Source organism: Pituophis catenifer, unplaced genomic scaffold, assembly GCF_029215685.1.
Source record: "Pituophis catenifer annectens isolate HBS135680 unplaced genomic scaffold, rPitCat1.0.hap2 SCAF_2, whole genome shotgun sequence".
NCBI lineage: Eukaryota > Metazoa > Chordata > Lepidosauria > Squamata > Colubridae > Pituophis > Pituophis catenifer.
This window is the reverse complement of record NW_027256882.1, coordinates 120,437,920-120,498,867: the sequence shown is the minus strand read 5'-3', so window position 1 is coordinate 120,498,867 and position 60,948 is coordinate 120,437,920. Positions and strand designations below refer to the sequence as shown.

The 60,948-nt window shown below is 40.1% G+C and overlaps 2 protein-coding genes across 3 annotated transcripts; one reads left to right on the top strand and one right to left on the bottom strand.

Moving 5' to 3' along the window:
* Positions 1 to 213: 213 nt before the first annotated feature.
* BEST2 (bestrophin 2) lies at positions 214 to 10,329 on the top strand. Its single transcript, XM_070934358.1, has 9 exons — positions 214 to 374; positions 1,866 to 1,960; positions 2,776 to 3,009; positions 3,389 to 3,543; positions 4,376 to 4,453; positions 7,529 to 7,681; positions 8,295 to 8,375; positions 9,217 to 9,371; positions 9,732 to 10,329. Exons 1-9 carry the CDS (start codon positions 223 to 225, stop codon positions 10,327 to 10,329), a joined length of 1,701 nt encoding a protein of 566 aa, XP_070790459.1. The 5' UTR covers positions 214 to 222.
* A 4,163-nt stretch (positions 10,330 to 14,492) lies between these two features.
* HOOK2 (hook microtubule tethering protein 2) lies at positions 14,493 to 43,931 on the bottom strand. 2 transcript variants are annotated; one of them, XM_070937383.1, is made up of 22 exons: positions 43,850 to 43,931; positions 35,313 to 35,398; positions 33,956 to 34,028; positions 32,541 to 32,591; positions 31,628 to 31,760; positions 31,077 to 31,144; positions 30,741 to 30,803; positions 30,502 to 30,582; positions 28,239 to 28,396; positions 27,991 to 28,131; positions 26,821 to 27,022; positions 26,344 to 26,454; positions 26,073 to 26,160; positions 24,455 to 24,524; positions 23,365 to 23,502; positions 21,941 to 22,028; positions 20,310 to 20,344; positions 20,013 to 20,095; positions 19,677 to 19,780; positions 18,738 to 18,875; positions 16,602 to 16,673; positions 14,493 to 15,757 (listed from the first exon to the last, which is right to left on the bottom strand). In XM_070937383.1, exons 1-22 carry the CDS (start codon positions 43,895 to 43,897, stop codon positions 15,620 to 15,622), a joined length of 2,169 nt encoding a protein of 722 aa, XP_070793484.1. In that variant the 5' UTR covers positions 43,898 to 43,931; the 3' UTR covers positions 14,493 to 15,619. The 2 variants fall into 2 exon arrangements, with proteins under 2 accessions (XP_070793484.1, XP_070793485.1); XM_070937384.1 differs by having other exon boundaries at positions 18,768 to 18,875.
* Between the last annotated feature and the right edge of the window lie 17,017 nt (positions 43,932 to 60,948).

Here is a 60,948-nt window from a genome sequence, read left to right as displayed (position 1 = left end):
GAGGGCGTCAGGTTGGGGAAGGCAACTTAAGTTCTCAAAGGTGAGGTTGCTGCTCTGTCCAAAAGGAATGAAAGGCTCTGAAAGAACCTAACCTTTTCTTCTTCACTGTAAGTCCTCTTGTGAGAAACTGAGAAGGTGATCTGCATGAGAAGTTTGCATGTACTAAGATCTAATTCTGTGTCTCCTTCAATTGCAGGTGCACTGAGCCTCTTTCTGCCTAGCATGACTGTTACATATACAGCTCGGGTGGCCAATGCCCGCTTTGGGGGCTTCTACAAGCTGCTGAGCCTATGGCGTGGGAGCATCTATAAGCTGCTGTACAAGGAGTTCCTGGTCTTCTCGGTTTCCTATTTGGGACTAAGCCTTACGTATCGGTAAATCAGGGTATCAGTAGGCATCCTTTCCCTCCTGTTTTCCCAGAACTTTGGGCTGTTATTAATATTCCACCTGCAAGCTCAGATTTTATGAAATTCCTTTTCTAATTTGAAGAATTACTTCAGGTGGTCCTCAACTTATGATTATAATTGACTCCAAAATTTATGTTGCTAATTGAGACATTTGTTAAGTGAGTTTTCCCCCATTTTACAACTTTTCTTGCCACAGTTGTTAAGTGAATCATTGCAGCTGTTAAATTAATAATCCGGTTGTTAAATGGATCTGGCTTCCCCATTGAGTTTGCTTGTGAGAAGGTCACAAAATGGGATCATAGGACCCTGGGACTGTTGTGGTTTGCCAGCAGCCTGTGGAGCTGGCAGCAGAGTCAGATAGTGAGGAGGCTGGGGAGGAATATGGGCCAGTCCTGGAGTCTGGGGAAGGCTCGGATGAGGGCTCTGTGTCAGAGGCAGAGATGGGGCCAGAGCCATTTGGGAGTTATGTGCTGACTCCGGAGCCTCCAGAGTTGGACATCAGAAAGGCAGAGGAACAGGGAGAGCCTGTTCCTAGTTCACACATGCACAGAGCTGCCAGAAGGCAAGAACAGTTAAAACAAAAGGGACGACTTGGGAGTAAGGCTTGGAGATGATTGGCCCCTCCCATAAGACATAAAAGAAGAGCAAAGGCACGTGGGCCTTTGCAGGAAGCAACGTTGTGGATGGTGTCGGTTGTACTTTGAAGCTCCGTTTTTGACTCTGTATTTCCGTGTGGCCTTGCCAAGATATTGCCAATTAGGTCTTTGGCAGCATGTCAAAGAAAATAAAGGAAGCTTAGATCAGAACAGGGACACTGCGACCATCATAAATATGAACCAAGCATCCAAATTTGATCACATGACCATAGGGATGGTGCAATGATTGTAAGTATTAAAAATGGTCCTAAGCCACCTTTTTCAGTGCTGTTGTAACTTCGAACAGTCACTAAATGAACTGTTGTAAATCGAGGACCACCTGTATACCATACCATACTAAATTTACAAGGACATTGTTCATTCTGGAAAGTGTACTTTGGCACGAGGATGTATACTGTTAAAATAATTCTAAGTTTGCTATTTAACCTTGGCTCAGTTATTGGCCCAGTTGTGACATAAAATAAGTGATGAGGCTACGTGTAAATAAGGTGTTGCCCCTTTTCAACAACAGGGTAATTAACCTGGTTCATGAAATTACTTGTGTCAGTTATAGCCTATTTAAACAAAAGAGTGGGGCACTGGGTGAATATGTCTGTATTTCTCTTCCTGGCTGAGCTGTGTTGAAGTTGAAACGTGAATAAGCCAAATGTAGATAATTAAGAAACGTGTAAAAGCAGTCTCTCATGACGTCTTATGGTGGATTCATGGTTCCTTCAATTATCCCAATTTTCAATCCAAGCCCATGGAAGCCAGTCACTGCCAAATAATAATTTTGTTTAATATTTCTTCTTTCTATTTCTAGGTATGTCTTAAAAGAAGATCAGAAACGGATTTTCGAAAAGGTGGTCATTTATTGCAACAAGTATGCCAATCTCATCCCTATCGCCTTTGTTTTGGGTGAGATGCTTCATTTCCCAACCTCCCCCTCTTGCTATTTCCATTCCAACTCTTTCCCTACTCATCTGCCCTCAAAGATGATGGGCAAAATGCAGTGATTTTTTTTTTTACATATTAATCTCCCCAACTCTCTTGTTTTTGGGTCAGATATGAACCTCCCTCCTTCATTTCCCCATTCTGCCAAGGGACTAGCACAAATAAAGGATGCTGGTTGTTAAGCAAATTACAAGTTGTCAATTGTTTCTAAAAGCAAAAAGTAAAACCTCAAAGCCAAGATATTGGAATTTCCTTAATTTCAAAATCTTGGCCTTTGCTCAATATTCAGCGAAAAACACAGAGCATCAGAGAAATGTACATTAGCAATAACTTTTATTGCAGAATACTGATTCTTATGGAACTATAAGAATTGCATTCCTAATGAGTAAAAGGAGTAAAAAGAATTACAAATAAAAACTTGTAAAGGGATGGGATCTAGAAGTAAAAGCCGAGAATGGTAAGTGGGCATGAAATGCTGAATGGACTATTTGAAAAGAGAAATAAGCAATGTGGAATACAAATAAAATGCAGTGGCTAAAAAACTGAATAAAAAACACTTCACACATTTTGTTATAATACATTTGTTATAATTCATTGTTTACATGTTTGTATAGCTGAGTTTTGGCTTTCAGGACCTGTTTTCGGTTTTATAACAAAATAATCCTACCCCCAATGAGATTTGGATTGTGGAAGTCATATTCTAATGTAATTTGGGAAGAAAGGCAGAATATAGTTTTAATAAATGAATAAATAATTTTCTCTCTCTTGGATTTACTCAGGCTTCTATGTAACGCTGGTAGTAAACCGCTGGTGGAGCCAGTACACCAGTATGCCAAAGCCAGATCGCTTGATGTGTGCCATCTCTGGAAACGTCCATGGTGTAGATGAGAAGGGACGGCTTTATCGACGGACACTCATGCGCTATTGCAATCTGTCAGCAGTCTTGATCTTGCGCTCAGTCAGCATTGCTGTGTTCAAGCGCTTTCCCACCATGGACCATGTGGTGGAAGCAGGTAAGTGTAGCACTAGAGGCCCATCTTCTTGTTGACTTTTGAAGTGATTACGTGGGAACATTCTAAAAAAATGTAGAAAGTCAAAGTAAGCACTATTTAGGACAGCCTTTAATTTGGAAGGTGCTGCCTGGTAAATGCCATTGTAATGCAAATTTTCAGTTTTATCCAGTCTCGTACAATCCAGATATATTGGGCTACGTGACCAGTAGCCATTATTGATAGAGCCAATGGAGACAATAATATTATAGACCAACACATCCTGAATACCTTAGGCTATGAAAGTCTGCATGAGAACGTGCTATTGTGTCTCCTAAAGAATTTCACCAATCGCATGAGTGGCATTGTATATAAACACCTGCTTCTTTGCATCTGCTTCAAGGATTCATGACTCGTGAGGAACGCAAGAAATTTGAAAATCTCAACTCTTCATACAATCGATACTGGGTCCCCTGCATTTGGTTTACCAATTTAGCTGCACAGGCCCGTAAAGAAGGCCGCATACGTGACAACTGTGCTTTCAAGTTGCTCATGGAGGTGAGGTTCGGAATCTTAGCATTAGAGTTATAAACTTAAACTAGTTTAATACAGGGGTGAAATGCTCCCGGTTCAGACCGGCTCGGGCGAGTAGGTAGCGATGGCGGCGGGCAGTTCGGAGAACCGGTAGCAAAAATCCCTGCCCCTGCCCCCCCATGCCCAAAATATTCGATTTTGTATCCAGGTTCCAATTAGGTTTTTAAATGAACCAAAAGCTAGGAAGGCTATTTACTGTAAATTCTAAGGCTGTATAATCTTAGTACTTGGGAAAACTATAGAGTAGATTATAAAAAGGTAACTTTGTAAGAACCTTGAAAACAATGTGCTAATCAGCAGAAATTATGGATTTGTTAAAGTTACTCCTGTAATATTTAATTTTATTACATCTTCCTTATTGGATTGTGATAGTGTTATGGATATAATTCATTTATACCCATATAAATATCCAAATAAGCATTTGACAAAGCTAGGTCCTCTCTTGACCTTTCCTTCCAGCCTAGCTTGCAATTTCCCAACATCTACAATGTATCTACCATGAGACTACTGAACAGTACCTTAACACTACTTTCCAGAGCTAGGTGATGCAACTACTGAAGCACCAAATGTCCAAAAAGAAGATACTATAAATGGCCAATTTTTATCAGAAGTCACTGAGAAGTCCAGGAGAATCAGCAAAATCACATTTCTCTGCCTCAATCCAGAAAAAAGTCACTTTCACTTATTGATTTGAGTAAAGCTATACATATACCTGAAGGCATTGTAGAAAGCTATATGTAGTTGTAGAAAGTTCTCACGCCTCACACAAGCAGTGATGATTGAATTTTCCCTCCAGGAACTGAATCATTTTCGTGGCAACTGCAGCATGCTTTACCATTATGACTGGATCAGTGTACCATTAGTATACACTCAGGTAAGCTGTCGGACTCTGAGTACACAAATGTTATTTCACTGGTGAATGTTTAAGCATATCCTATTGTTGGCTTTTCTGGTTTGTGTGTCCTTTTTCTCTTGTTTAGAACAGATTAAAGGATTATGACCAGACTTAAGAGAAAACTGGTGATGGGGAGGTTTATCAACTCTTACATCTAACAATTCTGTTTTGTGGCTCTCTAGACTATCGCACATCTGTGCCCTATGCAACCGGTTATTTGTCCAGGTTTCAGAGAGCAGTTTGAAAGAACATTCTTATAAATGCAAAGGATTGCATTTTTACGAGAAAATCAGTAGATGGCAAAAAAATAATTCTTCTACTCCCTCTTTCTAATGGTCCCATGATATATTGGGACCAGAATGTTGAGAATTCCCAATATTTATGATCATTGATTGCGAATTCTGGGAGTTGTAGTCTATATCTGGGAAAACAGTATCAGTATCTTCGGCAATGTATACTTTGAAAGACTATCAGAAAAAAACTATCAGATTAATGAACAACAGAGATGGAATCGCTATAGAATTCTGTTCCACACAAATATATTTTGTACACAGCATTGAGGTTTAACTGACTGACAGCTATACCAAATAGCGTTTGTGAATGATTCTGTGTCATTCTGAAGGGAAGTATTAAGGAGCATCCCCAGAACTCTGTCATCAGCTCAGTTCTATTCAAAAATGTGATCTGAAGAATAGGATGGAAAGGATGCTTGTAAATTTTGCAAATGACACCAAGCTAAAATAATTGGCTAATATCTTAGAGAACAAAATCACAAAAATGATCTCAACAGGGTAATGTACAACTGTGTTAATTAGGATAATGAAAACTATATCATGGATATAAGACTGGGGAAACTCAAATTGACAACTGTGCACAAAAGAAGAATTTAGCTATAAGAGTACCCCAGTGTTTGAACATGACCAGTAACTTTTATGTAGCAGCTAAAAAAACAATGTGCTGTGCCCAAATCATAGGAAACAACAGTTCCCTGGTATTGTGTGCTGCTTAGACTGCATTTGGAGTTCTGTGTTAAGAGCTGATACTATACTTTAAAAGGGATACGGATAAATTGGAGCATATTCAGAGGAAAGTTACCTGAATGATAAAATGTCTAGAAAGCAAGTCCCATGAACAACAGTTACTGGAGCCAGGAATAGTGAGCTTGTAAAAGAGAAGCTCAAGGGGAGCTTGAGAGAGGAGAATTGGGGGAATCCTGGTTGGAACAGAGGAATGAATGAATGAATGAATGAATGAATGAATGAATGAATGAATGAATGAATGAATGAAGAGAATGCCTGGGTGAGAATTTCTTGGTTGCAACAGAGGGATGAACGAATGACCTGCAAGGACCCTTTTAACACATACATTATTGTTTAATATATTATTATATGTTCATATCAATGTCAAATCATAGCTGCTGGTTCTTTAGCTGTGTTGACTTTCATATGCATTGAGGTCTCCCCAAAAATCTAGGATCTTGTAGTATATTATGTAATATATATATGGATCCAAGCAGTGTGGTCTTTTTCAATTGACTAATGGAAATGTTGTCAACACACACATTTTCTAAGTGCCGTCCAAGATTTTTTGGTATGCTGATAATCACTAGGGTGGTTGTGTGCTGATAATCACTGGGACCATCAAAGTCAGTTTCAATTTTAATTTTCAAATCTTGTTTCTTTGTCTTCTATTCTACTATCCCTTGGTATTGCTTCAACAGTTATCCACACATTCTTTTCTTCTTTTCAACCATAGTTATATCTGATGTGTTATGAGCCAAGACTCTGTATTTGGAAATCTCACAATATTTTAACCTGCCCATTTTTATTACATTTTCAACTTTATGTTCCCACCAATTTTTCATTATTGGTACATGGTAATTTTTATAGAAGCTCCATGAATCATTTTCATGAATATGTTATGTTGAATTTATAATCAATTTGTGTGATCTTGTATGAGCTGAGTATATGATCCACTGTTTTTTCTTCTTATGTTGAATCATTTTGACAAATTTTCAATTCTGGCCTTGATTTTATTAGTTCAAATACCCAAGCTTATTCTTGGGTAGTCAAAATCATTACCATTATTTCAAGCATAATTAGTATGTTGCTGTTATTTTAAATATTGAGCACTTTAAGTTCAGTCAATTTTGAATTGTGGGTTATTGACACAATGATTGCATATGTAATGTAGTATATTTTTATTTTTATTTTTATTTTATTTGATGTAACTGCCTTAGTAAGCTTTTGTCTTGAAAGATAGTATACAAAGTCTAAAACCAGAAAGCCACTAAAGCCACAACTAAAATTGCCCATAGAGCAAAGCTGGTACATTTAGAACACTTTAAAACTCTCATACTTTAAGATGTGAAACAACAAGCTTGTCATGAATTCTATGGACAATATATACTGTCTGTCAGAGTACTTGGGTGCACAATAACTCTAGCAGAGCAGAGGTTCCCTTAGGGCTGACAGTTCTCTCTCTGGTATGTTTATTGAGACACTTAATTTTGGTCTGCCTACTGGCAGCAATTACACCCAGCAATTTAACATCTTATCTACAGAGTTACAATACTGTCCTTTATAACCTAGTAATTCAGGATATTTAGTTTACTTTAGAATAGCCGTACTTTAACTGTTTATTTGCAATCCCTGCCTTACAAAATGTACTCAGGATGATATAAAAGCAATTAATGATACTTAAGTTAGCTATCAGTGCCTTTCTGCATACATTATTGGTGAATAACAAGTGGGAAAAAACTTTTACTGTTCTATTTTTCAGTGTTACATGAGATGCAGACCTAATTTCCACTGGAAACTAAATAGGGAATGGTAAATTATTTTAGGATTTTTAAATTATCATGGAATTAAATGTATAATCTGTAAATTAGAACCATCATAATTTCTTCTATTAACATTGACCTAAAAAGAGTCTTAATTAAGCAAGCTGTACTCTAAATTGCATCCTAAGTAATTATTGTAATAAAAAAACCCTTTAATCTGAGCAAAGTAGCTCTCCACCTTTTCATTTTCCTTTTCTCTTTTGCTCTGATAGGTGGTTACCATAGCTGTATACAGCTTCTTCTTTTCTTGTCTAATTGGAAGGCAGTTCCTCGATCCAGCCCAAGGTTATGAAGGACATGACCTAGACCTGTGGATTCCTGTTTTCACCCTGCTTCAGTTTTTCTTCTACTTTGGATGGCTCAAGGTAGGGCAGAATGGAGCTGATTAATTTGCAGTGGCTGCTGGAGCATTTCCTACATCACTTTCCTCAAGCAGTTCTTGCCCGGATGTGTCGAACGGGAGTTTTTGTCTAAGGAGATTCTCAATCATCCAGGTCATGGTTGTCCCAAAGGTGCTTTTTCCAAAAGGCAATTGGACTTTCTTGGGTTTGGTTTTTTTTTTTGGAAAACATTTGGTTTCTCATCCAAGAAGCTTCTTCAATTCTTGGATGCTTTGTGGATGAGAAGTGAAAGTAAAAAAAATAAAGTCCAGCTGCCTTTTGGAAAAAGCTCCTTTGGGACAAAAGTTCGCATTATCTCCAACTGCTGTGGCTCCCAACCAGTCCTTTCACTATTAATTACTGTATTGAGAGCCAATATGGCTAATGCTAATGTTAGGAGGGAATGACTGGAATCCCTTATCTTGGAAAGCTGCTGTAAAGAATTGCTCAGGGCTAGGCCAGGGAATCCGATTTGGGGCAGAGGAAAAAGAGATTTAGCTTCCTTCCTCCATCTATTTGTATACTTGGCAGAAGATTGGGAGGCTCTGTACAAGACACAGACTAAGGAGCTATCTTTCCTCATTGTGGATCTTTGCAGGTGGCTGAGCAACTCATCAACCCTTTTGGAGAGGATGATGATGACTTTGAAACCAATTTATTGATCGACAGGAACTTCCAGGTAACCCCCAACCTCTCTCTCCTCTTTTGCTAAGGATCGGCAAATGTTCTGACTTAGACTTCCCCAAAAATCACAAAGCAGAATCCTGGTCCCAGCAAAACCCCTTTTATTAAACAAACAAGTGAATTCCTCTTATTCACTTTCAGCAAAGTCTTTCAAGGGAGAATTTACAGTCACAGATCTTATCTGGCTTAGAGAGCTGCCAGGCAGATATCTTCAAAACTTGGCAAAGAGTCACGGAGAGTCACAAACCAATTAAGTGAACTAATTGTCTCGTGCAAATGCCACTCCTCTTTCTCTCCTTTTATTCCCTCTGGGAGGGGCCATTCATCATCCACCCATGGCCTTACTCCCAAGTTGACCCTTGTTCTTTAGCTGTTCTCTTCGTCTGGCAACTCTGTGCATGCGCACACTGGGAAAAGGGTCCAACTGTTTGTCTGCCTCACTGATGTCTGACTCTGAAGGCAGCTGATAACTGGCATCCGGCCCTGGCCCCCTCTCTACCTCCGATGCATAGCCCACATCAGAGCCTTTCCCAGACTCCAGGACTGGTCCATGTTCCTCCCCAACCTCTCACTGTCCAAATCTGCTGCCAGCTCTGCTGGCTGCTGGCAAGCCACAACAGCAAAGCAGTTTTCAATCAAGATGAATTTTTGCATGATCCAATAGTTGTAAACCTGTCCCCTGCCCAACAGCTGAGATTCTCATCCCTCCCTACCCCAATACATAGATATCCTACATACATATTGACAAAGAGACAGGCAAACACCAGTATTGTCTGCCTGCAACCAGTATTGTCTGCCTGCAAAAGGTATTCTTCACCTTCGGTTTTCTTCTGAAGGTCTCCATGATGGCTGTGGATGAAATGTATGGAGATCTGCCTCTCCTGGAGAAGGATAGATATTGGGATGCCTCAAACCCACGAGCCCCCTATACGGCAGCTACAGTTTTTCTGTTGCAACAGCCGTCATTCCAAGGCTCCACTTTTGATGTGACGTAAGGATTTCTTTATTCTTTGTGCGGTGCAAAAATTAGTAGTAATAATAATAATAATAATAATAATAAATGATTAACTGGTGAAGAAACAAGGGGGATCACAAGGGAATGAATCTTTTAGGTTTTCCTCATTTGGGATTGATCAACAATCTTTTCCCAGTGTGTGTGAAGCTCCCCATTGGTGAGACTGTAATTGTACAAGCATGATGACTGTGCATTTCCCACTTGAGGGAAGCCCTTTCTAGTAATGGAAGTACTAGTGACTAGTGACTAGTAAGTCACTTTCTAGTAATGGAAGTATCTACGGATAGTGCAAAATGGTGGCGCAAATTCTTTCAACCGCTTGTCCTCGCTTTCCAGACTGGCCAAAGAGGATATGCAGTTCCAGCCTCTGGAGGAGATTGCCGAGGGCCTTGAACAGAGCCGACATGTGCCTGCCCACCTCTTGAACCGACTGCTGTCTACAGCTCCTACCTCAGGAGGTTTTGGACGCCGTCTCTCTCTGCTGAAGCGCAAGAACAGCTGTGTTTCAGAACCATCAACCACCTACAGCTGCCTTTGTCAGGACATGCAGGCCATTGACTGCACGTGTACCCCACCTGCCAGTCAGCAGATGCGCAGTAACAGCATTCCTTTCATCCCTGAAGGGGCGGGAGACTCTGGCCATGATACCAGCAGCCCAGGAAAGGAAGCATACAGCGTTCTTCCTGAGTCTCACATTGTTGAGCTGGGTGAACTTCCTCAGAGCGCTTTGGACCAGGAAAATGTTACAGCTACCCCCCATGATCCAGAGCCTCTTGTGGATACATCAGTTAATACAAATGTTTTGTCCTGGCCTCTCCTAGAACATGACTCTTCAGACACTTCCTTCCTTCACAACCCAAAGGAGGTGCCAAGCAAAGGGGTCAGCTATCCCCCATGGCTGCAGAGCCCCATTGAGGAGGAAAATACGCCATGAGTCAGTTATTGGGTATGCACAGGTGAGATGGACTTACTCCCTGGGACATCTTGTTATGGCGATCTTATTGGAAGAAGGCCCTGAAAGGAGGGACCAGCAGAACTGAACACACTTTTATAAAAACCACCTTTGTAGCAGGGACTTGGGGGAATTTTAAGAGATGTTGTGCAGACGCTCTTAATTTCATTAAGAAGAGCCGAGGTGGCACAGTGGTTAGAATGCAGTACTGCAGGCTACTTCAGCTGACTGCTAGTTGCAGTTTGGCAGATCGAATCTCACCAGGCTCAAGGTTGACTCAGCCTTCCATCCTTCTGAGGTGGGTAAAATGAGGACCCAGATTGTTGGGGGCAATACGCTGACTCTGTAAACCGCTTAAACAGGGCTGTAAAAGCACTAGGAAGCAGTATATAAGTCTAAGTGCTATTGCTATTGCAAATACTCTGTTCCTACCAAAGAACATGCTAGTTTTAAACCTTGCTTTTAACTTCATAGATTACATACGAACATAGAGTAGATACGAGTATCATACTGCTTTGCAGTGTTGCTGAAATCTTTCTTATTTTTCTCCTCAATATGAACTAAGAAGGAAAAAGCCAAGAGGTGTAAATGAATTGTATGGCACCTTTTTCTTTCACAAGTATATACAGTCAACTGATTTAAAGCTTATGCTTTTATGTTTTATTAAATATTTGTAAATGTTTGTAAAACATTGAGAGTTTTGAATACTTTAAATCTTATCGTCATTCCTTGCACCTTTAACGAAGTAGTGAGTAACTTCATTCTGCCAAATGGTTGTCATTTTTTAATATTATTCCGGCCTCTGGAAAGCACAGGAAGAATGGCAGGGATGCAGTGTTTGTATTGTTCATGTCAGAGGCACTTTCATTACTTTAGCATCAGGTAATAACCTGCATAATTAGGGTCTCTACTAGCCTTTATAAGGTTTACATAAAACTTACAGGAGGCGGCAGGAAAACTAGACTTTAAGAGGTCTCATTATAAACCTCTACTACAGTGGCCCAGGGACTAGTGACCAGTTCTGTGGATAAAGTTTTTCCACGGATTTGAGGGGTGTGTGGTTTAGCATGCTGCCTGCATCCCGTGGATGGGGCGTCACTTGTTTGTGCGGCCCAGTTGCTGCTCTAGTAGTCCTGGTGCAATACAATTGTCAATAGAGGCCTTATTCCAGTACTACTGGTTACTACTTACTACCGGTTCTGTGGGCGTTGCCTGGTGGGCATGGCAGGGGAAGGATACTGCAAAATCCCCATTCCCTCCCCACTCCTGGGGGAAGGATATTACAAAATCTCCATTCCCCACCCCACTCTGGGGCCAGCCAGAGGTGGTATTTGCCGGTTCTCCAAACTACTCAAAATTTCCGCTACCGGTTCTCCAGAACCTGTCAGAACCTGCTGGATTTCACCCCTGCCTTATTCACAAGTATAAGAATACTCATCAGGCTTAGGTGCTTTTCCTATTTTCACAGATTTAGCATTGTTTCTTGAAGAAATAAATGTTGAATTAAATATACAGCTTGATCATGCCTAAACACTGGAATAGCGAATAAAATAAAAATTGATTTTAAGAACCCTTGAATTTTAAAACTATATCCTCATACTGGAGTACGTCATTTATATCCAAGTCAGCTATAGCAGCAGTCCCCAACCTTTTCCACTTCGCAGATAAGCAGTGGCAAGGGGGGGAGGGGATGATTTTGTGTGTGTGTATCCACCGCTTGTGCAGCCTGGTTCCCAACAGGTCACGGACCTGTGCCAGTCTGTGGACCAGTGGTTGGGGGCTCCTGAGCTATAGCATATGAACACTGAACCTGAACACTTTTAATAATGGAGCATTGTGATGATTAATTTCATTTAAGAAAATCTACGCAACTAGGGATAGCCTAATTTAGCACAAAGCTAAAAATTGACTTGATTTGTATTGGTGCAAACAACAGCAAGAACACACTGATTTGCTTTGCTTATTGTGGTCAAAAAAGTAAAGGGACATCATTCAGTAATCTTGCTGAAACCAACCAGGAAAGCATACTAGAACCTTGTCTATAGGACTGTTAGTTCCATGATAGAAAGGAAAGAAATGAAAGCACTATATATGAATCTTATGCCATGTACTATACATCTAACTATTAAGTATTAACTACTGCTAAGCAAAACATTTCAAATTTGATGTATCACTGGAAAGAGTTGAATGGCACCGCTGAGTTGTCAAAACACCAGTTTGGTGCTCTTTCAGTTTGGGCAGATGTTCTAGGCTTCGGGCAGTTTGTTGTGTCACAAACACTGGTGTATAATCTTTATAACCAAACTTGATAGAAAAGATGGAAGATTGTTAATGCTAGTTGCACTTTTCACTTCAAAGCTAGACAACTTTGTAAAATATTTGCGGTTTGTACATAGCCCAGAAAGCTTGAAAAACAGACTGTATTAATATTATCAAGTTTATTAAAGCAGGTCTTACTTCTCAGATTAGGCAAAGGGATGCAACATACTGAATTTGTTTAAAAAAAATTTCTCGTTTGAAAGAAAGCTGAGAGTCCAGTTATTATAGGACGATAAAGATTTGAGACTCCTAGAATAGGGCTGTCAAACTCACAGCCTGTGGACTGGATGCGTCATGGCTGGCCACGGCCACGCCCAGTTTAGCGAAGGGGAAAAAAGTCACGATACATCATGTGACGATGACATGACGCGGGTTTGACACCCCTGTTCTAGATGGTAACACACTGTGCTTGTTTTAATCTTTCATATATCCTCTGAGCTGTCTAGTTGTCAGAGTGCTGCAGTGTTCTAGAGAAGGTAGAATTCTTCAGGACAGTTTCCCTTAAAGCAGACAGATGTCTTTATTCAAATCCTGTCTCAAAGGCAGGAAGAATTCTCATTTTCCCTATTACTGTATGTCAATAATTTACTATATTGAAACAAATATTTTTTTTACATAATTTCAGAAGCACCTCTCAAAATATTCAGTACTCTACCACAGGCGTCCCCAACCCCTGGGTGGCAGCCCACTACTGGCCCTTGAGCCATTCGGAACCAGGCCGCAGAAGTGGTGGGTGAGAGGATATATCTTCAGTTGTGCATCTTCAGTTGTGCAAGCAGCGGGTGTGCATGTCCACTGCTCATGCAAATGGAGCTATGTGCGTGCACTTGCCCATCATTCACTCTGAACTGTCCCTTCTCTGCTGCTGGGTGGAAAACTAGAACATTTGGATAACTCTGCTCTATCCAATATTTAAGTCAAATATTCTGCAGTAGGAAGTACTACTGTTATGATTTTATGGTAATTCTCCTTATGAAGAGAGTTAGCATTCTCTTAACTAAGAGTTAATGTTGAGAGGTGGTTTTTTTACAACACTGGATGCCTTGGAAAGCCACGCTGCTTCTAAAAATAGTTCATGAAGTTCCTTAAGAGATTTTTCTGGTTGCTTCTCAGTTGAAAATACTATGCTCAGAACAAAAAAATACTAGTGACTATGTGGCAGCAATAATGGTTGTGTAAATGGCAATAAAAAGAAAAAAAGGGTCCTATCTTGGAATGTATATGATGTTAATACATGACCTTAGATCCCCTCCCCCAAAGATGCCCTTTGCAGACCAAAGGAATATATACCATTTGTTTATTTTACATTGGAAGACAATAGTTTAATTTTAAAATAATGCCTAAGGCATGATAGCACTTAGCACAGCGGTGAAATCCAGCTGGATCTATCTGGCTCATGCGATCTGCCCAGATGTCATCACGTCCCGTTTTTTACCCTCTGTGCATGCACAGAAGGCTCTGTGCATGTGTGGAGGTGTGCACGCTCACATTTGCGATCCAGTAGCGAAGGTAAATTAAGTGCATTTTACCACTGACTTAGCACTAGCACTTAGATTTATATACCGCTTCACAGTGCTTTACAGCCCTCTCTAAACGGTTTACAGAGTCAGCATATTGCCCCCAACAATCTGGGTCCTCATTTTACCCACCTTGGAAGGTTGGAAGGCTGAGTCAACCTTCAGCCTGGTGAGATTTGATCTGCCAAATTGCAGGCAGCCGGCAGTCAGCAGAAGTAGCCTGCAGTACTGCACTCTAACCACTATGTCTCCGATATAAGTAGTTAGCCTTTGGAACGTCAGCACTACTAGAGGAATAATACGACAAAGAATATTTTAGAGCCTTTATTTGTAATGAAAAGATTCTACAGACATACCCCCCCCCCCGCATCACTGCATGCCAGGTTTCTGTCCAATAGAAAAATAAAGAGGCAGAGACCTGCCTAGATGAACAAATTGCTTTACAAAATGTATAATTTACAGCAGTAAACCTATATTTACTAAAAAATAAAAACAAAGTTTGAAGAACAGATTTTAAAAGGAAACAGTTTCTTACAACTTCCAGGATGGAAGGGTGATCCAAAATTAGACAAGGCATACTAACAGAATAAAACAAGAGGTTTCTTTTGTTAAGAAAAAGCACCAGACTCTAAATATTGCTGTGAAAACAGTATAGTTATAGGAATACACTCAAATGGTTCATGGGCAGGACTGCAAGCTTTCCCTTTTCTTTAAGTCTGTACCTAGGTAGTATTTATAGAGATTCAACTTGTTTTTTTTTCTGCACTAATCCCTTCTTGGAAGGTAACCATTAAGCAAAGCTATGTCTGAGGAGCTTTAGGTGCTGCCACAATGGAAGGGGAAGCTGTTACTAGTTGTCATAGGGCTCAAGCCTTAATCAAAAGTCCACATTCAGAGCTATTACCTCACCCTTGTACATTCAATTCTCAAGATGGGCCTGTATTCTCATTGTAGCAAAAGAGATCCAATCTATTGGAAATTTAAAATATCCTCCCTGCAGCATGAAATAAGCTTTTAACATGGCACACTTAAAAGGCTATACAAATGCCTTTTGTATACAAAGTGTCGTGTAAAATGCAAGAGGAGTAGTGACCAAGTAGTGGTGAAGAGCACTTCTCTAGGAGACTTGTTTTACAACAGCTCCCAGCAGTGTGTAGTGAAAGAAGTCAGGTAAGTTTAGGTTTGCTGGAGAAAAGCCAATCTTTGGCTGCCCCATGCCACATTCATCTGGTTTTAGAGGCAAAAGCTCAGTGAAGGAGGACTCTTGAGCAGCAGGAAATTACTTTCAGCAATACGGACGGAGGCTGGAATTCCCAAACAGACACCACTGCACAGAGTAAGAGCTTAAACTGAACCCTCCCTTTTGGCTAAACTCAAAAGCACACATGCACTGAACATTTTTTCCAGATCACAATCCGTAAGACGACTCCTCTGTATCAAAGCAACAAGGGCTGAGTTCGGCTCAGGTGACCCCGACGAGTATTGGTGGCCAATCTTTGCTGGGCCAAAAAGGATTGGACTGTTGGAGGATTGGACGATCGCTTTTCTGTAGCTCGTTGGTGCAGTGTTAGGCCCTGTAACAGGGGAAAAGAATTGACTTGCACTGTCAGACATCTAGGTAACAATTCTCTAATATTATTTTGAATTGAAGAAAATGTTAATTACATCAAATAGCCCAGATGTTTAATAATATTCAGTGCTGCTGAAAGCTAGACCTGAATCAGCATGTAATAATGTCTAAGCCCTTTACACTGCAGAAGGGCCGATTAAATGTTAAGTGTTCACATGGTATCTATATTAAATAGCAATAGCGATAGTACTTAGATTTAGATACCGCTTCACAGTGCTTTACAGCCCTCTCTAAGCAGTTTACAGAGTCAGCAGATTGACCCCAACAATGAGTCCTCATTTTAGACCAAGAAAAACAAACTTATTTTCACATAAGCTCAAATCCCCAAAATGAAAAATTATACAAGTTCCCTTTGATTTTAAGATTCGTCTCTCAGAATTTCCTATTGCTTGCAAACTAACACTGTCATTTCTTTGCTCCCTCCCTCTCCCCCGTCCCGCCCCCCCCCCAGCATCTATATACCATAGAATTTACACTATTAGAAATATCAAGAGGTTAGGAGAACTCTTGAGCTTACTAAATGTATTGTTCTCTTTCAAGTTAATAATGTCCTGCATGCCCCTCCAGCGTCAAAAGGTTTTCCTCCTTTACATTTTTCATCAAGAGCAAAATCTGGATTGGCCAGAAGATCACTAAAAATTCTGGGATAGTAAACTGGGTATCAATGAAAACATGAGCTTCCATCTATAGCCAGGATAAACTGCTTCTATGCAGTGACTGTTTTGTGTCTGTTGCTTACTAGATATCATTCAGGCTCTTGCTGTTTCTCAAACACAGGTCAAACTCACCATATTATACCAGGCAGTGATGATGAGTTTTTCTTCTTGCTCCTGCTGAGATTTTGTCTTCTCAAAATCAGACTAATCCAATGAGAGAAAGAGAAAGAGAACAGAATACAATCCCTTCCATACCAAAGAATGTCAGGGCAGCTGGGAACATTATAGATAAACTTTTTAAAAAATAAATCCTTCAAATGTTATGAAACACTTTCCCAAACGGTGTGCCCTAAACAGATCGAAATTCTTTTAACTCTGGTACAATCAAGTGAGACTCACAAGATGAAGGGCACCTACATACCTCTCCTCATTCAGCAACTGCAGAGGGATTCAATTCCATTAGATCTTCAATTTTAAGAAGACTCCCTTCAAAGCAGGGTTTTCAAACTTATTCTTTAATCAGTTAAAAAATAATTCCCCAAACCCCTGATCAAAAGGAAAATGATAGAAAATTGACTGCATTCAAATGAATTTCTTTTTGCCCTTAGTCTCGCATGCAACCCTCAAATTTTTGCAGCAGCTTAGGGTTCCAAAGGAAGATAGTTTGAAAAATCCTGCTTTAAAGCACAACTTTGGCCTTCAGTTTCAGTAGTTACTTTCTCTCACAATATTCTACCAAGCCCAATTCAGGAAGGGGAGAAAAGGAAATAAAAACAATCCCTCACAAAAAAGATGATTGGGAAAAATTATACCAAGGCAACAGAAGGATGGTTATAATGCAAAGTGGGCTTCTGAAAACAGCAGGATGGGGAGGAGAAAAAAAAATCCATGAGAAACAGAGAAAAAAAACAAAAGAACCAACAAAGCAGACTGAGAAGGGATTATACGCTCCACATGCGCTGCTGATCACAAGTGTGTATGTGTTGGGGGAGGCAGTCCCAACATTTGAGATTGGTGATTGCCTCATAGAATGTGAGCTTTTCAGGATGCTTTCCAAAAATCCCATCGATCAAAAACTCTGATCAACCTAAATTTATTCCTGAGCACAATTAAATTTGAGAAAGCAAATAAACCAAACCAAACCCTGATTTATCAACAGAATGTTAGCAACGTTTTTGTCAGATTCTTGCCAGCATTTTAAAAAGTCTTAATCAAAATAGCTTGATCATTCCAGACAGTGCTATTTGGCCTAGTCCAACTAGTTTCTAAAGAAGAAGTCCTTAGTATATAGTATATATACTAAGCTGTTGATATACTAAGACATAACTGTATAATTCTAGCTGGTATTTTAAGACCAGTGAGTCTTAAAATGGGTGAGATGGAAAGCATATTTCTTCAGTTTTGCTGCAGATTCCTAGTCTGCCAATTAAAAAAAAAAAAAAAGCTTGCCAGAAAAAGCAGTTTCATGAACTGTAAAGAAGAGCCGCTTGCTTGAGGAGGGTATCCCCGCTCGTGCGCGCCCTCCCAGCCCCATAACAGCCGGCCAGGGGGCCGCGTGAGGAGAAGGAGGAAGGTTGTCTTTGGTGAAGCCGCTGCAGTGGCTCATGCTCACTCCTCAGCTGCAAATCTGTCTCCCTTTCCATCGTACCCTCTTCCCAGATCCCATTCCCACCCTGCCAGCTCTCGGGTCGGCGTGTCAGCCCTCGTGGCTGGTGTCAGCCACGGACAGGTTGGGCCAGTGTCTCGGGGAGAAGAGCACGTCAAGCGACTGGGTTGGCAGGGAGACACAGGAGAGGGCTCAAAGAGCCACATGAGGCTCGGGAGTCGCAGGTTACCGACACCCGTACTAAGCCAAGCCTGAAAAAATATTAACATTTAGTGCAAAATATGAATCTAGTGAACGCATAAGGAAGGCTGCAATTATCATTAATCAGAGCTGGCAACCTGAGGCCAGAAGGCACAAGCCCTCAAGCCCTTCCTTTGTGATATCTGAGGCCACCATTTACCACACTTCCAGAAAACTAGTTATATAGCCGGCTTCCAATTTCAAGAAAAATCAGTAAAAAGTAGTGTGAACTACTTCACACCACTGAACTACATATCAGCAAGTAAGACGTAGCTTGAAAAAATTAAAGACTCCTCCCTAACTTTCTCTCAAATCTAGGAAACAATCTCAGTAAGTCCTGGTCCCACTGATTTTATATCATCCATCACACCACCCATCAAAAAATATTTAAATGGAGCCCCAGCCAAGGAAAAGTTGCTTACCCTGTCCTTAACAAAGGAAGAGGGCCTCACCTCTAGGTGGCTTATTTTCTTATCTTTTTCTTGCAGCTGATTTTTCAATGCCTGAATCTCCAAAGGAACTACGTGAGGCTGTTGCTTGGGGTCTAGCTTCTTGATGACCTGTGGAAGAAGTGAAGCCTCTGCCATCATTACTAAACCTCTGAGAACGTGGAGTAGTAGATACTAGAAAAGCTCAGAAACAATATTCTTGATTTGAATCACCCTCATTACCAAACAGCATATTCACAAAGTTATTGGCCTGGTTCACATATGTGCTAAATCATGATTATTAGGTTTTTTTTTTGTTTGACTTAGAATCTTGACATATACTATTACTTCTCCAAGCTTTTTTCTAACTCACGGACGTGCAAGACCAGAGCAGCCTGAAAATAGAGCACCCTACTGCATTTTCTTACTTTTTCTCCCTATCCCTAGCAATCATATAATTCTCCTTAACTCTTTAATGAGTACAAGACAAATGGAGAAATCTCATTTCCCCCCCTCAGAAAAATGCACACAGGTAAAAGAGCTAAAAACTCCCAAATGCCTTCAAAAAAACCTCTACAGACTAAATGGTCCTTTACTGCTCTTAGGACATTGGGGATACCACACTAAGATAATGACAAAAGAAACAGGAGATAAACAAACGAAGAATTAGTCAGACAATTCATAACTATTTTGCTTAACTAAAAGACAGCCTCTTATGACTTCAACAAATCTTAACTGATATATATCTTCTTTTCTTTTTTTTTTAAATTTGATTTATATGCCGCCCTTCTCCGGAGACTCAGGGCGGCTTACAATGTGCTAAGCAATATATCTTGCTTTGGCAATAGAGATGAAGCCAACAAGTCCACAAGATTTAATAAACAGTGTTTATTGTGTTCATATGTACAGGGCAAGTACAAAGACCTTGCTTACTGTGCAGGCTTTATCCATGTAGCGTTTATACCGCTCCTCCATAGCTCTCATATCTTCATCCTTTTTCTTCAATGTCTGCTGAAGTTCATCAATTTTCCTGGCAGCTGTTGGAAAGGAGAAGAGATGCGATTATCTATAGTTTCCAGTTTGGAAGTTTATGGTGAGGTAGGGAAGAAAGACATATTGTTCCAAATCTCAGGACCTTCAGAGTCCCTGGGTATCTCAGCTGAGAATTTCATCCTGGTTACAGAGCACCTCTTCTCATTCCATTGTCAAGAAAGATTAAGCCAATCTTTTCTGCATTTAAAACAATAGGACTAACTTTCAGTCACTTACTGCTGTTGTCTACTTTGGGTTCTAGCTCATCAATGCACTCCTTCTTCTTCTGAAGCTCTGCATGGGCCTCATGCAATTTCTCTCTGGTTAGATGATGAAACAAATGGGAATTTGTTACACAACTGGTTTTGAGAATAACAGTCAGCAGGTCAAAGACTCTGGTTTGGAAATGTATTACAACCAATAGGACTCAAACTACTCCTAGAGGCTTTACTACAGTCCTTCTATGTACTATAGCAAGCTTTATATAGAATTCTTTTTCCAACCCCACCTTAAAACATGAATAGAATCACTTACAGGTGCTCTTCCAGTTTCTTCTGCAATAGGGAAGACTAGAGAGAAAAAAAGGGAATGAGTGCTCAGATTTGTGTTCATGCTGAGAACAATTTAGACTGTTCCAGACTGGAACAATTTACCATTTTCTCATTGCCCATTAGAAGGAGTAGTGCTATCATCAGCATATATGGCATCAGATGTTAAAATCTATGTACTTTTATAGTGTTCAGCACTAAAAGTCTTGGAAACCTGTTGTATATATTCACTGCTTTAAAAGCTTTACTTTGACTGGATGTTGGCGAGACTAGTGTAAGTACAGATTTGTGATCCAAACTAAAAAAGATAGGATGGGATGCTCCTGAATTCAGTTATGTTACTGAAGACAGAGCTGAAGAGTTCCATTCAGTTCCACAGACACCAGATTCTCTAAGGGGCAGTACAAAAACCGACAGACAGAATTTGCAATGTGAATGAATATATTCTGTTGTTCAATGCAGAATCCTGTACATATCTGAAATAGTTACTGACTGGGCAAGAGAAGCTGCAACTCCTCAGAGATATCTTATAATACATATAGTAATATATTGGTACCTTTTAGATTATCAATGTGAAAACTGGAACAACTAATTTACATTTATTAATCGGCACATTCAGATTTTGTCTTTCTCTTGGAAGCCCAAGGTAGCACTTATTGGAGTCTCCTTTCATCTTCATAATGCCATGATTGCATAGGAAGACTAGGCTGAGTTCAAAGATGTGTAAGGAGCAAACAAGCCAAATATCTTTATAATCCCATTCCAAACATTAAGCTACTAATAACTCTAAGTAGCCAGTATAAGTGCTTGGTATGGAAACCCAAATAACTAACCCTTGTTAAGGCACACAAAAAAACAACAACAAACAAAACAAAACCCTCTGGCAGAAGAAAAACAGTGCATTTCAGGAATGAAGCACAGATTATGGGAGCAAATACAGAATATGCAAGTACTTACAATGGCCTAGGCAGGACAGCCAGGAAATCAGAGGGAAGAAAGAGAGGGCTATTAGTAAAGTGGGTTGGGTATGTGGGGACCCAGGCGAAAAACAAAGATCTGTCTAAGGGATCATGCTGGATTTCAAGACAAGACATGGGAAAAGGACAGCAAGGATATCAACACAATATCCAGGCATGTATCATTCTAGCTAAATAGCACTCTTTGTCCAACATGGCCACTTTAAACTATAGTTTAAATAACTTTAAAATTGTATAAGTCAGCCTTGTATATGTCACTTATTGTATGTAATTAGGAGGAAAAAACACGATGCCATCCACTTAAAAAACACACACATGGAAAACATCCACAAATTTAAGATTTAGATTTCCATTTGTTCTGAAGCAACTGGCAGAGATAAAGAGGAAATATAAATATTCCCAAACTTATATTCAAAATTCAACCCTGAATTAGATGATGGATTATGGGATACACTTTTTTTAAAAACAGCTCCACACAGCTGGTAGGTGGATGATGCCAATCCCATTGCTGCTATTTTTGTAAGGAATTCAGCACTGAAGCAGGGAGTGGATGGGATATCAGCTTCTATTACATTTTTCTTGAACAGCCTTCTGCAAGGCTCACTTAAGATGCTCTAAGCCCATTTTCAGAGAAACTCACATCTTCTGCTTTGCTTCCTTGTTCTTGGAGGGTACGCTGGAGCTCGTCCACTTGAGCCTTAAGCGCAGAGATTTGTTGCTGGCTCAGCCTAGACAGAGAAATCAAGATATCACGCTGAGAAAGCCCAATAATGTAAAAGCAGATTGTTCAAAACCATCTTCTTTTGCAGTTTAAGTTTTTGGTTCTGGGCTCACTTTCCAGAAAGAAGCCTACTTGTATACATTAGGCCTAAGTAGGTACATCTATGACTACATTTCCAATAGCAAGATAACTTTTATCAAATTCAGATGAAATCTTCACACATTATGCAAAGCCATGGCTCACTTAATCATACCATATTGAACAAATCGCTTTGTACAACATAGTAGGCCAAAACCAAACAAATCATGAGAAGAGACTGAACCCCAAGTGATCCTATAACTGGTTAAATGTTAAATCTGAAAAAAGCTCCATCCAATTCCCAATCCTCAAAATGGCAGTTTTGTGCAACCAGAAGATTGCCCAAGCCCCTTTTCACCCAGGAAGAATTTACTATCATAAAATAGTGGAGCTTTCAAACGTCTATGATTCATGGATGTTTCTGTAGCTGAGATCTTATCATGTCCTCTCCCAGCTGCAGAAAACTGCCAAAGCAGCCCTGTGCAACTCAGGACTATAGTTTCTCTACAGTCTAGTCTGCATCATAAACATTCATATTCTTAAATTACAAAAGCACTTCTCCATTGCTTAGAAGAAATCTTTTGAAATCTTGAATTATAAGGCCTTATAATTCTCTGTAATTCCCAGCTGTATATTCTTTTTGAGTTTGTGGTACATGGATGGGAGTGGGGTGAATGAAAGAAACACATAGCCAAGGCTGTTCTCCATTTCTGAGTGGCTGCAACGCAAACAGAGAAAATTGCCACTGCTATTTAAAAATGTAAGAATTATAAGGTAATTCACTAACATTATCTTCATACTGCATCAGGCACAGGATGCTTGAGCTTAAGACCACCCAACCCTTATTTAAATATAAAAGCTAAAATGTTGTGCCACAGGATTGAAATAATAGGCCAACATCAATGAGCTTCAAAACACTAACCAGGATAAAGTAACATCAAACACTATGTTAAAACTGCCAATTTGAGAAGCTTAACATACCCAATGGAAACCCCTCTATCAGGGCTGTCAAACTCGTGGCCCCTGGGCCGGATGTGTCATGTGCTGGCCAAACCCATGCCCGGTTTAGCGAAGGGGGAAAAAGTCACAATACGTCACGTGATGCCACCATGATGCGGTGAGTTTGACACCCCTGCCCTACATGGCATGGTGGCTTCTCTGCCAATAATAAAATATGAAAATTTCTTCAATCTCTGTCCAGGATTAAATAAGAAAAATTAGATTTCCTTGCAGGAAATGAGAAATTTTCCAGCTCTCCTGCATACCTTTGCTGTGCCTCTAACTGGTTTTTACTGCGGTTTGATTCTTCCAGGAGTCCTTGCAATTCAGCCTGTTGCTGTCGGTACGATACCTCCTGAGCACATAACATCTTATTCTCGTGCTGTAGCCGTACGATGGTCTCCCTGGGGACAAAAAATCCAATTTCAGCATTACTGAAGAAGGAAGACCAGATTTATCTGGAATTCTGGCCCATTGGGGGGAAATTGTTTCAGTATAATCCATATTCAACCCTCTTATTCCAGATTATTGCTTTCAAGGATTCACTTGCTTTCAATTCCTCATGACCTGATGACAGCAGAAAACAAAATAGATTACTGTACTCCTTTTAAAATGCATTTAAATGCTTTTTTTTCTGGGGTTTTTTTCTGTTTTTTGTTAAATGCATGAGGAATTAACAAAAATTTACACCGTGACAGATGGCCATGAATGATGACCAAGGAATTAATGACATCCTTGGGATTAACAGGTACCACATAGTCTTCACTTAGTGACTGCCTTGTTTAGGGACCATTTATGGCTGTGGTGAAAAAGTAATTTTACAACCAATACTTGCATTTAAAACCTTGGCAGGTCTGTAAAGTAAAGGAAAGCTGAAGTAAAATCATAGTAGGGGTTTCACTTAGTGATTACTTCACTTAACAACAAAGTTGCTGGTTTCAACTGTGGTCGCTAGACAAGGAATACTTGTACTAGGTTGGAAAGTAAGCCAGAGAGCATCTGCTCCTCATTCGCTGCACCAGGAAGAATAAATTCAATTCATCTGGCATACATCCTACTGTGAACCTTCTAGCACTAGTAATGTACCTCTTTGGCTGATGGAAAAAGCCAATTATAATGAATTAATAATGTTAAAACTCTAATCCTCACTAGGATCTGAAGGTGTTTGCCCTTATTTCAAAGAAAAGGTAAAGTTTATTTTAGTATTATCCTCATTGATAATAATTATTAAAACCATCACCATCAAAACTGGACTAAATAATCATTCACACACACACACACACACACACACTTTACATAATCATTCACACATACACACACACACACACTTTATATAATAAAAAACCAGTATTTTACTTTAATTCTGCTGGCATGATTTCAGCTGCTAAATTATCCATTGGAGAAGAAATGTCTTCCAATATAGCATCTGAAATAAGGAAGGGAACAAACATTAGTTATTTTTATTTTTTAAAAAAAGGAATATTGTCAATTATCAGGTAAAAGTTCAACCTTATACATTTGACCAACATATACTACATCTATATTGGTGCAGTTATATGGCATAACAATGCCTAGAACACTCTAATGTAGGAGATAGTATTTCTCAGAATGGGCAAGGAGGAGGAAATACAGGTTGGGAAAAGGTTTACTTAAGTTTGGATGACTAAGTTGGTCATCTAATGCAACATGCAAAGAACTAAATTGCCACATTTGCATGATAGCAAAACTTGGTTAGCTACCTTGTTTTTGGTGTTTAGTGAATTCAGCCTTTGGTTTGGTTAATTGATAGCAATAGCACTTAGACTTATATACTGCTTCCTAGTACTCTACAAACCTCTCTAAGCTGTTTACAGAGTCAGCATATTGCCCCCAACAATCTGGGTCCTCATTTTACCAACCTCGGAAAGATGGAAGGCTGAGTCAACCTTCAGCCGGTCAGGACTGAACTCCTGGAGTGAGCAGTGAGTTAGCCTGCAATACTGCATTCTAACCACTGCACCACCATGGCTCTTAATTGATGCTACAATATTGCACATATCCAGAAAAAAATGGCTTAATTCAGTAACCAGATCCAGCATACTTGTTCATACTTCCCTAAATGCCCCTAAATACTAATGTCATGAGATGGGCAAATCTCATTCTCAAGACTTCCTAGCGTAAATATCCCATCTTGTTCACTGCAGATACAACAGGATTATCTCTTTGGATACTTGAGTGACGTAGTAAATAGATTACACTTTACTAAATTTACTGAATAAACCATTACTGGTTGAATCATACATGCTAAACCATTAAATTATATAGTTTATAGACCACAATTGCTGATCCATAAAACAAAGCTGAAACTGAACAAGCCATTTTATGAGTTATTGATTATGTACCGTATTTTTCAGAGTATAAGACACACCTTTTTCTCCCCAAAAAAGAGGGTGAAAATCTGGGTGCGTCTTATACTCCGAATGTAGCCCTGCCCAGCTTCTCAAAGGAGGTTTCAGAGGCTGAAAAAAGCATCAGAAACGAAGCTTCAGAAAAGAAGCCCCCAAACAGAGCTTCAGAAAAGAAGCCCCCAAACAGAGCTTCAGAGGCTTTTTTTCTGAAGGTCTGTTTCAGAGGCAGGAAAAAATGTTTTTTTCTGAAACTGAGTTTCAGAAGTTTCAGAGGCAGAAAAAAAAGCAAAAAAAAGCAAGGCACAGAGCTCACAACCAAGGAACCTGTTGCTAAAATTCACCTCTGGGAACAACTGATTGGGGGTATTCTGGGAGGCCAATCCACCTGTCAATCAGCTTTTATTTCCTCCCCAAAAACTAAGGTGCGTCTTATACTCCAAAAAATATGGTACATCAAGCCAACATGAGGGCAGATTCCCTCCCTTTACTTTGATTTGGAACTGTTCAAGAGATCAGAGCTCCGCTTCCCTCCCAGAGTAATATGGAGGACCTCTGAGAGAACAGAGGAAGTTTTTCTCCCAACTCACCTGCTTGGTTTAGGAATTTCTGCTGCACCTGAGCACATCGCAGTTCCTCATTAGCCTCCCGAAGGGCTTCCCGCTCTTCAATCAATCTCTGTGGAAATACACTTAACATCATACGCCCCTCAAAACTATTCAAAACACCAGCCCCTTAATTACTTCCTGATGAAGCAACAGAACCAGCCTGCCAAAGCACCTCTTCCCTCCAGATTTCTCTATCCTTGCCACACCCTGCCGAGGGCAGGAATACCCAGCCTGAATACCAATTCTGCATTACCTCCTTTTCTTTTACCAGCGCCTCAAATTTCTCCTTCAGATTCTTATATTCAAATTGCCATTTCTCTGCCTTCAAGGCTTCCTCTCCATGTTTGCTGTGGAGCTCTTGCACCTGAGTAGGAGAAGAATGGAGATCTGCTTGGGGGTCTCTTCTGCTTTCTGCTCTTTCTTTTCCGTTTTGCAGAGATCAGCCCGTTCTTCCCAATCGTATGTCTGCGTTAAATGCTTTCACATGCCAAAAATTATACTGATCATAAAGCTGCAATTGTGACAACTGTTCTGTCCCCAAAACAGTAGCAAAGATACAGTTAAAGGCCCAGCACAGATACAGTACTTGGTTTAGTTGTAGTCAAATGACTTCTCCGCAAAACAAAACCAAAAAACAATTTTCGCTTCTCAGCAGCCCTGCCGTAGCTGCTTGCTGGCTTTACCAACCCAAGGTTTCCAGCTAATCAAAGAGGACCTTCTTCCACCATACCTGTCTTTTATGTGCTTCTAGTTGTGCACGCACAGCATTGGCCCGCCGCAGCTCTTCCTCCAGCTCACAGGTGCGCTGCATATAAACTGTGTTTCGCTCTTCTAGCAGGCGGACCTGCCGACGCAGGTCCCCCAGGTCTTCCAGTTTCTTTTTGTAAGAATCTACCATGGCCTCCAGCCGTCCCACCCTGTCTGACGAATGGCTGTAGGAAAAAAAAAAAAGCGCAGTGTAATACTTTTCACATATTTTAATATCAAATCAGTTTCAGTTCTCATCTAACTGCCTGCTTTTTATCCAGAAAAGTAACTCTTTTGTCTACTGGAAGCATCAGTGTAAAGCAATGATATTGCTGCACAAAGTCGGTATGTGCCACAGACTGAAACAATAACAATAAGAAACAATTGTCTCATTCATATTATTCCTAATGTTTCTATGTTCTGGCTCCCAATTTGGCTTTTAGGTTGAAAGGATACCCAAACAATGCATTTATAGGCATAGGAATCAAAGCCTGAATGGATCAAAAGTCAGCATTTAACAAAAATGTATTTTATGTACAATCTCTGAAAAACCAATTTCTATGCTGTATTTTAAGAATTAAAGGAAAAATTTCTACACAAGATCATCTGAAAACTGAGCTTAAGAAAAACTTGGAATTTGGAACAGAAGATTTGCAATAGATATTTTATGGCATACTTTGTGCCAAGTTAAAATTCAAACATGGGAGAAGGGAGCCTAGAAAAGTATATAGCCACAATAAATGCTGATAGAAATACATTAACAGGTCAGCCTAAGCTGGATTCTATACAAGAAACCATTCCATATTCCCATATGCAATTCCTTAAAACTCAAGTTACAGCTAATCCAAACTGCTACTGTATATTCCAGAGCTTCAAGTGCCATTGTCAGTTTGAGGGCACATATAGGTCACAAAGCATCTGGATTTTTGTTTGCAATGTATTTCTTACACAATTCCAAAATGCCTTTTAAATTAGCAAGCTGTTTTTTATTTTCCAAAATCAGAAAATTCTAGAAATATGTAGCACCCAATACGCATGTGCAGATTTGACTTACAACCTACCCCCAGAGCATGGCTTGTTTCCCAGACCTACACCGATACACCCATACACCTACAGAAATTATATTTTGCTGTCTTATAGCCAAAAAACTCACCGAAGTACATCCATTTCATCTTTGAGGGATTGTGCTTCCTCTGCCAGGCTAGTCAGCTCCTCGTTACGGTGCTGTAGCTCCTGCACCTCCTTCTCCAGATCTTCGCAGCGAACTCGAAAATCATCTCTACCATTTTCCAGCCTGGCCCAAAGACACCCAGTTAAACAAACCTAGTTTCCTGGGCCCTAGTGGTTTAGCAGAGAGTACCAACTCCCCCTCCCATCCCTCCCCACAAGTACCTGCCCTACCGGAAATTCTCCTCTTGCAGCTGTTCTAACTGTGACTGAAGCAAAAGCAACTTCTTGCCAGTGAGTCCAGCAGCATCTGACTCCAGAGAGCACTTTTGCTCCCGAAGGGTCTTGTTCTCCAGCACCAGTAAGTTTTTTTCCTCCATTAAAATGGAGATCTAAGGGTGGGGAAGAGAGCAAGTGTCAACCAACTTGGAACAATGAGGTTTTAAAGGTCTAATACTGTGGCCATCAAAGTTTACAGCTAAACTCCAAGGGGACTTAAAGCCCTCAAAGTCTGAGCCATTCAAGCTCTTCCAATAAGGGAAACTAGAAAACAAAGAGGCAGGAGAAGTTTGCTATTACTTCTCTGCCCAGGCTCAAAAATGGAAAAGCCAAACTTCTCCTTAGTCACACCCATACATGAAGCTATAGATAGTTACTGGCTTCTGCATTCTTGGATTGTGTGCACTGGAAAAGCCTGCAGCTGGTAATAAAAAAGGCTCAAAAGACAACTGTGCTATGCACAAGATCTCCTATCCCATACCCCAAAAGAACACAATTCCTCTTGCATCACCTTCTGGGTAGACTACTATTATTCATGGTAGAACTTCTAGATTGTAAGCAATAGTACAAGGCAAGCAAGAAGGGCCGTTTTCTCCTTCAGAAAATCCAGTGAAATCTTGCTAAAAAGTTGTGTTTCCTCTGTCTAAGCAACAGCAGTATGAAACCTAGCCATTTACCTGTGACAACAATCTTTGGCTTTTATAAAGATTAAATACTACCGACTGAAGAGGCTCCAATCATTACTTTTCCTCAACTGAAGTATGTCAAGAATCTTTAGAGGCAAGTTTGAAGCTTAAAGAAACAATTGTGTGGTCAAAACTAAATTGTTATGAGGTCAGAAACATCTACTCTGTCACACACACCCCAGATTCTGTATGCCTCCCAAGCCAATCCCAAGCAGCTGTTAACTGGTCAGCATTGTACATGCTCATGCAAGGAGGTTAGGCAGGCCCACCAGGCATGGGGCTTTGCTGTTGGGTAAGCATTTCAATTATCGTAAGCAAGAGCTTGGGGAAAGGGAGGGCACTTACCTTCTGGAAAGGGACTGCATCCCCAGGGGCACTTTAGCACCTTGGAGGAGTAAAGTGGGAGGGGGTTTAAGGGCGAGAGATCAACCTATCCTTTTTTCAGATCCCTCACCACCCATTACTATGCTCCATGATTGCATAATTCAAATAACTTCTCAATTACAGCAGGTGTTGCAGTGTAGATCTACAGAAGATGGAATTTATTTATGCTACTGGATGAGTGCAAGAGGTACAGTCTGTGGTCTCAGACTGCGCTGTGCCATAACTTAGTTTGTTTTTATAAACCCAATCATTCTGTATTGTATAGCAATAGCAGACATATATACTGACCCATAGTGCTTTGCAGCACTCTCTGGGTGGTTTACAGAGTCAGCATATTGCCCTCATCAACAAGATGGTTCCTAATTTTACCAACCTTGGAAGGATGGGAGGCTGAGTCAACCTTGAGCCGATCAGGATTGAACTCCTGGCTGTGCTCTAACCACTGTGCTACCGTGGCTCTTACCATTGTCTATGGACCGGCACTTTGAATGAACCGGGTCACAACGGCTTCTTAAACAAATTATGGTTTAATGTGATGTCTGAATTTGGTTACATAGTAACAAACCTGCGTTACAGGTCACCTGACAAAGTTACCAGACTCAGGGTAGCCTCAAAGCTTCCATGCTGGATTTGCTCTCTATACAAAGAGCGGAGAAAGAGAACAGCTGAGCACTAAGAGGGCAGGGTAGGAGAAGGGATACACCACCACACTGCAGCCACACCAAGTTGGTTCCATGCAGCTTAGCAAGCCACACGATTAACAAAACATTTGCACATCAACCCAAGATGTAGGATCGTAACTGGGGCTTGGGGGGGGGGGAGAGATTTTACTTTCTCCAAGGCAGAACCAATCACTCAAGTCCCCAGAGCAGGGGAGGTACCAAAACTCATGTTTAGGGATATATTAATCATAACTTTCCCAAGCCATCAGTAATCATTCTCACAATGCACCAAGTATAGACAAGATCTGCTAAATTAGCATACCCTGCAAGCCCTCGAGATATTCTGTCAGACTGTGAACTACTCAACTTACAGAAGATCAATGGCACCTCACTGTAAGCACCTGATGCACATTTTGGAATTATATCTGGAAAGCAAAAGTAGAACCGTAAGTTTTATCTAATAACATCCCTCCAAAAGGAAACTACCTGATGCTCCAAATCATGACAATGTTGGCGCATGTCATCTGTCTCCTCTAGGTCATCACTGAGGAAGTAATACTTTCGGGACTGCAAATCAAGGCAGAGGAATGAATCAGAGAGGAACTGCATGATCATAAACACACTCAAGTAACTCAGTCCAATGCATGCTTTGCCTCCTCTACCTCATCACACAGAAAAAGGCAGAGCTCTCATTAGTCTCCCAGTTATATAATTCATTGGGATACCTGACTGTCGAAGTTCCCGTATGTCTCTGAACTTAATGTGTCCGATGAATCTTTGGTCAACAGCTGCAAGAGAAAAGAGAATCAGTGTAGAATCTAATGATATATACACATAATTTTTAAACAGACATAAATTAAAACTAAGAGACTTTGTAAATCTGGAGAAGACCAAAGCTATTCTGGCATCTGAACACTATTCATTTTAATTAAAACTATGGTGAAATCACTGGTTTGGAAGTAGTGTGATTGTGGTTTGACAACGAAGGGTAGTTAAAAGAAGGCTTCCAATTCCAGACTGAGTTATTTTCATGCCAAATGGTAGTCCAAAACCATACTTACCTCTTGAATAGCTGTCATAACAACATGCTGAACAGATTCTTCCAAGGTCATGATTTGCTGGATGTAATCTACAAATAGATTAAGTTAGGGGCTCAAATTAAGACCTAATTTGTTAGTTCCTTTCTTTACTCAACTCCCCAGATCACCCTTTTATTTGAATCATGATGCTAGGTAGTCGAACAGCATTACATTAGAGAACAGAGCTAGAAAGGGTAGTGGGTAGGGCAGAATATCATATGTTAGCATAAGTTTGCCTCAATTTTAAGGAGGAGACCTCCCTATGGAATCAGAAGGGGAAGAAAGGGAAAAAGAAAACTAAAAGAGAGAAGAGGGATCACCATATTTATAACTTCTAAACTTAGTGCTATTGAAATTCCAAGCGAGTTAAGAATTTACTGTAAATAGGAAAGCAACACCACATTTTGGACAGCTGCTTTCTAGCCTCTCCATACCACCATTTAAAGTACTCGCTGCTAAGATGTTCTCCTAGCATAAATGTCTATGCAACCTTATTATCCCCTCCCTTGTACTATCAAATTGCACATACATACCTTGCTTCTTCTCACAGCTGATGGCACAGCCTAGTACCAGCTGTAGTAATTTCCCAAGCTCTGCCGGATCAGACAGCTCTCCAACCAAGGCGACATCAGGCAACAGCTGCTCTGGGACTTGGTGGCCCAGCACCTTAGGGATATGTAGATAACAGTAAAAATACCTCCTAGCCACCCATGGGCATTCTAGCATTACAGCTATCACTATCTATTTAACTTAGTTTACCTGTTAGAAGCACAATTATTGTCAAACAGAACTGAGGGCAATGTATGCAGAAGCTGGAAAATTATGCTTTAAGAACATTGATTTTTTTTAAAAAAGCCACTTGCCCAATAAATATTGCAAGCAACAACTCAGATTGACATATATGATCTGTTCCCCGATCCCTCCCACTTTCATTCCTGTATAAACTCTCTATATCAGGGGTGTCAAACTCGTGACGTCACATGATGTATCATGTTTTTCCCCTTAGCTAAACCGGGGATGGGCGTGGCCAGAGCATGACGCATTTGGCCTGCGGGCCACGAGTTTGACACCCCTGCTCTACATCAAATGACCCTGGATCAGCATGCTAAAAGAAGGAGTTTGAACCCAGGTCTCTCTACCTTAAGCCCATCCTGAGTCTCAACAGAGTACAAAATGGGAAACAAACCAATAAGCCTGTATATCCATAGAAAATGAAACATCATATTCAACATATCTGAAGTAATGCTAAATAACAAAATCTATGGATCCAAACAAGAGATGCAGACTGAAGCTACAAACCGTTACTTTTTAACATTGCCTTTAATGTGACTGAAACAGATAACCTGAAATTCTTCATTTGAAAGCATATGCTTATTTAATGTCTCAGCAATATTAACAATTATACTGTCATTCTACCGGCAAACTCAGCCTACAGGATATACTCACATCCTGGGAGTACTCAACCACACTTTGCAGGACCTTTTTCAGGTTGCTCACCTGGAGAAAATGGGCAAAGATGACAATATATGTGTAGATTTGCTTGAGTATTCCTGTTTTCAAGAAGCCATTAAATTGGAACCCAATATTCCTAGTAATGAGATAAGCAATCATGCTACTTTATAAGCTTCAATGCTACCTTGATAGGAAGAAGAGTTGTGATGATTTAGTGGGCAAGAGAGCATGATACAAGCCAGGTCAATTGCCACTGCTTGCTGAAGATGGCTCACCGCTAAATGCCACCTTCATTTTCAATCCAAACAGCTGACTCTGTTTGGAGAACAAAGTTCGACCGTCCATTTCATGTACTCCTTCAAAAAGCACCTCGGAACTTTGTGAAGCTAAAGTGATGAGTCAAGGTGATCAAGCTGACATTTTTTGCTAAGATTTCAATCACTATTGGCACAAATAAGGGAGTAGTCTTATTTGCTATTCAGCAGATACAGGCTCTCCTAAAAGATTATAAACATAGATTTCTTCTTGTTATAATCAGATTCAAGGGACATGTCTTGAACTGGCAGTATTGAGAGTATAGAAAAGTAAATGACACTATCCAATATATACTGCAACCTAGTAACTTGAATTCCACTTTTAGGATAATCAGACTCAAGAATCCTGTGCATTTTAGAACTGGCTCCTCTTTTATATCTCAAATGCTTTATGAAGCCGGTATATAACTTGATTTAGAACACTGAAACCTCCAAATTTGTATCTGCCTGCTGTTGAATTTTCTTCTTAAGTGCTCATTTCTGCTTCTGAGTTTGAGGCCTCCCAACTAGTACTCAAACATATAATCACTGTTCCTTTCTTTTAAATGCAGACTGGGTGAAACTGGATGATGATCTTCCTATAGTACCTTCCACTCTTCTGCCCCCAGTGCATTTCTTCTTTGTCTCCACTTTCTATAAGGCTGAAGCTGTGTTACATAATCATACTATCAACTCATTTCTGGAAACCTCATTGCCATATAATGATCTTCAAATAAATGTTTTCTTTTCTACTTGCCCCCTTCCCATTTCTCTATGAGCATTTAAGGACATTGGACTTCATGCATTTAACAATCCAAATTATATGCACTTGGCTCTCTGTATTTGGTTTAACAATACTGACTTGAAACTTGCTTTACCAGACAGAAGTATACCACAGCAAGATGAAGCCAGGATTGAGTACAGTAATGGATAATTTCCCTGTTATATATTTATGTTAAACCTCTGTATTAGTCCTGTTCAAGAATTGCAGAATGTATCAAACACTGAGAAGTAGTCTATCAGAACAGTTAGAAATACAAACACCAAAAAAGAGAGGTAAGAATATCTGGGATAAGATGCTTTTGGAACATCAATTCACTGAATCACAATATATACCTTCAGTCTCCAATTGTCACCAGTGTCATCTTTAATCCGTAGGAGCCATGTTTCATTGAACCAAGATGGATCTCTGGGAAAGAAAAATGCAAAGTTTTTGTTTGTGTTTATGTGGGATAGACAGTAAATTCTTTACAGCAGATCACAAGTATTCAGTACTCCAGAAGCAATAGAAAATCCAGATGACAGGTTTTATAGTAGTTACTTAAGGCATATGCGCTGCCTGCCTTTCACCCAAAAAATCAGAATGTTCTTCTCATTATCCCATCATGGCAAAGAAGATAATTACCATGGGAACTTTTGTTTTCCAAGTTGTTGGCTTTATGTCCGAACTGATTTAACCTAGCAGTAAACTGTCCACCTATACACTGTGCAAAAGGAAATATGTATTTGGAGTGTTTAATTTTTTGGAAGACTTAGTTGCAAGTATCTTAGCTGACTCCTTTATCTCAATATGGAAAAATGGGTCGGAACAGAAGCTGCCTAATTATGACTTTTCTCATGTACAAATAATAAAGGCAAACTGTGGTTCTCAAAGGGAGATTCCAGAACATTACAGATAATGAACACCTTTGACACTCTAATACAATAGTCCAGAGGCTTTTTTACTATCAATTCTAAGATAGGTGAATCATTTATCACATCTTCATTAGCTCAATACATAGGTCATACTGCCTCTTTTTAATTACAATTATCTTTTACTTAACCAGAGATGTATTCTTAAATCATTAAAGTTTAACAAATAAGATTTGACTATGAACAGTTTGACTTGCTCTACACTTAGTAACAAATCTGTTACTGTTTACAGATTAATCTGGTTTATCTATTTCTAGCTATATTTACAAAGGGTTTTCCCTCCCACTGAAATGAGTTAATAATATCAGGATTTAAAGTGATTTATCTTTATTAAGAAAGTTATATCTTACTAGCCATGTTCAATCTATCTTTTTATTTCATTTTGATTTATCTTTTATCATATTTTATTTCTATATTATATACACCGTGCACTTCAGCGTATAGTCATGTTGGCCACATGATCACAGCAGTGTTTTCGGACAACACTGGCTCCCTTCATAAAGAAATGGAGATGAGCACTGCCCCCTAGAGTCCGACATGACTGGACAGGGAAACCTTGATGTTTCTTAAGGTTAGTCAATAGTCAAAATAAAGTAATTTGGTATTGGCATTCAGAGCTCTCACTGAGTACTCTCAGGTTGGCAGTTTGCAAGACATAGGAACAGAGAATAGAGATTGAGGGGCTAGTTGAGGATTTTTTGTTAAGACTTCCCCATCATTGGTTTTGTGAGAATTGCTTTAAGACACTTTCCTCTTCCACTAGGTTCTTCATGAAACTCACATCTTGTGTAGCACCTGGGCAATTGTGACCCCACTGGTCAAATCTTCCATCTTGATACATGGTGATCGAACATGGAAAGTTTGCATCTGAAAAAGGTAAAATCACTTGTTAAGTACAGACAAAAGGCAATTTCCTTTATTTAGAAAAGGGATAGTCTATTCTGAAACAGAAACCACGCCCTTGGATTATACATCATCATTAAGTGACCCAACATGATTCTATTAGATATGGCGACTGTAGAAAATATTTTATCACTTTCTTATAATTTCCATTTTATAAGGAGATACAAAGTGTGACAAGAATTCTCAGCCCAGGACTGCTGATGAGAATTATAAGAACTAATGTCCACACAGCAAAAATATTCTGGTTGGAGAAAACTGCTACAGAGAAATAGATGTACTTAAGACCAATATAAAATCTTTACATTTTCTCAAATCCATTTACAGATCTTAAAATCTATGCCTATAGATCAATGGGTAGCAAGACAACAGTATCCCACATGCAATGAGGAAAATGCAAGTATTCCTACATCCCAGCATGCCATTTTTATATATCCCTGCTTTCTAAATATTTCATCTTATTTAGACTGTATCAGTGTTTCTTACATGTTTTGCTTTCAGGGTTCCTTCCTACTTTTAAAAATTATGGATGACTCCAAGACTGCTTTGTTCCAAGAGTGCTTTGCATTTAAAACATTTTATTAGATTATAGAATAAAATACAAAAATACAAAAGCAAATAGCAGGACACAGTGGGGAGGAGAAGGGGGAAAGAAAAGTGAGGAGGCAAGGGAGAAAAAAAAGTGTTGACTTCCGACTCCCTCTGTTGCAGTAGAACAAGGCATTAACATCAAACTTCAACTTTTAACTTTTCCAAAATATTATAAACCAGCCATTTCTAGTTTCATTTTTTTCCACCTCAAGCACAATATCCAGAAGTGGTCTCAATGTAGCAACAAAAATACTTATATTATATTTCTTTGATTAAAACAGTCAATTTAGCCATCTCTGCTGCACTCTGTATTAAAAATTAAATTGATACATGGCATTATAAGATGTAATGTCTCAACAAAAGTATCTTTCATTGAAATCCTTTTTCCCCTCATGTTTTCCCACAAATCAGGGTGAATTTGATTTAAATCAAGTTGATTTAAATCATGATTTAAATCACTAGTAAAAAGGCTTGATTTAAATCAACTCGATTTAAATTATAATTTTTAAAGAGCAACTGTCATCTCTGTCCTGCAGCTGCTCCTCCTCTGACCTGCTATTGACTCACCAACAGTCCCAATATTTCAGAATATATAGCCTCATACTACATTACTAAGCTCCATTTCATGCTGAATAAACTAAATTATTAATGTATATTAAATAGAAAACTATTTTAGATAGATTATTTTACTCCAAAAGCATTTTATTAAAATAAATTTGATAAAAATAAAAAAATCTGATTTAAATAAAAAAAATCTATTTAAATAAAAAAATCTGATTTTTAAATTTTTTAAAAAAATCATCAATTTTTATCCAGCCTGCCACAAATCCAGAGTTCTGATTTTTTTCAGAATTACTGAGTGTAGATCCATTGCTTGCCATAGAAACTGACAACTGGTTTTTATTTAATATTTTATTTTATTTATTTTATTTTATTTAATATAACTAATATGCCGCCCTATCTCCATAGGACTCAGGGTGGCTCACAACAATTAAAACAAGCCAATAAAAACATAACATACATACATAAACAAATATTAAAACCTGTTAAAATAATCGAAAACCCCCTCAGTCCAGGCTAGGTGCCGCGAACAGCCATGTTTTTAATTTGCGGCGGAAGGTGTGGAGGTCAGGAGCCAGCTGGAGCCCCAGGGGGAGTTGATTCCAAAGGGTGGGCGCGCCCACAGAGAAAGCTCTACCCCTGGGGGCCGCCAGCCCCACATTGTCTAGCTGACAGTACCCAGAGCAGGCCCTCCCTGTGGGAACGCACCGGGTGATGGGAAGCTGTTGCTGGTTGCAGATGGTCCACCAAGTATCCTGGGCCTAAACTATGTAGAGCACCTTGAATCTCTAAACCATGTCATTATCAGCACCTTGAATCTCACCCGAGGGCAACCGGCAAACCAATGCAATGGTTTGTCGCCAAGCTTGTCATCATGGGCTAAAAATGAGTGACTGGCTCAAGGCACCTAGGCAGTTGTCATACCTAAGGAAGGACCAGAATTCACAATCTCCTGGGTTCTAGGCTGGTGCCTTAACCACTAGACCAAATGGCATTCTCTAATGCCCTGTAGGTTTTATAGCCTAAACCTTTGATATCAAACTGCATGAGATCCCCTTAAGTTTAGGAGTAGGATAACTACATTTGTTAGCTAATACGTAGTTTACTACGTATTGCGAGCTCCCGATGAATCGCTAATAATGTAACAGGATACGAACAGATGCTTTTTCTTTCACTAATAATATGGCAATCACTTCCAGCCTTCTCATACAAAAGATGGCTGGTTCTTGATTATAAATACTATGTTGGTGACCATTCCAGTCTGAATGTGGCAGAAGCACTAGTAATTTTGCAACTAATTATTATCTGGGTTTCATATAAAAATATTATTTCTTATAAGTAGCAGCTTTGGATCTGCTAGATTTTTATAGAAGATACAATTGCAAAAAAAGATGTTTGGCAAATGCAGTCTCTTGTTTCTCATTGTTGCAGTGGGAGAAAAAGCTGCCCTTCCCTATCACACAGCTTTCAATCCAAATCTAGCAACTAATAACTGTAATATTTTCTTTCCTGGGATAAGCCTAACAGCTGGCATTTTAAAAATGATGTATAACAAGCTAAATGAAATGGTATCGACACAAGATGACCAAGGTTTGCAACTACTGTACTGCTTATTAAAGATAAAAAAGATAACAAGGCAATCATTCTGGGCAGCCATTCTGAAAACGGCGATTTAGGAATTGCTCAGCCAGCAAAATTGTATCTTGAAATTTTATGCATACAACATACAACCTTGAAATGTGACAATACAGATTTTAAGATAAATAGTATTTTAAGTTTATTTCACAATGTATACTACCAAAACTCTCATGTCCATTTATTTGCTTATAACCTTCAGCTGGGCAAAATAATGCATCCTAGGGCAACAAAACTATCAAATAAGGCAACTTAAAGAATGCATCCAAAATCCAGGACCCCATGACTCTTGTGGGATTGAAATTTGACAAAGTTGTGGCTGCTTCAGTGCTGCTGTGCCACTGCCCTACCATAGTCAGACGTGGTCATGTGATCCATTTCCAAAGCTCCCTGCCAGCTTCCTACAAAGAAACTCAATGGGAAAGCCAGCAGGAAATCAAAAGTCAAGGTAGAAAACAGCTTAGATGAACTTTAGTACAGATCTTGCCAAGGAACATTTGTTTAGCAACTGTTTGAAGTTACAATGACAATGAACAAGCAGTATTTATGACCAGTCTTCAAAGTTATGCCCATTAAAGAGTCCCCATAGCTACATGATCAAAATTCAGGCCCTTGGCAGCTCCCACCACCCTCAATTTATGCTTCAACTCTGTCCACCTGCCTATCAACTCCCTTCACCCGCCTCTCTCCCTCCCAGCTCTGTCCTTTTGACTTCTCTGCCCTCTGCTGCCCCTGCTGCCGTTAGGAAGATCTTGCAAGGCCAGCAGCTACCTTGTGAAGGGCCAGGCTGTGTATACCTCATCAAGAGCAGGAGGGGCAGAGTGCAGGATGGCCAAAAGGCAGAGATGAGGGGTAGATATACAGGTGGGGGAGTTGAAGCAGAGGCAACACAGCGGGACAGAAGCATGAGGCCTTGGCCTAAGGGCTGCAGCCAGGACTAAAGTTAAACTCTGTGATCATATGATGATGTTTTTCCTAATGTTCATTTTGCTTAGCAATGGAAATTCCATCCCAATTAGAGTTGTTAAGTGAGGACTATCTATATAGAACCAAAGGGCAGAAGATTGAGTAATCCAATTTAATAAATGACTATTTCATATTATTCTTAAGGGCCAGAAATCATATCAAGTTCTTAAATGAGTATTTTTTAAATTTATGCACTCATTTATGTATCACTCCATTTCAAAATTCTTTTCAAGTGTCTGGATGATTTATAAAGATGAACACCATAAAATCAAAATTGATTTTTTAAAAATCAATAAAATCAGAAAAACCAATTGAAGCAGAAAATTGTGTGCCCAGTGTCATTACTAAAATCCATACTGATGAAAATCACAAATAATAATCCCAGATTAAATCCTGCCTAAACCAAATAATCATTTTACATAAGACGGATAATAAGATGAAGTTCCAGAAGTGTGATGTGGAGGAGGCGGAGAAGAAACACCTTCAGAATCATAATGGCCTCACCTCGTTTGCTGCCTGCCAGCAAGACAAGTGATCATCATAATGGATTCTAATAAAAATATATTTTGTGGTATCTAACTCTAATAGCTTTGGTTTCTAATTTAAGTGAATAGATTTTCCACTTATGGATGATCCTACGCAATATCTCCTTTCCTGGAGATAGGAACATTTTAGAAGACAGCTCCTAAGATATTTCGATGCTGCACCATGTAGGGTTTTATAGGCTAAAGCAGCACATTTAATTGGTCTCAGAAAGATAATGATAAACAGAGTAGCAACCAAAATATGCAACATTAGTTTACCTAACCTGGCTGATATATTTGGTACATTTTAATTCTAGATTGTCTTCAAATGTGGCTAGACATACATTGTATTACAGCAATCCAAACGTGGTGATAATGGCACAAATAACTGTCACCAGAACTGTCACCGGGAAGGACTACAATTGGCACAACAGTCTAAGATGGGCAAAAGTTCTCTTTACCATGACTTTCAGTGGCTCTTCTAACAGTAGCCATGAATACCAAAGAATCCCCTCCCCCAAATACATATTTTGAAAGCTCCAGGCTTATATATTTATAGTAGGATTTTTGGTTGCATTAGCTCCCATAACAACAGCACTTCCAAGTATAAGAATAATATTGTCCTGCACTGCTAGACAGACAACGCGTTGGACAATTACAGGAGTTAAGAGTACATAATATTACAACAGAACTACGCCTGACAAGACCTGATAGGAAAAAAACCAGAGCTGTACACAGAATAAGCAACTAAACAAAGAACAAAGCAATCTAAGAAATCTGGCTTTGGACATGGAAAAAGCAGTGAAGTGACCCAGTTTGAAACCAGACGAGTCCAGAAGCTTCTTGATTAGTTGCTTGGAGGGATTTCAATGAGCATGTGAGAGTGCTCAAACAAAATTTGGCTATACGGTATTATACCCAGTAAAATTAAGGAATGTCAACACTTCAAGAAAGATCAGGATAGAAAACCAAAACCATGTAGGTCAGTATAATTTATATCATAATGTTGTAGTAACAGAACCTTGCAAGTCTGAATGGCTTACTCCCTTTATTTTTTTGTGAACTAGGGAGGGACTTTGTGGGAGATGTTTATTCATGTTAATTTCTTGGCCAGGCCTCAGGCCCTTTTATTTGACTATTGCCTTGATAGTGGCTGTTCCTCCTGTCCCTCAAAGGCATTTCCTCTGCCCTTTACAGGAGTTAAGGGTAATTAGTGTGTTGTCTTGTCACTTAGTATAATTTATTTGCTTGTCCTCAGTCCCTAAGAGGTTAGCATCTTACTGAAAGGTGTGTGCATGTTCCCTATATTGACAAAGGCTACATTTCCAGCAATCACAACATGCCTGGTTTTTGGCCATTTAGATGCCATAAAACATAGCAAGTGAGAAGTAATTACCTCAATGGGTGACAAAAACTGATTAACTCCAGGTGAGATATGTATTTAATGATAGAGAATAAAATGAAGAATGTAGAGAATGATCCTGCTACCCAATGCATATCTAGAAGCAAGAGGTGGACAATATACAAAGTGAAAATGTTTTTTAAGAAATATAAACTTTCAATTTAAAATATGATTCGTAATTTATCTCATTACCGGATATCTTGAAACAGATTGGTATTCATTGGGGTTTTGTCCTTACATATTTCTGTATTTTCTATTTTAATTTAATCCAATTGTGGAAGTTTAAATTATACTTGTGTCTTTTATTCCTGTGAACTTCTGAGAAGTCTTTAGGATTGCAGCAATGTATAAATGTAATAAATAAAAATCATTAATTGACAATGGTTGTAGTTTTTAGATGTATGTTCTAATGTATGTATGTATTCTTTTTATTAAAAGAAAAATGTTAAAAGAAAACTTTTTTATATTAAAAGAATTAAAAAGAAAAATCTCTACTATACAATATTCATCATTTCATTATAACTTTTGCTTGACTGGTCTACAGCATTAAAGAATCAAAAACAAAATCTTCCCTCACAAACTATTAGTTATAAAAATATTTTTAATCATATAAACTTGCCCTCTTTATGGATGGCTTAACAGTACTGTAAGATTAATCTCAGTTTTTAAAAAAGTGTTCCTAAAACTTAATTTGCCTTTGAGCAATGATGCAGTCTCTTCTCTTGATAGATAGCAGTTCTATATGTATTTCATTAACATATTCTGCTTGCTATAACAAAAAAATTCTTGAACTAGTGCACAATAAAAAACAAAACGAACATAACATAGCAATAAGAAACAATATAACAAATTATAAAATTTAAGAGATCGTTTACAATAAAAATAATTGTGATCCTCTAGTCTATAACATCAAACCAAAGCAAGCCTGAGGGAAAGGACAGAATAGGAATACTCTATTGTTAAACAGCTTCTGGACTTTGTGCTTGAAGTGGAAAAAAATGGAACTTTGATTTTGGGTTTTGCTGATTAGATAGGTTTGCTGTTATAGAAATGGCTAGAATATATTATTATGTAGCAGTAAAAAGTTGAGGTTGTATGTTATTATCTTATTCTAGTGTGCTAAAAAGAGTTGGGAGTCAATGCTTTTGTTTTTCTTTTCCCTTTTATCCTAGACATTTTCCTCTTTCCTTTCTCCTTCTCCCTTTCCCCATTATTCTCAATAAATTAATAAAAATTTGCAACAAGGTTTTAATAGGAACACAAAGCACATCACACTTGGACCTTGTCTGAATACATGGGGACACTGAAGCACCTGGGCATCATAACAAACCAAGCCTGTCACTGAAGCCTGTTAGTATCAGGTGAGTCTGCAGGTCATAGTACAGCCAACAAGCCTTCCTCCAGTAATCTCAGATATCAGCTCTTTAAGAGACCATGGATTCACCTGGTAACCTGACCCCATGACATGTTATTTAAGCCTTTATTATGCAAGACTCAGTAGGTGGCAGTATCTGGCCAATCTTTTCTAGCCTCATAACTAAGGAATGCCACAGGCCAGTTAAAAATACATCCTGAAAAGGAAGCAATGGCAAAGCACTTCTGTACAATATAGTTAAGAAAAATACACAGGTATGTCTCACCAGGATTTCAATTCCACTAGATCTGACCTTGAATACTGAAGCAGGTTTAAGTAGATGTCTTTTGTGTTATACAGAGCTATACATAGTTGAGTTGCACATATATTACTGTTGGCTTTTAACAGACTGTTACTATCCCTTGTCCTCACAGAAAAGCAGATGGGATATATATATATGTGTGTGTGTATGTGTGTGTGAAAAGAAAAACTAAGAATCCTGAAAAGGCCCAAAACTCACCATTTAAAAGGCAAAGAGAAAAGCCAACTAACTACAGAGCGAGGGAAAGTGACTATATGACGTCACGCTGAGCCAAGCAAAGGCTACAAAAAAATCATGATTGATGCTTACATAGAATAGAATAGAATTCTTTATTGGCCAAGTGTGATTGGAGACACAAAGAATTTGTCTTTGGTGCATACACTCTCAGTGTACATAAAAAGACAAGATACATTCGTCAAGAATCCTAAGGTACAGCACTTAAGGATAGTCATAGGGTACAAATAAGCAATCAGCATAGAATAGCAATATAAATCGTAAGGATACAAGCAACCAAGTTACAGTCATGCAGCCTAGTGGCATCGAGAGACCTCCAAGAGGTGTTTGGTGTTGAGAAATCAAGAGGAACGAGGTCTATGCAAGCATCTGCACGCCCAAGCCAGCATTGCTCCCTCCTCACGGAGGCTCGTTTTGCCATCTCCAAATCAGGTGGATTTAGGAAGCCCGCCCCACCCGAGACGGATTATTTCCCTCTCCTTATTTATGACCGAAACAGGCCAGGAATTGCTCAAGTGGGTGCAGGAGGAAACCGCCGCAGATGCAAAGCTGCAAGCAGCAGGTGCCTTCGGAATGGAACGGTTTAGGAACGGCCACCGCCACCTTCTCCCTCCCGGGGCAGTTCCAGGGGCAAAAGCCGAGCGCGGGGCAGAGCCAGGAAAACGACACCTGTTGAAACCACTTGCAAAGGCGGCGGGCGGCTCCGGCGCTGGAGGAAAACGTCGCGTGAGCGAGGGAGCGCTGCGCGAGACGGCGCGAGAAATGCGGCGAAAGCAGCGCCCTGTTTTGGGAGCCCACCTCCTCCCCCCCGCCCCATCGGCGGGCTTACCCAAGTGAGAAGCGCCCCGCATCGCTCGCCGGGGCCCATCTCCCCCATGGCTCCGCCGCTCGCAGGAGCAGTCTTACCAAGAGCCACGCCTCCTAGAGCGGCCCTCGCGCCCCGTCCTGACGTCACCGGCGTGCAATTAAGGCGGAGTGGGCGGCGGAGGGGAACTGAAGGGGGAAAATAAAATAAAATAAATGCCTCTGGAGACGCTCTAGGAAGTTATTATTCCATTCGGCGAAGAAGGCGGGCGCTCGGAGGCGGGGTTTGGCTCGCTCTCCTTTTTAACCGTAAGCGATGGGGGCGCTCGAGACCTCCTATGTCAGAAGCAGGTCTGCGGGTGGGCAGTGTAAGAGATACACTCTATACATGCTCAGAGGCATATTTTATCTCACGTGTGTTGTCTTCCCGTAGTACGGAAAACCATTGATAAGGGTTGTTGTGGATTTCAATGTCTTGGCCGTCTAGCCTTCTCATCAAAACCCTCAACAGATTCCCCCAGGGGCTCTGCACCAGTAACGCCTTAGCAATAAACCGGTTCGCCACAGAATACGTTAAAACGCCGAGCAATGAAGTCTGGAAAGGAGAAGCGGGAGTTGGATAGATCCAGGTAGGAGAGTCCCCACTAGGGGGTAGCAGCATGCCTCGCTTTGGTGTTAACTCTTGAGAGGGAATTTGATTTTGACATGAGCGATGAGTCTCCTAAAGGGAAGACCAGTGTCCCAGCTAGCGTTTCCTTTGATACAGGCAAATAAATAGAAAGTCTACTTATTCTACAGTCTAAATACTTGCTGAACTTCAATTAACAACAAGCTGGAAGAAAGAGAAAAATAACACCAAAAAGTGGCTTGTCACATTTTCTTGCAGACTTAATGGAGGATGTTATGCTATGGTTTTTATGGAGATTCTCAGCCAGTGGTGAAATCCAATTTTTTTTTACTACCGGTTCTGTGGGCGTGGTGTGTTGGTGGGCGTGGTGTGGCTTGGTGGGTGTGGCAGGGGAAGGATACTGCAAAATCTCCATTCCCTCCCCACTCTGGGGCCAGCCAGAGGTGGTATTTGCCAGTTCTCCGAACTGCTCAAAATTTCCGCTACTGGTTCTCCAGAACCTGTCAGAACCTGCTGGATTTCACCCCTGTTCTCAGCCATCCAGGTCATGGTTGTTCCAAAAGTGCTTTTTGGGAACTGATGAAGCTTCTTGGATAAAAAGCAAAAGGAAAGTCTAGTTGCTATGCTATGATGTGTTTTGTTTGGCTTAGTTAAATTTCTACCTAAGTGCACAATCAGGTACTAAGTATAGCAATTTTGTCTCTAGCTCACACATTACATTTATTTCACACACTCCCCCAGTTCACAAGAAAGAGCCTTAAGTGAGTTACACTGATATTATCTTAATATTTTATCTCTTATGCTGAAACCATTAAAGATAGCCTCAACAACTGTAAACAACTTGGAATTGTTACACATTACTGTAGTAGTGGGAAGTCAGGGCAGCAACTATGAACAAAAGGCCTTAAGGATGCTATGTGACCACAGGCATTGTGATTTGTAAATCATGTGAACCCAACCAAATATGAAATAGCTAAACTATGGCTTAGCACAATATGTGAACCTCTACCTTCATCTCACTCTGTTCCTTAGCCTCCTGTGATTTTTAGTCATGTTTGTTTTAGGTTTCCAAAGTCACACTTTTCCAACAATGTCACTCTGTTGTAGAAATTCTTTCTCACACTTTTTAGCTCCAATCCACAGAAGTGGAATATTTATGGCTGCAGTGGTAGATATTTACTTAGCAAAATATCTTTGAACATAACTAGATCTATGTTGACATCATTATTATATTTTCATCCCATCTTTTTATGTATAATTCAATGCGGTGAACATACAGTATCTAATACTTCTTGCTTCTATTTTTCCCCACAACAACAATCGTGTAAGGTGGGTTGGGTTGAGAGAGAATGACTGGCCCAACCTCACCCAACCAGCTTTCATGCCTAAGGGAGGCATCAATTCAGAATCTCCTGGTTTCTAGGCCAGGACCTTAACCACTACACTGAACTGGCTCTGAAAATCATATAGAACTGACAAGTCTAGACACCTAAAAATCTTATAATTCAAGTAATAACAAGTATGCCAGATACAAGCCTTAATCTTATTAGGTTACTGTTAAATTTGGTACTTTTAAAAAACATTCTTACAGAGAAGCCCATAATTTTGAGTGAGTTATATATTTCTTTATGACATGTATGTAGAATCTTTCCTTTTATGATTCCTAAGAAGGTTTCAACCAGATGTTTCTGGTATCCCTGGGAATTCTGAGGGTTGTAGTCCCAAAACATTTTATTGACTCCCAGTTAGAGAAAGATTTCAAGGCATGCAAAAATATGTTTAGTCTCAAAGACTGTTACATAGGTGAAGCTCATGGTAGTAACTTTTCCATAATGGCCCATCGTGTTTCAGAATAGCGATTAGAATCTATATTTTTTGCCTTTAAGCCCAACCCACTCTCTGTTGTGCCACGCTAACTACTTAGCAGCCTTTGGCAAATATATATCCCACCAGAGAGCAATGTGTTTTATTTTCTCATGTCCTCTGCTTCTTGTAACCACTGAGATGGAAAACAAACTCCATGTGGGAAAGTTCCCAGCTGGGTTATTTTGGCTACCTTAGGTGGAAACGTGTTATTGGCCTCTGTGACTCAGGAGCAACTCAGACACTGTCTGCTCCCAGCTTCCCTTCCTAGGACTGTCTAGTATTAACCCATATATTAGTTTTTCAAATTTGTTCCAAATGATGTGTACATAAAAAAGTATGTTCTTTTTGTGCTTTTACTGATTAGGGGGTCATTTTCTGTCACTACCATCACTGTTACCCCTATTATTCCATCTTTATTTTGCAGATTATGCTGAACAGTTATTTATTATACTGATATTTTTAATTTTTCTAATAAATCAGGTACTCCAGATCAGCTGTGACTAATCTGATTACCCACCTGATATGTTGGGATTAGAAATCCCATAATTCCTAGATAGTGTAATGAATTGTCTTTGGCTAGGTTGGCTGAGAATTCTTGGAATTGCAATACCAATTCATCTGGAAGGCAACCTAGGAATACAGCATAGTGGATTCCTGATTGAATTTCCACTTCAACCGTTAACATTAGGCAGCCTTACTAGTTAGTGTTCTTTTAGCCTTCCATCTGTGACACATAATGTGTATGTGAAACACGCTTAATAATCAAGAAAAGTACCATAAATTATCAGATACGCATCTCTTCATAGCAGTCCTTGATTCAATTTTTGACTTTTCTTCTTGATATCCCATCAGCTTTGATGATAACCTTAATTCTCAGTAGGATTGTTATCTGACCAATATGGTTTTTAAGGATCAGCCTTTAAAAGCTGGCCTTTCTATTATGGCATCTTTTAAAGCTGGTGATCTAATTTCTTTTGTCTAACCATGCTGAATATATTACTATATGTCACCTTTAGGATTTTTAGTTGATAAGGAAATCTGCCTTGAAACAAGGTGGAGATAGAATGTTTAAAATTGGGTTTTTCTGGCAGTCTCTTCCTACATACAGAGGAGCTGTTGCAAGGCAATCTATTCAGCCTTGCAAACAATATTAGAATGATATTATTCTATAAGGTTTGTGTTATGATCCCATTTGTCACTTGATGTAGATGATTTATGGCATAGACAAAAATAACTTTGGTAAATACTCCATACTGGATTCTTATAAGTGATTCTTATTGCAAGCAACCGGGTGAATGGGAATTTACACATTGGCATGAAATACTACTGTATTACTGTTCCCTCCTCAAACATACGTATGCTCAGACAAAATTGTGCCTATACTTTTCATCTAAAACTTCTTTATGGACTATGTAAACACTAATGCTTTAATAGTTTCCAGAATGCTGGGTTTTATATCATACTCTTACAGAGTATGAATGTATTTTAATTGGACAGCATATATGAAAAAGTGTATTCTAATACACTTTTCCACATATGTTGTCCAGTTAAAATGGTTTCTACATCACTTGCTTGAACACAAATTTGTACAATATAAGCAAATCACACAACACTTGATTCAATCCAACAAATACCTCATTTGGACTCTTCATCATCCTCTCTCACATGATCCTGTATATCCCTGCACACACCCATTTACTCTCTGCACAATGTATCCTATCACAAACTCTGTACCACATATATCCAGCCTCTCATTGCACGTACACACCCTGTCTCTGGCGTGCGGTTGTTGGGCAGCTGTTCTGCTCTAGGCACGTCCTGGTTGGAGAAGCCGCCCACAGTTAAAAACAGATGATTTCAGAGAAAAGCAAACACAGGAGGCAAGGGAAGGATACTTAGGAATGGGAAGGAGAGGTCAAGAAAAGAGTATTTTGTTGCTGATTTTCTCTATTTTGGGGTAAAAATATAGAATGGGGTAACAGTAACTAGGAATTAGGGACTGGGCATATTTAGTTACACAATATATTACCTGCAGTGTCTAGAATGAAGTGTGTTACCTAGTCAAACAGTATGGGGATAACACCCAGGTCTGAAGCAGGACATGATTAATTCCAGGAAGAGCAACCTGGGAATTTTAGTGATCAGGCAAACAGTAAATTGGCATTGGGTCAGAATTCTCTGGTTTGCTCTCCAGCTTCTGTCAAAGGGCCTGGTGGCTCAACAGACTGATAGCATTGTGATTAACACCAGCTGTCTGCAATTACTGTAAGTTCAAATCTCACCAGGCTCAAGATTGACTCAGCCTTCCATCCTTTCTAAGGTAGGTAAATTGAGGACCCAGTTTGTGGGGGCAATAAGCTGACTTTGTATAAATATACAAAAGTATGAAGGCTATTGCTTAACGCATTGTAAGCCACCCTGAGTCTCCGGAGAAGGGCGGCATATAAATCAAATTAAAACAAAACAAAACACATTCAATTAATATACAGGAGGTGATTCTAGGGTTATAAGATTAGGAAAAGCATGATTCCACATTTGTATATACTACATGAAGTTGAGATGAGTGCTCATTCATAGTAAATATCTACCGTTCCCCATGGTCTACATAATCCTAATAGAATCTAAGGAAACGGGTCCGTTCTGCTTGCATCCACCTTAGTGGAAGCACTGGCCATCCATTTGTGCTTTTTGATGGTATTCTACTATTTGTCAAAGATGTAAACAGGCAGGTAAAGAAGCCAACACCCCAAATGCTTGGGGTGGCCAAATTGTTTCTACCTAGTCATTAACTCCCAGTTTGTTAATGACCTTTAATAACTGGTAATTACAGCTTGGGATAGGGAGGAACCAAGCAGGTGCTGGTGTCCAGAAGATCACACAGCTCCAAATTATATTTATGGGCAGGAGAGCATGTAGCAGTTAAGGATGGACATGAATAGTAGAAAGGTAGATCTGATGTAAAGCAAAAATGGGAACCACATTATTGAATCCCTTTGGAGGCCTAATTGATGTAGCCAATTGAATGAATATAGATTTCTGCTTCTGTCCCTTATTGGAATTTCCCAAATGTCAGTAAGGGACAGGCAAGCTCTGTGGGGCTGCCCCAAAAGATCAGGATAGATAATTACAGAAATACTCCTTTAATATGCATTTTGCATGTCTAATCCATTTGATATCCCTGGGGTAGGTTAAGAATGACACACATCCTGAAGAGGGTCTTTCCCTTGAACAGTTAAGATCCCTTCAATCAATCATGTATGATCTAGGCATACATCTAGGACACGGGTGTCAAACTCGATTGTGTCACATGACACGTGATGTATCGCGACATTTTTTGCTTTTGTGGAGCCAGGGTGGACGTGGCCTGCATGTAATGCATCCGGCCCGCGGGCTGCCAGTTTGATACCCCTGATCTAGGATGACTTCCAGGGCCATGTTTGTGGGATGGGTGACAATGATGGCTAGCTAATTTGCTATTTCCTCTGAGCCAAAAATTCTGATATTTAGCCCTCATCAGCTGGAGAAGTGTACTGGTGAATATAGGTATAGGGAAAGAAAGCCTATTATGCTCTCTGACTGTAGAAAATATGATGTGTGAACTGGAAGATTGATTTGCACATAGTCTCCTTCCCTTCTAGGCAAACAGCTGTTTTCTCTAGAGACTTCTTTCCCACCCTTGCCAGTGGCCACTTCAGAGCAGCCATGGCTTTGACCCTAGTGAGCAGAGTGAGCTTTTCCCGGCAAGCAAGTGGCTGAGCCCTTGGCCCTGCTGGGAAGGGAAGTCTGCTCTCTATGACTCATACACTGGGCGAGGCAACCCCCTCCTTTCAAGACCGCAGCCACCACAAGACTCAAGTCCAGATAACAGTAAGGAGGGAAATGCAACACAGCAATGCTAGCGCTCTCTCTCTCTCTCTCTCTCTCTCTCTCTCTCTCTCTCTCTCTCTCTCTCTCTCACACACACACACACACACACACACACACACACACACACACGGTCATGTAAATACATTTATCTTTACATTAGGGAAATTTGTCATGGAGCATACATATGTAGTGCCAAAAGTAAGTTTTTCATAAACACAGATAGATTTTTTATCAAGGTCTATAAGTTTGTGCTATTTGTACAGGCAATGTGATAAATGTATACTTGTTACAGAATGTGGGTATGGTAAAAACTAATCTTCCCCAGGATGATGCTGTCCAGATGGTTTTGGCCTACAACTTCCATAATCTCACAGGCAGAAAGGATGAGAAAGGCAGAATTCTAATATATTGTGTATTACTTTAACATTAATCCTCCTGCAGTGTGACAACTGGTTTTGGTTGCATCTTTGGCTATCTTTTTCTCATGAGGAACTTATTTTATATATTGATTTTATTTATTGTAGGGCACTATGTCGCACATATTCTATGCCTTGTATCTTTTGGGAAGTGGTTTGTGTGCATGTATGCCTGTGGCTGTTGTTCAGCCCCAGGTATGTGCACCTTAACTATTGGTAAAGGTAAGTGGTGAACTTGGTGACCTTGTTTACTTCACCCTCTGCTGTGTGGAGTACAAAGGGAAGCAGTCAAGACTTGCAATGGGAGGAGATCAAGGAAAACAGCCTAGTAGCACACATCCCAGTTCCCATGACAGCAAGAAGACTGTGAATTGGGACATATCCCCACACCCATTATGGCGCAAGGTTTGCTTCTGTCCCACGTCATTACCATGGTAGCAGCTGCTTCCTGTATCGTCTGGCAGATTCCAAGGCCTCAACAATGAACTTCCTGTCAGAGAAGGGAAAGCACATCCTAGCTGGGGATGGAAAAAGAGTAGGCAGAACTGGCTGCTGGGGCATGGGACCTAAGACTTTCCTACTTGCAGGGCATTGGGTTCAGCAGCCCTCTAGGTCACATGTCACAAAGCAGCACAACATCCACCCAACCTACATAACCACTGGGCTAATGCTCTTCTGTTAATAACACACACACCATAATCTTGCCTGATTTCCAGTCTAATAAATGTAGCCTAGGATTCTCTGCTGGTCTGGATAGCTCCTTAGATCCAGCCAGATCCCTTCTGCCTTACAAATCATTTCTTTGCAGGAGGCAGGCTTGATGCCAGTGTGGGGCTTGATATCTGAGAACAGCTTCCCTCCCTTTTCTGGGCTTGGTCTAGTGCAGCTGCTGGGAAAAGGAGTGGAGTAGAGCTGACGCAGGGATGGGGTGTGGGGAGCAGCTCCCAGGCTTTGGAGTGCCGCCCAAATTAAATTAACCCTTCCCTGGACATCTGTACAGGATGTGCCAATCTTTGGGGGAGGCAGCACATCCTTCCAGTGCTGTGGGCAAATTATAGTGATTCATACAGGATAGAGACACCCTCCTACCTATCAGGAACCCAGCTGTATGTCTTCACTGTATAGATCAGGAAAATTGGGGTGGTGGGGGTGGTGTGAAGCAGAGGAGGAGACTGGGTCAAAAACAAGCCATTTGCAACAGTGAAACCGAATTTGTTATTGGACCCCTATGGTATATGTGCCGTCAAAGTGGAGAAAACTTCACACATCCCATATTCTCACTTATCAGGCATAGTATAAATTAGGTGCTAATTGCTCAAAGAACATTTAGCCTGTATCTTTCAAACTTCTAGAGTATACTGTATCAAGAAATGATACAGTATCATTTAAAAAATATTTATGTGAAAGTGCTCCTGAACTAATATTGGTTCAGTTTGTGAGCTTGTACTTAGCATGTAATGTGGGATAGATGTAATAGATGTGACAGTTGTGATAAAAAGGAAAGATTTTGGGGGGAAAAGTTTAAAATAGAATGGGATGAAAACCAGTTCAAAGAGAGGAGGGTACAAAACATATTGGTTTCTTAGCAGAATTGTGGCAGGGACTCTTTCTTTCTTAATAATGGCTGTGATCAGATTACAAAAGTGGATCAGAGAGTATGTGATGTGAAGTACAGGTATGTATTTTTCTGTGTATCGCATTTGTACAGATATATTCCCTTGGGGTAAAACAGTTAAACATTCATTTCTGTAAACCAGAGGGTTTCAAATAGTGAATCAGGATCCCTGGATGGAAGGTCACAATTTTGGAGAAAATGTGATTAGGTTGACAAAATTAGCTGAATTCTCAACATTTTTTCTGTATTGATTTATTATATATTAGCATATTCATGGTAACCACTACATTGTACCATATCGGAAAACCTAAGCCAATGCTCTTACATACAAACATTGTTTTTCTTATTCATGTCAAGCACACTCATGTAGGCACATGTAAGATGCAAAACAGTCCTCACAGAAAGTATTACTGAGCATGAATGCAGATTTTCCAGACGGATTGTGGAGGGGGGGAGGGGAGAAATTCCCACTGAGTTGATCCAGCCTCATACGCCCTATCTGGCTCAGCATGTCCTTCCCTGCTGGGGCCCTTCCTCCACCCTTTGCAGCTGTGTAGCCTCCGGCTTGAAGCCATGTACATTTTGCAACTTAAGCAAGGTCAGATCAGGGGAAAATGTGGAAGTGACAGCCCTAAGGAAAGAGTAAGGTGCTGTGTAAGGGTACTTCTTTTAGCATCAGAGCCTCCTCCATCTTGCCATTCCAGTGCCAGGAAGTGCTGTGATTTTGGAGGTAATGCTGAGTAAGAGCAGGCTCAAGAGAAGCTTCTTCTTGTAACTTCTCCTCCACTTCCTCCCCCCCTTCTCTTTTTCCTTCTTATCATCGCCATCACTATATCACCATCTATCCTAGGCCACTAATATGGGTATACCTTGCTGGCTGCAGTAGGAGATGCCTGCTTTTGACAACACTGACATGCAACTATTCAGTTTGAATAATTTCAGCCACCTCCTTAATTTCCATTCCTAAATTGCCCTACAGGGCTGTTGGGTGGCAATTAAAGAGCACAATGTTCTCCATCCCAAAGACAGCTGCATTTTCATGCAGGTGTTTCTTATATTAACAGCTGCCTGTACCACACAGAGAACTGTATTTAGCTCTTTGGGCAAGGAACAATAATTTAATTCAGTGTTTTGTAGCAGACAGCATAGTAAATACTCTGCTTTTTAGTATCCAATCTGAGTTCAAACAGAATTGCCTTCAAATACTTTATTTTATTTTCTTAGTTACCCCTGGCCTCTGTTTTCTTCTCCTTAAAGATCATTGTGAGTCTTAGACTTGGTTTCATCCTTCATACATCATGCTAAACCATAGTTAGCTTAATTGTATTGAATAAATTGCAAGTGGTTGAGTTCACAAGATATGCTAAACTATAATTAATTTACAGATTATCACAATTCTGTTTGCACAAGTCAATAACTTGGTTAAAGAATGTTCACAAGAATGTTCATGTAATTGCCCAATGAATTAAAACCATAGTTTTAGGCATTCTGTTAATAATCTGAGCAAGAAATGGTAGATATTTGTCCAAAGAATGGATGATCCGGTGATTTTTAAAAACTTTTTAAAAAAACAGCAGGGAACTACAGTGTTGTAAAGAAACATTCCATGCTCAGGTTTTGGTGTTAGTATATTATATAAATACAGGCACAATGGAAGCTGTGGTTGATTTTTTTAAAAATTCTAAAACAAGCAAGAGGAATACAGTCCCTCAACTCACAAAATAATAGATGTCTTTGTTTCTTATTGGTTTTCATTATGTTCCTGTTTGAAATGATGGGGCTTTATTTCATACACGTTCATACTGTATACGATATTATTATAGTGTACCTATAAAAAAGCTTTCCCAAAAATCAGTTTTTAGAGTCTCTGTATCTACAGGGAATCCTCAATTTATCATCACAAATTGGACCATAATTTCCATTGCTAAGCAAGACTGTTGTTAAGCAAGCCCAATTTTACAACCTTTTTTTGCTATAGTTAAGTAAATCACTGCAGTTGTTAAGTGAATCAGATGGTTGCTAAACAATCTCCAACAGTCTCCCATTGACTTTGTCGGAAGCTGGCTGGAAAAGTTGCAAATGGTGATCACATAACCCTGGGTCGGATGCAGCAATTGTTGTAAATACATACCGGTTGCCAAGTGCCTGAATTTTGATCACGTGATTGTGGGAATGCTGTGATAGTTGTGAGTGTAAGGATGGGTCATAAGTCACTTTTTTCAGTGCCATTGTAACTTTGAAAGATCACTAAACAAATGGTTGTTAAGTCAAAGATTACCTGTATAGCAAATACCTAGCAGCTAAAATATTCATTCAGCTTTAATATATTTTCTATTTTCTATGCTATATGAACACACTAACTTCTGTACATATATGGAACTGTGTGTATCCAGACTAAATTAAAAAAACGTTTTCACAACTAATGATGATTTGGGACTAGGAATACAGCTGGTTGCTTACTGAAATTGGGATTTGATGTCCAGAGCAGGCAAGACTGAAAGAATGTTAACTATGGGATTGACATAAAATTCAGATGTTTTAGGCTTCTTTTGGAATTCTTTTGTCAGTCATTTAGGCCAGCTCATCTAAATGAATTAGTTGCCTTCAGCCTGAAGTGGGGCAATCTTTTGATAGCCAAAGGCTGCCTTTAGTAATTGGGAAAAAGGTCACAAAGTCAGTGGGGCTGTATCACACAAGTAGTAAAGGTTGAGTTTTGCAAGTGTTGTTTTTCTTTTTTCTTAATTATGCTATACTTACACTAGTCCTTGACATATGTCCATAATAGAGCTTGCCCATTAAGGTTGTATATTGTGACAGTTTTACATTTTTTGTGGCAGTCATGAAGCGAACAGGGCAGTTGTGAAGCCAACCAGTGGTTTGCTGTGGGTGGATTTTTGTTGAAAATGATAAGTGCTGGTTTCCATCAAAACCATTGCAAAATGCAGTCACGTGACCGTGGAATGCTGCAAACAGCCGTAAATGCAGCCATATTGCCAAGCACCAGAACTTTGATCATATGATTGCAAGGAAGTGACTGTCGAAACTTTGAATCTGGCTCGTAAGACCCCTTTTTCAGATCAGTCATAACTTTGAACAGTCACTAAGCCAAGGGCTACCTGTATTTGGGGACTTTTGAACTTTTCTACCTCAAAACTCATGGATAGTTGTGCTTTTGATTGTCATCGATCAGCCATTATATTCATGGTGATTGCTATGGGTTGTAAAGAGGGAAGCCAGGAGCCATATGTACTCCTAGAGTCATTAGTAACCTATTCTTTGGTACTATTATTCCAATATTCCAATTTAACCATACATTGCAATTCTGTTGGTCTTCCCAGTGAACATGTTTTTGTTTTACACTTAACTTGACAAATTAAACTAAAGCAGTTAATTTAGCAAATTAATAAGGCATGTTTGCCAAGCTTGCTGTCTCCCCATTGCAGGCTAGGCCACATTTTAATAAAGACTAAATCCTGGAGCTGTCACAAATAGTACTCCACAATCACGGCCCGAGGTGATAAAACTCAGACGCAGGGATTACTTTTGCAATAAAAGGAAAGGAAAAATTACAACATATGTGGTATATGTTATAATGTAACAGATTCCATTCACAGGGTTTTCTTTTTTAAGTTTAACACTTCATTGAAACAGGATTTGTATTTGTTTTCTGAATGTGAACTGTTAAATTTTAAGAATGGTAGCATTTATATCTATCTATCTTAAAATTGTTTGAAAAGATAGCCAATCAGAATAAGATCCAGCCTATGCTCTATTGGCTGTCACAAGTGCATTTAATCAATTTAAATATTTCTGTTTGAGAGTCAAGAACAACTGTGTGGTTTTGGAACACTATTGTAGATGACCAGGATGAGCCTAAGGACTGGGTCAAATGCATCATTGGTGCAGTCCATACACCCTGTAAGAGACCAGCCTCCCCTTGAAGTCCACGTTATCTGACACCAATTTACATTGACTGTTAGTAGATCAGATTCTTGTGTATATTTTAAATGGAATAAACTACTAGCGCTTTTGAACTCTATCCTGCCTCCTGATTTCCTATACCTGACAAATATAGGACTTCTCTCCCCACCTTTCCCTTTGTATGCACATTTGTGTAGCAATCAGAAAGTAACTGCTCTGCTACTCCACCAAATATATTGGTTCCCTGATATGTCCTCCCTTTTTATGAGTCAAGCTGGCCTCAATGTCCTTTGCCTTCATTATTAAATTTACAGTTCAGGCATAGAGATTGATGTATAGGAATGAATAGAGAGCAGACACACACATCCCCTAACTTTCTTCCGTGGAAATTATAGATTTCTGCCGCACACATTTAACCCAAGGCCAGGTGGGCCTTTAGGTGTAAAAGCACTCTGCACGCGCCTCGTAGCCGGCGATAGATAAATGATAAAAGAAAGCTGCTCCATCCCGTTTCAAATGATTGCGCCATCTCGGCTGGGAGCTGCAAGAGGCGCTTAATGGAGCCTAGAGCCTTTCCACTATGGCTAGACGGCCGGGGTCGTTGAGTGGGGGGTGGGGGCTATAGAGATTGCTCCCCATTCAGCCCGTGACTCAGCCGAAAGCTAGCCAGGGGCAATGCAGATGCTTGAGGGAGGCGGGGAAGGGGGAGAAGGAGAGTTGCCTTAGATCCATCTCCTCTTGAGTTGCCTCCCCTAACCTTTTAAGGCCGCCTTTCGTGCGGGGGGGGGGGGACCTCGGAACCAAGAGCAGTATTTCCCGCGGCAGCTACGTGCAAAGAAAAAGATTTTGGGGCGGGGGGGGGAGGTCGACAAGGGATCTCCAGGCTTTCAAACGGGCCTGTTCGCGGCTCATACCCCTTCCGCCCCGCCGCTGACTCAGCACTTCCTGGCTGCTGACTGGAGCTTCAGGAGGTGCCTCCTATTCCTCGACCGGCCCGCTGGGAGCTGCTCGCTCGGAACTCCTGCCCCCGCAAAAAGGGCAGCAAGTTCATTCGCCCTGCGTGCTCCTCGCCCTTCCCTCCCCTCCAGGATGTGAGCAGGGCTGAGGGAATGAGGTTAAACTCGCTGGGCCGGTCGATGCCTGCAGGCCCCGGAACCTCATTCCGTAGCGTTGAGCAGTCCAGGCCCGGGAGCCACAGTCTCTTCCCAGTTGACCTTGCCTCGTGCCACCCAGGATGGTTGGCAATGCTAGGCTTGATAACTGCGGACATTGCTAGCTGTGTTTACACGCATGCTTAGCTATGGTGAACATCTTGGGTTACTCAAATAATATATGAGTGGCATACAAGATACCCAAAACCTATTATGTATTAGAGGATTCTGTTGCCTGCAAACAGCAGTCAGGTCATATGAACAAAACCTCCATAGAATAGGAAGCCCCCTTTTTTTAAACGCTACTGCCTACATCTCACAAATAGCAGATGTGGAAATCTTGATGATACTTGTTTAAAACAAGGGATTTATCAAACTTGCCAACCTGAATGTAGAAATCTGACAAAGATACATAAACTAGAATCCTTATTTTTGGCCTGATTGCAAAGTAATAATAATTGAACAAATATATATAATTTACTTATGTGATCACTAACAGTATTGTTAGGTTACTATGTTAAAGATCTGAGGGCTTGTCAGTAGCACAAAATGGGAAAAGGTACTCTACAATACCCCAGACAGCCCCAGCCTGTTCTAGATCTCAGATTAGTTCCTGGATATAACTTAGTTGGATTTGAGGGAGAGAATACGATGGGGAGAAATAGGCTTAGATCTAGTATTAGGGTGGTTTTTTAAAAAAAAATATTCTATAGTATACTCAGCCAATCTGGAAAACAATGCATCAGACAAAGCCACTGTTTTTTAAAATGACCATCCATTGATTAAGCTACAAATTCTGTGGTTACTCACATTGTTCTAATATTTGCTTGTTGCTGCCTTTATTATTTATTAGATTTGTATCTTGTCTTTCATTCAGGAGTTCGGGCATCATCCATAGCATTCCCTGATTTTTCCCTGTGAGGTAGATTGGGCTAGATAATCCCTTGTATTGTGGTTTGTTAATAATTGTTTATGGATCGGCATATTGCGTGAATTCATCCAGTGGTGGTGTAGTCAACCCATACCTAAAGAAAATGGCATAATGCAGTGTATGAAAACAGTCTATGAAAGATATCCACAGGGGCTATCAATAATGTCAACGTGACAGATGCAACCTGAGCAATTGAAAGCCTATCCCTTTTTGTTTGAATAAAATGCATACGTTGCATGTTAAAAGAGAATGGGGCTTTGATCACACCTGTTATTCTGAAGTGGTTGACAGCCCTGTAGGCACCATTTCTTAAAGACCAAATGTTGCAGAGTGGGAGAACTTTAAAATAAAAATAAGGGACATTCCCCAAATTTAAGAACATTTAAAAGCTCTGCTATTTAATGCTAAGAGCATTGGCTGTTTGATTTGATGAATGTATATATCCATTATGGCGAACTTATAGCATGTGTGCCACAGGTGGCATGCGGAACCATTTCTCCGGGCATGCGAGCCGTCGCCCTAGATCAGTTCCACCATACATGCATGCGTGCCTCCCGCCGGCCAGCTAATTTTTGGCTCTCTGCCATGCATGCGGGAGACGCGCGCATGCCCATGCTGCCCGTCCCCTCCCAGGAGTCTCCATGCGGCCCATTTTGGATGCCAGGTAAGTACAGGGCTCGCGCGGAGGCTTTGGGAAGGTGAAAAACAGGCCTACCAGAAGTCCGGAAACAGGCCATTTCCGGCCTCTGAGGCTTCAGAGAGGCCTGCTAGACCCAAAATGGGGCGCGGGGGGGGTGCACGCGCAGGGGAATGGGCGCATGTGCAGAGGTAGGGGCAGGGCAGCAGGGAGGATTGCGTGCGCATGCGCAGGGGGTGGTGCATGCAGGGGGCATTGCATTATGGGTGTAAGCACGCGGATGTACACTTTTGGCACCTGAGGAAAAAAAGGTTCACCACCATTGGTATATACTTAAATCATAAGTAGCACATATTACATACAAATGGCTGAAGAATGACAATGGATAGAAGCTACAGTCTTATTATCCTTGTGAACTTCTGAAGAGCATCTAGTTAGCCAATATTGGGACTGGTAGCCTGATTTATCAGAACTCCTGTTTTGTTCTCATGTAAAATAGGAGGTTGGCAGTGCTGAGGAAACAGCCTCTGCCTCTGACATGAAACATTTCCTCTCACTCTTAACCACTTCCTGAGTATCAACTCATTCTTTTTTAGACAGTATATATTTGCAGGCACAGAGCAAGAGAATGGTGGGTTAGTATTGCTAAACATTCCCTCTGGTCTTCTACATAGGAAGACAAAACCTAGAATTGTTTATGATGTTGTTTTATTAGACTTTCTAAAATCTCTTATCCCTTCTTTTCTTCTCCCCCTCCTAGAAACAGGAACCAGAAGGTTGGAAGTTAGAATTCTATCCTTGCTTCATCCTTGATTCCTTGGGAAAATCCCTGCCACTCCTTAGATTTTTTTCCCCCATGTATGGCATTACATGTTTAGGGTTGAGAGGTGTGACTGGTTTTGTCATTAGAAATGGTAGTGAATCAATAGCAGTGCCATGCCTAAACTAATGAATCTACTTTGTTTATTAAATTTGTCTAACAATAATTATTAGGAATGAAATTTATTTTGATTTTAACTGTTATTGTATTGTTACTTATGCTTGTGTATAGTGTCGGTTGAAAAATTCAATACAAATTACTGGTTTGGTTTGGTTACCCAACCCTCACTATATCTTGAACTGCTTACATCTGGAAGACCACTAGATGGAGCAAAGAGCTAGTACTTTCTGAATAGTTTTTGCTGCTGTCTAGTGGTCCTCTGGATTTCTGCAGCCCAGAAGTAGGACTGTAAATGTGGCAGGATTCTAGGTAAACTTGATCAATGAGACTAGTGCTACTGCTTTTTGTTCTAGTGAATGAGTAAGAATTAGTGTCTCACACTTGAAACCATAGAAAAATATTGGTATTGGATTTTCATAGAAAGACAAGGAATTTACTGAAGGAATCTATTCTTTCTGATTGTTTGCTTTAATTTATGTGTGTACAGTGAAAAGCTTCTCCGCAGAACTGACTTGACTAAATTCTTCTAGGTTTCCTAAGTCTTCTTGACCTCTCAGTCTGTCCAGTCTGATTTGTCACATCTTAACCATTTTTCTCATATCTTTCCAGTCTTTTATTCTGACTAAAGCACACCCTTTATTCCTATTTAATTTTCATAATTTGCTTCAATTTTATTTCCTGAATGTCTTTTTCCCAACATGGCTTCCCCAGATATGTTGGTCCTTCCCAAATTGTTAAGTGGTATGATTGGGAATCCTATAAATTAACGTTCAAAATATTAGGAGGATACCAGATTGGAAGATAGCTGGAGGCTGACAGGGCTTTTTTTGGGACAGACGGGGGACATTGCAGGCTTTCTTGTATCTTTCTAGCAGAAAACAGAAATTTCTGTTATTCAGAAATATAGCAGTCCTACTCCACATCAAACATCACAACTTCTTCAATTCCTAGCTATTCCTCATCAGAAATTATGGTTTCACTGTTTTTCCAAAGATAACAGCCATCTCTCATAGTTACTTACAGCTGTCTTCTATGTGTTAGTCTTAGCCACATTTTTTGGAAAAAATAGTAGCATTTCTAACATATAAATGGGCTCCACTGCTATACTTCTGAAGTGCATGATTTGAAGAAAAACTCAAAACGTGCAGTATG

Excerpts from the sequence above, each read along its gene's own strand:
- BEST2 (XM_070934358.1), top strand. The coding sequence starts at position 223 with ATGACTGTTACATATACAGCTCGGGTGGCCAATGCCCGCTTTGGGGGC. Across the intron at positions 375-1,865 it reads GGACTAAGCCTTACGTATCG|GTATGTCTTAAAAGAAGATC; the intron begins GTAAATCAGGGT and ends TTCTATTTCTAG. Across the intron at positions 1,961-2,775 it reads CCCTATCGCCTTTGTTTTGG|GCTTCTATGTAACGCTGGTA; the intron begins GTGAGATGCTTC and ends GGATTTACTCAG.
- HOOK2 (XM_070937383.1), bottom strand. The coding sequence starts at position 43,897 with ATGGGGGAGATGGGCCCCGGCGAGCGATGCGGGGCGCTTCTCACTTGG. Across the intron at positions 34,029-35,312 it reads GCCCAGGTGCTACACAAGAT|AGATCCATCTTGGTTCAATG; the intron begins GTGAGTTTCATG and ends TTTCTTTCCCAG. Across the intron at positions 15,758-16,601 it reads TCACTGCCTGGTATAATATG|GGCCTAACACTGCACCAACG; the intron begins GTGAGTTTGACC and ends CCCCTGTTACAG.